This window comes from Wasmannia auropunctata, unplaced genomic scaffold (assembly GCF_000956235.1).
Source record: "Wasmannia auropunctata unplaced genomic scaffold, wasmannia.A_1.0 LD336088.1, whole genome shotgun sequence".
Classification (NCBI taxonomy): Eukaryota; Metazoa; Arthropoda; class Insecta; order Hymenoptera; family Formicidae; genus Wasmannia; species Wasmannia auropunctata.
Window position 1 is genome coordinate 2066476 of NW_012026802.1, and position 72089 is coordinate 2138564.

Here is a 72089-nt window from a genome sequence, read left to right on the forward strand (position 1 = left end):
GAGCCTCACGTTCGGTGCCGCAAGCGCCGGCGGCGGCGGCGGCGGCACCACCACGTTCGGTGACAACAAGTCTCTATTCGGAGCGACGCCCGCGACCAGCCCGAGCTTCGGCGGATCGAATCCGTCTGTTCCGGCCTTCGGGGCCAGTAACGCTAATAACGCAAGCAGCAGTACAAACAATATGTTCGTCTTCGGTGGCGCTCAGAAAGACGGGCAGCAGAACCCGACGTTTTCCTTCGCATCCAACTTCAACGCTGGAAGCAGTAACTCTGCGGCCGCACCCGCCCCCCCGTTCCAGTTTGGAGCCCCATCTGCCAAACCAGGTAATCAGGAGTGTGAATTGCTTTAATGCTGAAGCGATTGTCATTAAAAATTTAAGTAGCGTCGCAAACACTAAAGCCTTAGATGTATAAGAAACGACAAACTATAGTTTGTGAAATACTTATTACGTGTAATCTTTTACTTCGTTTAAACGCTGACTGGATTACGCTAATTGCATTTGCATTTCTCTGTTTTCAGCAACACCCGGATTCAACTTCACCGCCCCGCCGGCAGCTCCCACCCTCAATTTCGGAACCACGGCCGCGCCGACCTTCAATCCCTCGACGCCCGGCATGTTCAGCATCGGAAGCGGATCTACCGCGCCGCGATCTAGAACAATTCGCTCGCGGAAACCGAGATGATGGAGAATGTAAATGCCGCCTGTCCGAGTGCATATATTTTCGGTTGAAATACATATTCGAAGTGTTTGTTCAATTACATTCTTTTATATATGTATATGTAGCGTCCCGTGTGTAAAAGGCATACATTCGACATGCGTATGTCGCATTTCGATATTTAATATAATTTGATAAATAAATCACATGACAGAGAGATTGCACATACTGTGGGAAGATAATAATTGCGAAGTACTAGGCGGTCTGATCGCGTTTTAAAAAAATAAAAACGTTCGGTGACGGTTGCTAAGCGCATCTCTACTTTGTATATAGCGTATATCCTGTAATACTACATATAGGATGTTTTATCTAATCTGATCATCTGCAATAACTTTGTCACCTTTAGTGATATCGAAAAATAAGTATAAGGAAGAAGTTATTTCGATTCGAAAAAACAAATATGCTCTCGTTCATACGTGCAATCAAAATTTTTTTTATTATACAAAAGTATTAAGGCAAATTGTGAAAAAAGATTAAGATGAATGTTTCCTCTGTGATTTTCTTATGATTTTCATATAAAATGTTAAATATATCCGAATATATAAGATATATATAAAATAATCACTTTTTAAATTTGCACTTTTAAATTGATTTTAATATACATTCTATAGGCATATGCGAAATGATTACAAAAATTTCATAAAAATGCGCAGCGATTATATTTTTATATAAAAATTATATTTAAAAACTTATGTAACAATAATTTTTATATAAATATTTCTGTAGAAAACTAATTAGTCTATTTCAAATCAGAAAAAAAAATCAGTTTTAAATCATTATTTGCTGGAAAAGAAAGGAGGTCAATAATCTCTGAAAACGAAAACAATGACAAAGAACAAAAAATTTTTTTCTATCCGAAATACTTGTCCTTTCGAATCCGATTTTTTCGTTACATATTTTTTGATATCAAAAATGATAAACGTATTACAGACGGTCGAGTGTTAGATGAGTCTTGTATACACAGCAGTCTATTCATGTCCTTAATCCGTTGTACCCGCTCGGAAGAAACGGCATAAATCTTGCAGAAGATTTCACACTTCGAAACTTGACGCAACTTTATATAAACGTAACGGCTGCTCGCCCGCGGAGTCTCATTGTTGCGCAACAAAATGCAACGCGTAATCCGATTCAGAAATCCAATAAAGTGCGAGCTTGTCTACCTGTATATTTGTAACTAACGTACATATATGATAAATAACGTAAAATGATGTTTTAAATGATTAAATTGAGAGAGTGTCATATGCGCGTCTTTACACGATTGTATTATCCGTTTTAAAACCCATCGACAATGCAGAGACTGCATATTTCTTTCTTGATATACATGTGCGATCGACGTATTAATTCGTTGCTCTCGTTATTTTCTCTGCGAACCATCATTTTCGTCTCGCGTTTGTTTCCGAACGTATGCTACATATTTCTTGTTTTCCAGAAAATTTCACATTTCAGGGGCGCGTTCGGATTCCCACTCAAGTGCCACCCAGGTATCATATTATCCTTATTATTCATTGAAAGTTAAACAGAGATAACGTGATACCTGGAGCATTCGGATGAGAATCTGAACGCGCCCTCGGAAGGGGGGAGGAGGGGAAGAGCGAGTGATGCGATTACGGTGTCTCCACGATCAATGCAAGTTGTGATTCATTTCAAGTAAATGAAGATGCATTTATTATAAGCGACACGAGTTCCCTTCTCATCGCATTATTCTCATGCGTGAAACTTCAAAAAAAAAATGTTCACGCATTTGAATGCGATGAAATTTATGATAATTCATAAATTATCATAAATTTGCGCATTTTCGTAATAATGTTCAAAGTTCGAGAGGTATAGAAATTGAGTGTGTGTCAAGATATGCGTCCTGTAAAGTGGAAGGAATTTTCTGGAAAATTCGCTCGAATTAATAATGTATCCATTATTTATGACTGCCGGCTCGATAACGGATACAAATACGTTGTTCAGCGTGCGAGTTTCCTGTTCGTGTGGCGTATCCTTCGCGTTCGTGGGCGATCTTCTTATCCGATCAACTGATTGTATCTCGTCATCGCTTCTTTTCCTACAATGTAGACGTGTTAATATTAGTCATGTGCATTAGTCAACATTAGGCAACAAGTGCGCGTCGCTCGCTACACACGTGCGTATAATTGTTACGGGATTGAATACAGTTTGTACTCTTCTTCCTTTATATATCTAGGACGTTAAGAAATGTATTATAAATCTGAAACCTCATGTGTGTTAATTAAAAGACGTTATTGTCTTTAAAAATTGTACAGAGTGAGAGAGAGAGAGAGAGGATCTGAATGCGTTTAGTATTAAAGTATTATTGTCTCATTAACGCGTTGATAAAAGTTTTCAACGTTCAAGCAAGTACTGTAATATATTACTGACAATTATATCTCACATAAAGAGAACATTTTCTCATATTGCGTAATGTACATTACAATAAACGAGCGTTTAAAGTTTTTTTTTTAAATCGTTATTAAAATTATTGTTGCTAAAGTTTCTTCCGTAACGCCGAAAGATACCAGAGGTTCGTGTACGTTTATCCCGAATCTAAATTTTTTGTTTGTTCCGCGTGTTGACAAACGTTCTTATTTTTCGTTGTGTACGTTTATTTGCGGTTTGAGTATTTCGAATCTCTCTCTCTCTCTCTCTCTCTCTTTCCCCGGTTCCCCTAAAGCTCTTTCTTTTTTTTTCATTTCTATTTTTATAGATTTCTATTTTCTAGAAAGTTATAAAAGAATATGACTTAAAACTTTAAAAATTCCTGTTTATTCTTTTCTTTCGAAAAAATTTAAATATTTCTTTCGGCAAGGACAAGGTCCTCTCCCTCCCTCGTGACCTCTGCTATTGTATGGTCTTTGTGAAAAATTTATTGCATCCTGTCTTTTGTCGTTTATGACAAAGCATAATTTTAGAGAGAATGTTGTAATAGATATTTGAGGTTCGTTGAATTCGAAATCTCTCTCAAAGCCCTCGGAGGTACGATGGCGTGGCTATATGCCTCTATCGGCGGTGCGCGCATGCGCCGGGATTTCCGGCGCCGATCGTGCGTCTTCGTGAGCGATTGGCGCGCACGATTGGCGGCGCGGCGGCCGACCGACGGGGGTCGGCGAATCAGCGGGCGCGTTACACGAGCCGAGGCATGGTGTTTGTCCGGTCGCCTGGATGCACGTCCATTGCTAACATCAGCAGAAAGGAGTTAACATCATAGTGAGGCAGAAGGTACCATCCTGGTTTGCTCGTCTCTGCACCACCTTACCACCATGGGTGAGACGGATAAACAGCCCGAACAACCCAAGGCTGTCCAGCAGAAGATGGTCATCGGTGAGTGGCGATCCGCCGATTATTTCCGCGCCGCGCGGCGTTTCTTTCTCCGCGTCTCCGATCTACGCCGCGACGGAAAGAGGCTCGTCGACCGCGCGGTAGCGGCGGCGGCGGCGGCGACCACGGCCGTCTCTTCCGTCGCCGCGCGTTCGTCCGCCCGTAATGGCGTCCACGGTGGCGTTGCGCGGCGGCCCGCCGAGCCATGTGGCCCGGCGTCCACGGAAATCGCGCGGAGCATCCTCGCGGGATCCGGGCATCGTGGAGCGCGCCGGGCATCGCCGGGCACGGCGTTAGCGGCTGCGAGGCGATACGGCGCCCGCTCGGCCTCCATTTTTCATCAGCTGATGCTCTCTCCTCGCGGACGGGATTTTTCCTCGGCGGCCGCGGCTCCTTGGCGGAAACTCCGTTCTCTTGCCTCGGCCATCGATTTTTCGCCGACGCCGCGTCGCTCGTTCCCGCGTCGCGTCGCGTCGCATCGCATCGCATCATGTCGCATAACCTGAAAATCGACGGCAAATGGAAAGCGGCGAAAATCGACGCGAAGGAGAATTTTCCAGAACGTTACATTCACCGAGATCCTCCGGCGATATCGAGCGTTTCCCTCCGCACCGGAGCGATCTCTTACGTCGCGATCCAAAATATCTTTGCCCGCGCGCGCTCCACGTTTTCGTTACGTAAGCGCGTCGCCGCGTGCTCCTCGGAGCGTGCTTCGCCGCGGCGAAAACGTACGCTATACGCTCGCGCCTCCGAAGCTGGCTATAGATCGATCGATCTCACACTTCCGCCACGTGAAGACGCTCGCGTTATTTCGAAAATACACGGGAACCCGAAATATGTTGAAATCTATGTAGAACAATCTCTTTTACAGAAACATCGAAATTCTGAGACTCGGTAGAACATGTCCATTATAATATATTAGAATATTCTTTGTCCTTTCTGGAACGGGAAAGATCGTTAAAGATCAAATTTAAATCTTTAGTTTATTTCCAGAAATATTCAGTTTCTACAAATCTCTTTAAAATCTTTAAAATCTCTTTGTACCATTAACTTACATGTATACGTCTTATCAAAATTCATAATGAGATTTAATTGAACGTATTTACTTATATATTGCGTCTTCTTTTTTTCTGAGGCGAGAAATCGTTAAAGGTCAAATTAGAATTAAATTGATCTTCAGAAATGTCTACTACAGAAATTTCTCGAAAATCGTAATATTATTAATCTACACGTACACGTCTTATTAAAATTCATAAGATTTATAGAAGATACAGTTGCACTTTTTTCGATTTTCCTGAAATTGTTGACGATCAAATTTGATCGAGAACGATCGAGAAAATTCGAAGAGTATGTTCATTCTGGAGTTCTCGATCATTCCGGGAATTTTATGAGTTAAATTTATTCGTCGAAATAATATCCAGAAACTAATAAATGTACAGAAGTATAGCTATAATAGAATTATGCTGTTAATCTCTGTACGTATCAATTTATACCTCATTAAAATTCATAAAGTTTAGAAATGTGTTCGTGCCCTCGTTAATGCCTAATCAAGTCATTACACGTAATTGAGTTTTAAATAGTGCTCGTATATCTTAAGATCGTTGAGATAGGAAGGTGGTGGCTTTAATGTTAAAATTCCGCGAACACGATTCACCTGCCTGATCGTTATTCGGGGAAATATTACTCAGATTTTCTGAGTGCGAGGAATTTCATCGATCGCGGATCGTTGCTGATACACTAATTTCGACCTTTGTTTGGGTTACACTGTGCGACAAGGTCGCGTGTAACTGTTGTGAAAGATAGTGTTATCATATTTTCGTTCGAAACGCAAAATCGCGGGACGGTGTACATGTATGTAGTAACATATGCTATTTTCCAACGGAATTCACATCTTTTAACGAAATTTGGAGATTCCGTGGCTCCCTCCGGACGATTTTATATCTCCTTAAATTCCGTGTTACATTTTTTTTAAAGACTGAGAACATTAGATTTCACACCCGTTCCTACCGATATAGCTTAATCTTTTTATCTCGGTTCAACTTTATTATCTTTTTCTAGTTCTAAGAATTTGAAAAAGGTAAAGAATAAATTTAATCAAGATAAAGTTAATTTAAGTGTTAGTAGAAATGGACATTAATCACTAAATAGATCATCGTTCGTCTTCGAACGCATTGTTTTTCGCATTGTCGATTTTTACTCGATTTTCTCGGACTTCTAACGCATTATTCCTAGAAATATTATTCATGACGTACAGAAAAACTGTATCCGTTATATTTCGTCTTCGAGCACGCTTACGTGTTCGTAAACACGTGATATGTACCTGCGGTTAAGCACGTTACTTCCCTCTTCAAGGTCGCTTTCACAATTTAATAATAACAATAAGTACAGGCAGCATTTTTTCCCCCGACTCATTATTCACGCACGCGACTCGAATATTCTGGATAGTTTCTCATATTAATTACTTTTATTTTTATTTTTTCAAATCATACCACAACGTTTTAAATCACCTAACGAAAATTATGAGTTGATCATCCCCCTGAATTTCGTTCTGAACTTATAATGACTGCATGCAACACATTGTATCGCATATATCATGAAACTTTTTTTTATTTCAGCTAACAAAGTGACCGGAACTGTGAAATGGTTCAATGTCAAGAGTGGCTACGGTTTCATTAATAGGTCAGTAATCATTATTTTGCAACTGCCTCGCGCTTCTCTGTATCTTTTTTTTCATCATTTGCGACGTTCGCCCGTTTACGTATTACTAGATAGAAGAGAAGATACATACATGCGCGCGCGCGTGTGTATATGCTGTGTATGTGTGGGCGTAAGGGTTACTCATACAGTATTAATTTAAACGTCCATTTCGCGCTGCAACCGCGCGAATATTAAAAGCGACGTCGTGTATATTATAACTGTTGCATCTCCCATGAAAGAAGAATGGCCTTCCCCTCCCCGCGAGCACGTCGCGAAATGTCTATCTTTTTTTCGTCGCTTACTCTCTTGCCCCGAACTGCGGTTTAAAATTATGTTGGCTCATCTTCCGTTTGTATCGCGCGTTTACCGAATAAATTTTGCGACTTCCGTCGTCGTTGCGCGTTAAATTATTCAAGAAGAATATTAACCGACTGACGCAAGCGACTGTTCCGCGTGAAAATTTCAGTTTCTCGCGTTAATCCTGGCAGAGTTGTTTGTCGAGTCCGTAACGATAATCCGCAGTCGTATTCGACCAGGATTTCTTTGTTTCAAACGTTCTCTTTTGAAAAATCTCGAGGTAAATAAAATATCATTTTGTAATTTCGTGTTCTTTTGAGAAATCTTCAAGGAAAGTTAATAAAACTTTTATAGATTTTTAACATTTATTTTAATGTACTGATATACTTATGTACTGACATACTTATTTTTTTTTTTTAATTAAGGACACATGTTTCGTTATCATCGACAACTTGTCCTCGCTCTACTCTTTTAATTCCCCTCTCATTCGATTCGGAAACTGATCGTGACGGGCTGACCGGCGTAATAGAACGTGCCTAAATTTCTGGACTGATCTCACGCTATTTGCAGTCTGAGGACGTAAGATTTGGAACGCGAGGGACGCTAATTGATAACTGATTTTAGCGCACGGGGGAAACGGTGGTCTCTAATATTAGGAAAATCGCCGTCTCCGCCGCAGGTTCGACCTGCAACCTCGACCTGGCATTACGCCGGCACGGAAAATAGACGCTTCATTCGGCACGTGGACGGACCGTATAGGAACGTAGAGCCGGTCCCTCGCTATTTCGAGGTCTCTCTATTTATCTGGCGGATCGCCAAGGAAATTTTCGCGCGCGCGCGCAGTGATGCTTTTGCCGGTGCTTTACGGCGCGGAACTTTCGCACGACTGGACGGGGCAGATTTTCTTGGAGCGCGCGCGCTTTCACGGATAAAAACTGAGCCGGATTTCGGAGAAGTTTTTATACGCGTGTGACTTCTCGCTCGTCTTCGTGTTTTTCCTCATACACGCGAAGGAGGGAGGGGGGGAGTATGGAAGACAGTTTCACACGATCGGTCTTAGACTCTCGAACATTTACCTGCTCTCTCGAAAGATCTCGAATGCACTTTCACTGACGCCCGACGTGTCGCAAAACATTAGAAACGGCCGTTACGATACAGCTGTTTGGCAGATATAGAGCACTTTCCTCGAATCGTTCCAAACCAGCAAGTAAATTGTCGCGTGTCACTTATACAGATATTCTACTTTTCGACTAGTCTCGAGTACCTGTCTCGAGAAATGTAAAAATATAATACATAGTTGTATTTCTTGTTTTAATATCGGTATCTTATCTCTTTGAGAGGCGTCTCGCGCTATGAGTATATATAAAAGATAGTACATAATATGAAAGATAATACACCGTACATCTCGTCTAAAACGAAAATTTCTATTTTTGGAAGAAAGAGATTTCAACTCTACGTCTCGTATCTGTTGCTCGTTCACGAGCTTATTACGCGTAACTTACTTTTCGGTACACACATGTCATAAATTTATTAAAATGACAACAAACTGCGAATATTGAAAATTTTGTAATTTTAAATGCGAGAGAAATTTGCTTTATAGTGGTGGTTTATTAACAATCAGAGAATATAGAATCGAGAATCTGTTTCAAACTTGCTCAGAATTATTCTGAGATACTTCCGGGACAAATTTCTCTCTGGCAAATTGGCAAAATTATTAAATGAATAGAATATCGCCGGGAAATCTGCTCCCGAAATCATACGTTTTGTTGGAATCTAATAGTCTCTACCGAGAATACTGAGCCCCATTGTTCATTCGTCGTGTTCGTCCCGAATTCGGCGAACTCGATTATACCACAATGGGAGAGCAACGTTCCGCTTCGATACCCATTGGATCGTACCCATTAATTATTCGGCATCGATCCATGTTCTGAGGCAAACAGTGAAATTTCGCTACAATATAGATTTCTGTTTTCATGGCTGATATTAAAGTTGACGAATAGAAGAACGGCGAATATTCAGTATAGCGGTGAATTGAAAAGATAAAAAAAAGTTTTTTCGCAATGCATGAAAACATGTTAACTTTTGCTTTTCTTAAAAAATAATTAAACGAAATTATGAATAATGAATTATGAATGAATATATTAATATATTAATAGCTATTCATAATTAGATAGATATTAAGGCCGGTAATTCAGCCTCTGAAAACTTGATTTGATTTTCGTACCTGATTCATCTTTTGTTAACTACGCGCGAGGGGGAATCGCTGTCTAGCTGTGACAGCTGGCGTTTGTGTACGTGTTGTATTTCTCTCCTGACCGTGTACATACGTGTACGTGTGTGTATGTGTGCACCGCGGAGTTCAACGACCTCTCTACTCCGTGCTTTGCTCCGCAGCTTCATGGATTCCGATTACGTCTGTGCATTCGCGAATTCATGCGTAGGACAGATGTATATACATACATATCGTTACGCGCGACGCGTGTATCGTGTACATGCCGCAACTTTGTAGAGAATGTAAATTACGCGGATCTCTACTACTGATCCGATTAAGCCGAATTTCTGCCGCGCGCATTGTGGGCAGGTGGATGCGATTATTATATTTCCTTATTTATTAATACCGACTCAACGCAAATTTTTCTTTTACGAAAATATGAATTGTGATGGTTTTGAAATTAACATTCAGGGTTGTTTCGTATAATAAATATTACAATCGACTGCTATCATGAAATTAATGTTAACGAAGTTATAGGAAAATAATTATGGATATATAGATTTTTTTAAATATAAATTTCGAGGGAATTTTAACCTTAACTTAAAAACTTATTGTAAAAATATGCATATCGACTGCTTTTAACACAATTGTTCATCCTGTCTGTTACAGAAACGATACCAAGGAAGATGTGTTCGTTCATCAAGTGAGTGTCTCATGATTAATAGCACACAGACAATATTTTTAAGCACTATAAAGTAATGTAAAATAATATTTTTAAATACTATATATGTCGACTTTGTGTGTAATTACAGTCGGCCATCGTCAAGAACAATCCGAGAAAGGCCGTACGTAGCGTGGGAGATGGCGAGGTCGTCGAGTTTGATGTCGTTATCGGTGAGAAGGGTCACGAGGCCGCCAATGTTACTGGTCCAGCGGGTGAAGCGGTAAAAGGCTCGCCCTACGCTGCGGACAAACGTCGCGGATATCGTGGCATCCACTGGGTGTATCCGAGACGCGGCAACGGACGGCCGCAGAATCGTAGATCACGCGACGGCCAGGAGGGTTACGAGCAAGGTGCGCTGTCTACCATTCGTTTAAACTATACTATTCTCATGTGTTTGTTGTCCTTTCGAATATTGAGAGTGATTTATCTGTTAATTTAGGCGAAGGCAAAGTCGGCGATGATACAAATGCCGAGGGTGGCGGCCAGCCCCAGCAGCAACAGCGTCGCTATAGGCTGCGTCGCCATTATGACGGTTATTACCGTGGAGGACGGCGTTCCGGGCCCAACCCATCGCAGCAGCAGGGAGATGCTGGCGAAGGTGGTGAGCAAGGGGAAGGAACCGGCGGCGAGGGTGGCGCTCCGCCGCGCGGTGGTGGTCGTGGACGCGGTGGTCCATCACGACGTTACTTCCGCCGCAATTTCCGCGGGGGAAGAGGTGGTGGTCCGCCACGACGTCCTCGCAGCCAGGATGGCCAGGTAAGGGTTAGAACCTAACCCTAAGCCAAGCTAGCGTTTCTTAATTTATGGCGATTAGTAGATTAAAAGTATAGAACATTAATTGCGAATTAGCATGTTACCTGAATCTCACACGCGTTGTTTCATCCAGAGTTCCGAGTGATTATGCATTTTAATACGTGCTTTATTAAATTGTGTATCATGTTTAGAAAATGCTTGAAATATTTCTCAGAAACAAGAATTATAAAGGATATGTAATTGTTACAAGTATTTGTCCTTTTGGATATTGAGAATTATTTGTCTATTTCGATAATTTAGGAAAAGGAAAGGTCGGCAATAATGCAAACGTTGAAGGAGACGGCCAATCACAACAGCAAGAGTTATAAAAAATATGTAATTATTACAAGTAATTACTGATAATGACATGTTCTTCACAGCTTTTTTTTTGTTGTTGTTGGCCGACTCTCCTTCGGCGTTTGCATTATCGCCGATCTTTCCTTCTTCTAAATCATTGAATTAATAAATTATTTGTTAATATCCAAAAGGACACAAACAATTGAAAGTTAAACGAATGGTAGACAGAGCGTATCTCTTTAAACGTGATACAATTGTAAAATTGTAACATTAATTAGAGTGAAATATTTCAATCTGAATCACTTATACCACAATTATAATATTAATTTGAAATAGGAACGACTTGACAATTAATTCAAAATTATACTAGAAAAGTATTTTAATTTTGAAAATGTCGTGTTCTTGTATTTGAGTTTTTACTTTTGTCGTTAAACGTTTTTCCTTTGTCGGTTAAAGGCATTTTGAAACACGCGACCTCGGAACTGTAGATGAAATACATCTTGTATTACCGGTTTAAAACAGTTTTGTTCTACTGTACATTAATTTCTGTTACATCAAACACTATTCACCACAAAATTCACCTCGGTTGCTTTCACCTAAATGGTGTACATTGTCCCTTTATTATTTCGTTCTGACAATATTATTGCATTATTTCATAATAATCAATGGACTTCGCACATTGTAAACGTTTATTTGAATTTTGCATTCTTGCAAATGATAAATCGTGTATCAAGTCTGAACTAGCTGTTTAAATTTGCACGGTAGTGAATATAACAATAAAAAAAAAGGAAACTGAGTAGTATTTAGGCTTTATAAAAATATTGTTAGATGCATTTCCATAGAAATATTATACTCATATTTTCAACAAGTTTCTATAATTTCTTATACTGATGCATTGTCCGCGCACGGAGTATGCGTTCTGTTCTGTTTGTGAACAATTTTTTTTTTTTTATTATTTTGTAAAACAATAAAGTATTTTATACGAGCATCCTAACGAAATTTTCTACAATCGGCAAAGCACCCGCATACCGAAATAAGGTATATTGTAAAAAAAAAAAAACGAAATTAGGCGACCGATGACGAGGCTGTTGGCGAGAGTGCGCAACTCGGTAATTCGCAGAGAAATCCACGACCACGTTACAGACGACGATTAGTACGACGACCTCGTGCGACGTCGAGCCAACAGACGAACACGGTAGAGAATTTGCCATCTGCGGCGACAAAACGCAAATCCTCCAATCCCGCCTCCTCTCCCGTCATCCCTCTACGAACACCGGTCACCGATATCCCTCCCGTGTCCTGCGATAAATCCACAAAGGTACTGTTGATTCTATTGTTGATCTCTTTCTTAGTGAAGGTATAAGGTAACTTTCGCATTATCTTAGATACCTCTTACTGACGACAAGAAACGGACGACAATCTTACAAATCTCGCTTACGAATACTATTACTTTTACATATATGCAAATGTAATTTAACGAAGACCGCAGTGAATGTCTATACACAATCAGCATTATAAAAAGAACGCTTAAGAATTTACATTGTCGCAATATATTGTTAATCACTGGTTTCACTTACATTACATTCTGTAAATACCTATTTCTTCATCAACAGATTGCACTCGTCAACATTTACTCTCTTTCGCGTACATACATTCGATCGTACACCTTAGATGCGAACTGTAATCAGAAATTATGAGCTTGTAGCTCCGAAGCCAAGCTGATCAATTTCGCTTTCTATACTTTTGTTTTGTACTACAACATACAATTATAATTTATAATTTTGTTCTCTTTTATTCTTCTATTTTACGGAGTTGATCAGCTCGACTTTTTTTTTTTTTTTTAAGAAACACGTATTTAACTCCGACGTAGCGGAGTATCGCAAGACGTGGGATTTTGCAATTTTTTTGAAACGAACGAGAGAAAGGTCTTTCGATTAGGAGACTGCGAATGCGCGATCTGTCGACAAAATACAGAGCGGTAGCGCTTAGCACACACTGTTTGCACGTGTCTCTTTGTACTCTTTTCAGTCGGAGCAGAAGTCTGATGCACCTAAAGATTCGGATGCACCTGCCGCTGCCCCTGCTCCACAGGTAACGTCGCTTTGTTTTTTTTTATTTTTTTTTATATTTCCTATGTTCGATCTCGCAGAAGCTCGTCTCGGTTGCCGCAGTTTTTTCGCTCACTTCCGACATTAGGTGTGATCGACGAGAAGCAGATCTTCCGATTTATTTTCTTGCTCTCTCCGTTACTAATGTTTCCTCCTTTCGTTTCTCGTTTCTCTAGAAGGAATTGCATTTTCTACACATAGCTTTCATACACGATATTCTTGAAAAGAAAATGTATAGACGATTATAGTAAAGAGATATTTTAACTACGCGTTGCATACCAATTACCATTCTCGTGATGTATCGCCTTTTGCTACTTTCAACGCAACGAATAATGTATCGACAAATATGTGTGTTTGCAGGAGAGCCAGCCGGTGCAGAACACCACCACCGAAAGCACCGCCTAACCGAGACAGAGTAACGCGCTATTACCGCAGGACACTCCTTTTTAACATATAACACCAACACCCGTTATACACTGCAGCATCGACAACAGCTATAATTGCAAAAAAAATCCAAAAAAAAGAAAAAAAATTAACAAAAAAAAGAAATCAACAAACACTACTCCACACTCTCTCCACGAAAGCAAATTAAAATTAAGATACGTATGAAAATTGAGAAGCGTTCAGCTGTGCTTGATGAGTTCTTTTTTTTCTTAGCGAGATAACATAGTTCCATCCCTGATATATCTAGGCTCTCGACTTAAGTTGTTTCGCTGAAAGGACTCGTTAGGGATGGCCGCATGCTTCTCCCTACGGGAATTTGGACAGAAGGGTAAAGCAATTACGGAGTACGGATGAATTCGAGCGCGGCAAGAGATAAATATCTATATATATATATATTTTGTTTTTGTTTTTTGTGTATTTCTTGTTTCGTACATTACTTCTAATTTTTCTCCGGTAAGGCGCATTATAAAATCGTTTCATATATACGATATTTGAGTTTATTGCTACATTTCCGCGAACTTCACTTTTGGCGACTTTACCATCATCAAAAGGAGTAGTGAGAAACCGATACGTGGATATTGTTGATAATAATAAACGAGTCCCAACTCGAATGAATTTGCCTGTCTCGAAGTCAATCGTTCATTTTCGGCTTATATTTCGAAATTAATGAGCTTACCGTATTGCTTTCACTCTTTTAGTAAGAAAAAAATTGGAGTCGCCGTTGGCCACAGCCATTATCCTTGAGTGTTTCGAAATTATACTGTTAATTGCAATTGTGATTGCGATGATCAACGAGCATTGAATAAATGCAGTAGAATTTTGATACTCTTGTCGGATGACAATGCAGCCGTGTGACAACCAATTTTTTCTTATTTATACTTTACAGGCGATCACAAGCATAAACGATTATTGTAATAGCATTTATCTTGGCCATATTTTTACAATTGTTAATATTGGCCCCTGGTGGGTCTCCGGCGGTATATTATTAATTAGCGATTATTGTTTTGACTTTATGCATTATTGATTAGTCGTGGAATTTGGGCGCGAAAACTCGTGAGGTGTCACGTCGCGAGTCTTCCCGGGCTGCGAGCGGCGCGCGGAGGCACACTTGAAACTTGTGGTCCCGTTCGTTTTCTTTTTTTGTTCTTGTCGACGACGACGACAATGCGTATATACTTGTATCCTATCATTCGTGTTATCGGGCCTAAAGGTACTTCGGGTCGGCCGCAAAGCAGAGAGAGGACGGCTCCACCTCGTGAAACCTCACAGACTTCCGCGCGTGAGTAAATCGTCCGGTCGTTTCTGGAATTGACGTCGGTCGAACATGCACCGGGCAGATCGTTTTTTTTTTTAATATATTAAATCACTGACCCGCTCGCATGCGGCAATCGACTCGATTTGACTTTGCGGAACAAGAGCCGGGCGTATCACATACATCGGCTCGACTGACAATACGATTCCCCGTAGACTGTCATGAGAGTACGAAGAAAGGGAAAACGCGAAGAAAAGTGTGTGTGAGAGAGAGAGAGAGAGAGAGAAAACAAACTTTATATAATTTTGCATGAAACTAATTTTTAAAATTTTAGTTTGTAGTATCGTCGACGGATAATAAAATAAAATATATGTCTACTTTCTTTAAAAAAAAAATGAAAAAGAAAATTGAAGTATTTCTTTTTTTAAAACTTATTTGGCCAAACTTTATTGATTTTTGATTTTCCGTCTATATCCAGGCGACACAAACGAGAGATCGACACAACATCACGAAGATCCATTAAAGAAAAAAGAGAGAAAGACATCCTAATCTTTCACATGTCTTCGTGTCGTTTGGGTGTAGCGTTTACCCATGGTGTTCATTGTTTCCGTCGTCGTGTATTCTGTGCTCGTCAACCAGTGATGCGCAAAATGTATTCGCGAATGAAGCGCGATTTCAGATAACACGCGCGCGTGCAAATCGTGCACCCGGCGCGTATAGTCGCGAAATACGTAACGGAAACGCATATTCGCGTTTCATCTCGCGAGAGGGACGTACGCGGGGCGTGGAGGATTTTATGCACGCGCTACGTGGGCGTCGCTACTCTGATATGCATATTCAAAATCGTCGCCTCGCGAATACAGTTTGTTCCCAACTTGCCACCACTGACACACGCGGTAGTCTGTACCCTCTGTCCGGGTACCGACCAGGGAGGATTCCGCCCAAGATATTACCGTATAACATATATATCACCCACGATGATCGTCTTTAATTGTGTCTCACTGTCCTACCACGTCCCGTTTGTGAACGTAGCGTTTGAACCACGCCACGAGAAAAAAAAAACCCGAGTGTGTCGAGTCTTCGTAAAATTGCATAATATCTTTTTGTTTGTGTAAAAACGAAATATCTGAAGAGATCGAGAGGTTCTGAGTACCTTCCGAGGTATACCAAACATCCGATTTGGTCAGGGTTAGCGATTTAAGGGAATAATAAGAAGAAGAGTAAGAAAGGAGAGAAAGAGAGAGTGTGTGCGTGAGTGTGGTGCCAAGTGGAGAGAGATAAAACACGCGGTTACGTTACGGCGGACGCGCGCGCGTTTATATATAATATTATATTAGGTATATATTTGCAGCAACTTTTACAATCGAATAACGAAATGAAAGTGAAATAAGCGATCGAACGCCGATCGCCGATACCGAAGTCGTCGCCGTGATTTTTCCCCCCCCCCTTTTTTTCTCCGTCATTCGACTTTGTAAGAGAGAAGAACCCAGCGGACACGAGATGCTATCGATCGGCGCGTCACCCCGCGCGTTTTCCGCTTTTCTATTACACCGCAATCCGCGTCCGTTGGGACAAAAGCCCGTGGCGACTCTTCGGGCCGCGTTGTTTAACGTAATCACCCTCCGTTGTCTAACGTAACCGCGTGTTCCCACGAAAAAAACACGGTAGAAAGAAATATAAAAAAAAGAAAAAAAGAAATCCAAGAGAGACGGCCTCTCGAGACGGCGGAAGAGAAAGAGAGGAGAAGGAGAGAGCGAGGGAGAGAGAGAGAGAGAGGCGCGGAACAAGCAAAAATTTCAAGCGGCGCGCCGAAGCGGGCGTGCGATTGTAACTGCAAAAAAAGAACAATGCATGTGTTAACAGTGAATATCAGAGTTAAAACGAAAAAAAAAAGAAACCAAAGCCGTGAGGACAAAACCGAAAGAAAACGAATCACGAGCGAATCCAGCAGCTAAACTTCACACGCGGTTAAAAAAAAAACCGGAAGAAAAAGAAAACCGGGAAAGAGAGAAAAAAAATCCGGGGTGTAGTAACCGAGAAAATCAGTTTGTGTACTCCGTCGTTCGGATTTATATCGCCGTCATCGAGACATCTCGACGGCGGCCGTCAGTCAATCGCGATCGCGTACGTGTTCGTTGCGAGAAAGTTGAAGGACGGCTTACGATCGGGCGACGCGGAAAGTTCGCGGGGCGAGGAGAAGTTCGATCCGCGGCGTCGCGTCGCGGCGCGCGGTCCATTAGCCGCGCCGAGCATTCACGGGAAATTCCGCGCGTTCGGGAAAGCGGAAGGGAGATCCTCCCATGAGTCGCCGCCGGTGCTTCGTATGTTAAACGTCTTTCGCGGTCGGAAAGCGAACGTTGCATCCCTTCCGTATAGAAATTCTTTTAACATACGAAGCGTTACAATCGCGCGCGCGCGATTGTTTCTCCGCGAACGTGTCTGCGGATTTAACGGCCGGTGCCGCGTTTGCAAGATTTCGTGATTTGTCATCGATTTGCTTTTCGATTCTCGTCGTCGCGAGGGAGACGAAGACTCGAGTCGCCGCCGGTTTAAGAGGGCGAACGAAAAATTCGGAGAGCCGGAGATTCTTCGGGAACGAAGGAGGAGCCCGTGATCGCGCGCGATCCTTCTCGTTCGAAAGGTCCGTCGTGCATTCGCGTCGTGTCCACCGGGCAAAAACAATCGCAATAAAAAGGGGTATCACGTCGCGACAGTCAATTAGATCCGATTCGAGTTTCACGCGAATAAAGGCGACACTCAAGTTTTATATATATATATATATATATATATATATATATAACGTGAGAGAAAGAGAGAGAGAGAGTGATGTGGACGAGAAGCGAAAGAGAAGAGCAGGAGAAAAAGAAGCGAAATCCCGATCGAGGAGACGTTCAACTCTTTCGAGAGATAAAGAAAAAAAAGAATAAATAAGAGAAAATCTATCAAAAGACCTCGACGGACGCCGGGCACGACGCCGTCGTTGACGTCGTCGTCGTCCGAGCGTGTCCCGAGATACAGTCGTCCGTCGACTGACCTTCCCCCCCCTTCCCCCCAATGAATTTTGTACCGAAACGTGAAACTCTAAATGCTAATTTCATACACGGAATTTAATTTTTTCACGAGAAACATGTGCATTATAAAAAATAAATCTACCAAAAAAATCGCAAAAGTTCACAAATCGAAAATGCGTTTTGTTTCATTCGATTCCCTCGTTTCGATCCCGATATTTCCTCATTATCTCGATTATCACTGTGTAAACAACACACGGAAAGCGCAAAAAAAAAATATATATATATATATTAACGAAAAATCTGCAATTTTATCGGAAATGTAATTGTGATTGGGTCGAGTGAAACGAGAATGCCGGTAAAAATGAAAATTTCAAGTTAAATTAATAGCGGAAGGTGTGCGTATGTGTGCATTGATAAATTTTATTCAATTATCCGTATCAATTTTGCCTTCATGAAATTCCGAGATTTACAGCGTACTTGAAATAAAATAGCGCGATATCCGCAGCCGTGAAATTACAGACGAAATATTGCGAATTCGCCCCATTGAATATGAATCAGATATTTAATCTTTAATTTCGCCGCGGAGGAATTTCTGAGGTAATGCAATTGACGAGTCCCCCGGCGGAATTGTACGTACGCATTTCACATATGTGTAATTTCACGCCGGCGATGTTGATCGGGAGCCCGGAGAGAAGTTATAGGTATAATGCATTCCCGTCATGGAGAATTTCCAATAATACCGGTATTACGGCGGCACTTAATCACCTTTCGCAAGGTATATAAATTAATTTTCCGTCCCCAGTATTAATCTCGTATAGCAACGATCAGCAGTAACCGTACCCGACACCATAATTGACACAACGGATTCGGCTTCGACATTACAGATTCGTCATTATGAATTATAAATTATCCGCGCGCGCCGAGCGACGTTCGTACCTACATACTCGACAATTACGTTTCTGAATTCTGTATTTGTCTCTGCAGCGTGAAATGCGTTATCTGCGCGAATTTTTCTACGCGCAGGGGGAAATATCTTTTTTTTTACTTCGAAACGCTATTACAATTTTAAAGTGCTTTATAAAATATTAATAATATACGTACGTACATTTATTGTCGTTGAAGAATTAAATATTGGAAACAAGGTGTTATATTTTGAAACGATATTCTCGCGATATTTCATATATGTATATACGATCGTGGAAATAGCTCGAGAAATACGCTGAAGTACTTGTCGTATTTTCGACGCAATGCACGGTGCACTCTCGAAAATAACGGCATGTTGTAGAACGACCATGGCGATTGTCACGAACAGAAGAAAAAGGTTAACGCGTTGTGTCGGATTTGAGTCCTTTAATCCGGATATATAATATATGCAATACGTGAGCACGCAACCGCTATATACATCCGGCAGTCTGTATATGCATTTTTGCCGCATGCGATGATAAAAATACACGGTCTATCACGCGAGAGAGAGTCGAAAGCCGAAAGAAAAACTATTTTGAAACTAAACTATTTTTTTATTTTTTTCTATTATTTCCCCTTGTTTTTTTTTAGAAAAAAAAAACAGAGAAAGACAGAGGGATTTAAAAATATTACGTTCCAAATACTGCAATTAAAAAAAAAGTGGAACGGAGAATGAAAGATGCTCCACTTTATTATTTCGCTGTAAATAATTCTTGGCGCTCGCCGGCGAGAGAGAGTCTCTATCGTAAATACTTCCTCCACGTAGTTGTTAAACGAGACGACGGGATTTCTTTAACGTTAAGATTGGCAGAATTCCATGCTTTTCGCGATCGACCGAACGAGAGGAAGATGTAGGAGCAAAAAGCCGTACGACTTATCAGAAACTCCCCGACCGTATGTTTTCGCAGATAGAGATACGATACACCGTGCAAACGTGCACACACATACACACACACACACTCGCTCACTCATACATACACACGGAAGTACACACAGCGAAGGCAATCAGGAGAGATCTCGGATGAACCAATTGATTGCCTGCGCTGTGTGCAGGCGAAATTAAAAAAGTTGGCTTCCAGGTCGACGCCTCGGTAAACGCCTCGGCCGCTAATTTCCCGATACCGAACATCTACTCGCGCAGCCGTTTCACGCTCGCAATATCAATTATCGCTATCTGTTCCCGTGTCCGTGTGCCGATAATCGTCGCGGATACAAGAGGGCCCCCGCGAAGTGCGCGCCGCGGTGCGTATGTATATGTGCGGCGGGTAATAACGCGTGCAAATTGTACGACGTTATGCGGGCGACGTGACATCGTTCGCGCGCGCGGCGCGGGCGCGGAATCCCTTCATTCTATATCCCTCCTCCCGCGGGAGGTTTTTATTACATTGCTTGGCGATTTTATAAAGGCAATAAAGATAACGTTCCTCTCCCTCTCTCGCGTCAAGTTCGATCCAAATCGCCGTAACCTGAGAAAGCGCTGCCGCGGAAAATTTCAAGTGTGCACGATGGGCTTTTAAATTATCATTCAACTCGAAAGAGTATTATTCATTAATTAGAATATTATTCATTAATGTTATACAAATTAATGAATATTATTCATTAATTAGAATATTATTCATTAATGAGTTTTACAAAGGTATAGATAAAAAGAGTATTGCTCAAATCTTATACTGATTAAACGCTTCCAGCATTGTTTCATCTCAGTCTCTTTAAGTAAACCAATCAACGATAAAGCCGTCGTAGGAGAAAGCACATGAATTTATTATATATTTGAAAACATGATAAACAATAATACATTTTCGTCTGAAACATGATACAGAATATTGGGCGGGTATACGTGTCTCAGCGTATCGCAGAGTGCGCCGGCCAAATTGGCCCGACCAACGTCCAACGTCCGTATGATCAAACGCGTTCCTCTTTTATTCGGAAGGACATCTTCGGGAATCGCCGCCGCCGCGGTCGACCCGCGTGGTTACAGGATCCGTTCAAGTCGGCTTCCTCCTCCGCTCTGCGCGGCGCTCTTCAAAGCGCCGCCGCCGCCGGTCGCCAAGTATTTCCGCAGTCAGCCAGACAGGAGCTTAAAGCAATTTCGGCCAGGTGTGTGCCCCGATGCGGTGGACCGGCGACTTGGTGAAATCTCTTCAGGGCGTCGCAGAGCGTCCCGATCGCCTCGTCGACCCTCTCGTCCTCCATGTCGGCCAATCCACGGTCGTAGAGAGCCTCGCACTCCCGCAGGCGCGCAAGCCGATCCTCCAAGCAGATTTTCTTTTGACAGCCCGAGCATTTTATCGGCTTACCCTGCCGGGCTCGCGAGTGCAGTCCGCCGCATCCCGTCGTAGGACACCTCGGGGAGGAAAAACGTCAAAAGGATATCTCGCGGATTTTCTCTCGTCGCGAAGATTTTATTACGGTATCGATAAAAATCAAGTTATCGAAATCAAATCGAATTATAATTTACATCGGAAGCTTTGAGGTATATATTTTTCGTTTCGTAATTAAGCTCTATATACTGCAAAATTCCCCTATTAGAAATGGTATTTTAAGACGCTAAAAAATGTCACGTAAATTATAATAGTCTTTATTATAATCTTTGACTTGCAGAAGAATTCCAAAATCACAATCCTTTTAATAATAATAATTTGGAATCAATGTTTTCCTTCTCAAGTAACGAAATTATCTTTGATCGTAATTTTTTCATCTCTTATATCATTTATGTACATTTAATAAAGTAACAAGAAATTAGAACATTGTTGAAGCAAACTCCGTTCGAGATTATCTGGGGAACGTGGCTTTGTTATCCATACGGCTTGCTAATACGAATGTAATTACAGATATAGCTACGTCAGAAAAAAAATTGCGAGATGTAAAGATGCTTCAGTCGGTATTAAATCGTTCCCTCCAAAGGAAGAACCCCTCGGAAACGTCGACGGAGACGCGCACTTAAAAGAATTACATTTGCGTTAGCGTGATGATGAAATAATTACTCGTAATTGAACTTTTGTCCGACGTTCTCAAAGAGGACCCCCTGTGGTTTATTTCTCCGAGAGAGAAATACCGTCGGGCGGTGCCGCGCGCGCGCGCGCGCGCGCCGTTGTGACGTAAAAGACGCAACGTAACGAGTAGTGGTGCTACTACCCAGAAAATTACCGCAGAACTGATAAAAGCACCTGGCCGTGTCGTTGGAGTTGGTATAAGAATCTTACGACGACGAACAGAAGTACCTTTGACGACAGGAGCATCCTTACGGTACAGGCGCTTCTTCCCTTTGAGGAACTCGCCTCATCAGGACTTGCGGTTTTTAACGATCTCGAAAAACATCTGCTAAGTCTCTCTCACTCTCTCTATTCTCCCCCTCCTCTTCTCCCCCCCTCCTCCCCTCGCCCTCTCTTTCACGCATTCACTCTCTCCCTTTCTGGTCGCTTGTTATTCCTTCCGCGCGATATTCTTGCGCTCTTTTACTCGTTACCCGCGGTTTACCAACATCCCTCGATTCTTTCCGCGACATTCAAGCCGGGAAGGAGGAGAAGAGGGAAGATTCTCGATTAAACGACGCGAAAGAAACCGTTAATTGTCTTAATTAAAACGTGCGCCGCAACACGAAGCGCGGACATTTCTAAAACGTTAATGAATAACTTTTCGCATTACTTCCGACAGACATTACCTCGCTAATCTGTCGACATAGAGACAGATTCAGCCCGGGAGGGGGAGATGGAGAGGAGAGAGAGAGAGAGAGAGAGAGCGGAGGAGAACTTAAGCGGGCGGTATCGATACAATTGTTCGTTTAATTAAATTAAATTACTTCGTTAATGAGCTTGATCTCGGAGAATTTAAATGGACTTACCTCAACCTGACGGAATCGTTCGTCAGATTCTCAAAGCGCGGCCAATCCTCCTCGCAGGCTTTGCACGTACATCGGAACCAATACCTGCCCGCCAGTGTCCTTTGACGCTCGGCGAGGGTCCTCTTCGTGAATATCGGTCCGTAGTTTTCGGCAATAACGTCGCCGGGCCGCAGACCGCGTACCGCCCTTATTACGATATGTCGGCCGACGAAGTATCTGCGATCCCGACAGAAGGAGGATTATTCTAATAATCCTGTTAATTAACGCGCGTCGTAACGAAAATTAACACACGCGTCCGTCGGAAGTGTAATCGGAAGTACAGGTACAAATCTTCTGCTTCGGTATTTACATGATAGCTATACGTCAATTAATTGCAACTAAAAGACTATATCTAATATAGATGGCGTTAATAAATTAAAAGTACTAAATTCGCGTAGTAAATTAAATTATTCCTTTTCCGAGGGATGTCAAATATTTGTAAAAAAAAACAAAATTGTAAAAAATGTATATTCCCCGACACTAAATATTTTATATTTTTTGTTTAATATATACCTGTACATTTTGCATTTTTTTCTGTATAAAAGCGCGGCGCAGGTTCCCGTTTCATTATTTAGATATTTTACCTCAATCAAATGCACGATGATGACAAACGTGTCCAAATATTAAAGCGTTAAAAGTCGTTAACCAGTCCGTATACGAAACGGAAGTTATTATCAAGTGTACGAGATAATAAATCGAAAAATGGGGAAGGAGGGGGGGTGTGACGCAATCACTTTGCAATGAAATAATAATCGTAATCATCACAATGGCCCCTCGACGACGTTAATAACGTGAACAGTAACAATTTCCGCTCGCGTACCGAGAGTAGCGCAGACGAGTTTGTGACATTACGGAATAATGAGCGCGCCCGGTGTAATTTCGCGTATAATGGCCGCGACCCACGAAGTCATCACAGACGCGCTTTAGTGCTGCCCGAAAATCCACGTACTTAATTAGCGTTAATAGATTCGCAGTAGAGAGAAGCATCGATATATTCCCCCAGAGGAAAACTTAATTCTCCGATTGCATTGTACACCTTTTAAATGATTCGGCGCGCTAAATAATTTATTTCGAAACGAACAATCGTCCCTCTCTTGAGTATCGTTAAAATGATTTATTTAAAAGAATCGAATTCGCATGGATTATTTCGTTTCTCCGTCGATTTAGCCGGGTCTCTTGGAGGAGCCCGCGGAGCGATCTCGCGGGCGCAAGATAAGAGCCTCGGATCTTTACGCATGTAAATTCGACGAGAGAGCGAGAGAATTTATTTTGACGGAAAGACAATGGGAGTTTTCCGGCGACAAAACGCGGGAAGTTGTTGAAGGGCCCCGGGAGAAACTTCGCTTAACAGACTGCGGGCGGTCGCGGGTCGATTAATAATTCGCGCGCGATGACACAGGCGATTGTGTACCGTCTGGTTATACTAATTACCTCTCACGCCGGGTCTCTACGTCTACGGTCTCTACTCTTTAACGTCGCGACGTTATTAATATGCAAATCAGGACGAGTCATGCGCACTTCGCGAAGTTCGACGAGGTCGCGCGCGGAATGTGTATAAAAGTTGGACGCTTTCTTGAGAAGGAGCGTGTCTTTTCTCACAGGAAGATATCCATCTTTGACGATGAGAGAGCAACGACGAACCGATCGCTCGCGACGATTGCGTTAAGGCTTACCTCTCTTTGCAAGAAGCTTGATTCCCCCCCCCCCCACAAAGAGAAAGAGAGAAATGTATCTTGCCGAAGAATGTGTTTGTCTTTCCCAATGCTCACCTCGTCACCGCGGGATAGCAGTCGTGATTGAAACGGGCGACCGTGGGATAAATCGCCACGCCGAGGTAGACCGGTCGGCTGCCACGAAATCGATGCTCCGCGCTCATTCGCGTCTCGAAGAACTCGTGGGCGTTGAATTGGAGCAGCTGCAGGTTCCTCAGCAGCAGGGCGGCCACGGTGATCTCCTCGACTCCCGGGACTTCTGCGAACTCGCCAAAGTTTCCGATATTAGTGTAGCCTCTTCCCTTCCCCCTCCCCCCTCCCCCTGTCCCCTCCGCGTTCTGTGCATTCCTCTATTCTCTTTTCTCCCCCTATTCTTAGCTTCCCGGCAAAAACTTTCCGCGACTCTTTCCGCTGAACGCTGTTAAAATTACGGTTTTACGGCGCGAGCGGACGGACGCCGCCGCGCGCCGCGCCGCGCCGCGCGGAGAATCTGCTGAATCAAAAGTTCACCCTCCGCGCGAGCAAGCACATTTTTTCCCACCCCCTTCTCTCTCTCTCTCTCTCTCTCTCTCTCTCTTTCTCTCAATTATACTCCGGTAAATTATCCCGAAAGTTAAATACAGCCCTCGCGAGAAGGAGTCGGCGTTACGTTACGGTAAAGTGGCCGACGATAAGTACCGTCGTCCGGCGTGGGACGCGCGAAAAAGCCGACCCTCTGCAGGCACTTGAGCAGGAAGGCCGCCATCAGCGATCTCTCCAGGAAGTCTTTGCTCGTCCGTCTGTCCGCGTGCGTCACCAAGTTGTACGGTGCCACGTCGACGCGCTCGTCGTCGACCCCCCCGCGACGCTCCTTTGTGCCCTTCTCCGCCGTCGTCTCGATAATTTCCTCGCCCCGTCTGGATTCCTTGAGTTTCCTCCGTCTGATTCTTCTCTTGGCCGACTTGCTGCACGCCGGCGATTTCATGCCGTGCGTATCCGGCGTCGCCGTCGTCGTCGTCGTCGTCGTCGTCGTCGTCGTAGCAGACGCAGCCGAAGACGTCGCGATCCTTTCCACGTCGCTCTTCTTTAACTCCTCGTAGATCTTCAAACACTTCCGCGGGCCCTCCTGCGTCACCATCCGAAGAGCGACCATGCTAAGCACGCTCATGCCCGAGCCTGAGGGGAGGAATTTAAGAGCGGCTTGTAATTACCCTATAAGAGGGCCTTGGCCCGCGTAGGGCGCTCGAGATAATGCGCCAGGCGGCGCGTGTGTAAAGCGCTGTTTCTACTTTAGCGAGAAAAATGTACCTCGACGAATACGATGGAGTTTATTATTTCGCTAATTATCACATCGCGAAGGCCATTAACTGCCGTGCCAAATGCGTTTGATATACGTACACGTTGGGATAATCTTTGTAAGAAATTTACATACAGTATTATTTTAGGGAAAGAATATCGAGGCGTAAATTACATTTTTTTATAGATATATTGAAAAGAAATTTTCGGTGAATCTTTTTTGGTAGACTTTATTTTTCAGATGGTTTTTTATGAAAAATATCATCACTAATCTTCTTAAAATCGCAAACGTCGCAACGTCGCGAGAACTTGCGGCAGAAGTTTAAATCCGTTTAAGTGTAGGCAGAGACAGGAAAGCTAAAATTACGTCACTGTTATCACAATGTCCGCTGAAACTACATCTGTTATCAAACGCTGTTTACATTATACCATGCACCGTTCATTCATGCCCTTACCTATCAGCAACGCCAGGACTTTGCACTCGTACTTGTGATACGTCGCCATCGCGGTATCCCTGCATTTCTTTCCGCAAAAGGCGACGCAGCTGCAGCTCGGGCATCCGACCGGTGCTCCTAGTCTAAAAATTTCCCGGATATTCGGTAAATCGATCGAAAGGAGAACGGGGTTAGCCCAGAGAAAACGAATTATGTAAATTGACGAATAAAAACCGAGGGGAAACTATCGCCGTGCGGAGGCCGCGATTCAATCCAGGTAAATTTAGGTCGATCAACAATATCTCGAGTAATACGTTCCAAATATAACGAATTTTACAAAGTTGCTTTGTAAAACGTCGTGAATCTCGAAGTTAGTTTAGAATAAACGAATAAAATTTACATTTTAAACGACAAATTTACGAAAAATATTCAAACAACGTGACTTGAAAATTTACAAATAAGTTATTTCTTGATATGTTTAGATTTAAACTACTTTAGCGTGGCTATTCGCACTCAATGAAACAAGCTATTCGTTCGCGTTTGTTCGCACTCGCTCAGTCTGTAGCAATCCGACCTCGGATGTCGGCCTTTAAACATGCGTGCCGTTCTCAAATTTTTCGCGGCTCGGTCAGCGCAAGCGGCTTTTATCTTCGCGTAATAACGAGTTTTTCCCGTCCGCATACGTCGTTCGTCGCGCGCCTCCGTCCGGGCGTCGCTCGGGTTAATGAAATCCATTTTCTCTCTCTCGCCGTCGCGGGTTTATCCGTAAAAAGCTGTGGATAACGGGGACGGACGGAGGAGGAGAGGGCTTGCCGCGCACGTAGACAAAGCAGAAGCTACACACGGTGGATTACGTGTCGCCCAAGGCTCGTGTCCATTAAATCCAGGAGGGAAAGAGAGAGGAGAGGAAAGAGAGGACCCGGGTGAGAGAACCCGACGGCAATTTTCTCCTCACCTCGCGTAACAATGCTGACAATGGGTGCCGTAGAACTCGGGCAGGAGACAGCCCGCTAGCGGCGGCTCGACTAACAGAATATCGCCCGGATGTATTTCCGCGGTTGCGACGGCGTGTTTACCCGCCGTCGTGGTCTCACGGATTTCCAGGGCGCCGGACGACCAACGGAGCTCGGAATTAACGGCGCCATTTAACGGCGTGCCGCCGCCGCCGCCGTCGTCGTCGTCGTCACCACTGTTACCGCCGCTGCCTGCGAAGACGCAACACAGTGTTTTCTTAGGGTGAGTTTTGCCCTGACCAAGTTAATGGAACGGCAGGTGTATATATATATCGCGGAGATACGCGGATTCCCCGACAGTTGTTTGATCTCTATTAACGGATACACGGAGTATGTACCTACATACACGATATTTCAAAGACCGGCTCTTTAATAAACATAGAACGCGCTCGCGAAATGAGACAACAGGAGAAGGGCGGGAGGAGAGCGAGAGATCAAGGATTTTCGCGATACACGTCGAAGGTATACGTGTAAAAATACAACAACACATCACGATGTACATATTTAGCTTCGTCGGATATATACACGCTGTGCGCGCGGTACTCCGCGAACCAGCATCGAAAATCCGGGAGGAAAAGCGCGCGGCTTCGCTTTTTTTTCCCTCCTCTTTTTTTCGCCGCGGATTTTCCATACGAGGGGGCAAAACGAGAAAATAACCCTTCTCTAGTTCGCTCTTTCGCCTCCGAGCGTTTCGGATATCGTTCGGCGGTATACGCGGGCGCGCGCGCGCGCGTATGTATTCCCTTCGCACTCTCTATAGCGCGCATACACACGCGTTATCTCGAGGATACTCGACCGAGATACGCGCGTAGCGCGCTCTTTGTCCCGCGCCTCCGCGTCGATTTCCACCCGGCCCCGGCGGCGCGGTGTGTTGGATTGGCGGCGCGAAAAGTTTCGGCCACGTTCCGCCATTCATGAATGAACTGCCGGGCGAAGGTAAAAGGGGGGGAGGGGAGAGAGAGAGAGAGAGAGATCGTGTACTACGGCCTACTCTACGGGCCGTAGTACGCGCGCCGGCTGACGCGGCGGTTCATCGTGACGAGGCACGTGTGCGATAAGGAAGGATGACAGGAAAGAGAGAGAAAGAGAGAAAAAGAAAGGAGACAGAAAAAGAAGAAGAGTGAAGAAGTCGCGCGCGACAGCGCAGCGATCTTACCTCGGCCTTAGTCCCGCGATCGAGATCACGAGCTCCACCGAGATCGCCGATAACTCCGCGGGCAAAAGCCGCAATGATTCCGACCGAATCGCGTCGACAAGCTGGGGATCCTTACGCTTTCAGTGGAGGCGGAATCGTTTCGTTCGAACGTCCGAGACGATTGAATGTGATTGAGAAAAATCTGCGAGATATCGAATTGTTTATATTTTTTGTCGCAGTCGCTGTGATTTTTCTTTGAAATATATATTTACAAATCAATTTTTTAAAGGCGTACAAGTAATATATTTGTTAAGTGTATATATTTGGGTTAAAATTTAGAAAAAGATTTTTAACGATTGGATATCGAGCCAGGATTATCGTTAGAATTACAGGACTTCAATCGCGATAAATCGGAATTCCATTCGGCATCGTGCTGCGTGTCTCCGATAACGGAGCTCAATGAAGCGGGTCTTCGTTTTACAGTTAATCCGATTTACAGGCGGCCCCGCGGAAGTTCCGCCATGATTTAAGACTCCCGCAAGGGATCTCCGGGTTAACGAGAATGTGTAAACAAGCCGCAATCCCGCGCGAAACGCCATTTCCGGTTATCTCGGCCGCGACGCTCGCGTGTGGCATGCTGCCCACCGTGGGGTGTTCTAATGAATGGAAGAAATTGCTACGGTCCGAAGGGGGATGTGTACACACGACCAACCGATTAATCACGGTCCGTCTGGAAACGACGATATCGTGCGAAGCTCCGGCTTCGTCTGGTAAGTGCGTTTTAACCTTTAGTCCTCCCGCCCTCCTCTGCTCCTCGTCGAACGTATAGATAAAAGTTGAGAATTTTCCGATAAAAGCTAATGAATTTCGCGACAATGGAAAATCTATTAAAGTTTCTATTAAATAATCTATTAATTATCACGGCAACAATGAGTTTAATATATCTCGTAATACTACAATTTTTATGATTGTAACGTTAATTTCGAGAAGACCATAAGCGATCCTCTATCATATTCATTTCGATATTATAAAAACATTATCCGATTATGCTTTCCTTTCCTCACATTTTCACTCTCATCATTTGCACTCTCAAATATTTCGTCTTGCCGTCACGGACGTCACGGAATAATATCACCGACGAGTCGTATTCATTCGAATTTCATCCCCGCGACTTCGAAGTTTTTTTTTCCTCTTCTTCTCCCCCCCATTTTTACAGTTAACGAAACGTCGCGCCAGTCGTTGGTCGAAAAAAATATGCGGCGGGAATAATGCCTGCGGACGGGCACGGAGCGCGCGGCGTTAAAATTGCAGGATCCATTTACTAATTTACGATCCGGCGGGCCGATTACCGTGAAGAACGTACGGCGCACGATGAATGGAGAAAATATTCATTCGCGCACGCGCACAATTTTCACGTGGATAACGTGAATTTATATTGACTTGTATTCAGGAAGAATCTATGGTTTTAAATCATTTTAAGAATCTCCGTTGCGATCTCTTTTTGTTATTTTCAAATTAACAAACCGACAATCGTTCAACTGTGATAATATCATTTATTTGACTAATTCGTGAGGTCGCTACCTAATTAATATCCAAAAATATACGTACTGCACTGTCCAGAACACTTTATTAAATAATTTCATTCGTGAAAAAGACCGTTCTTTTCTTTTCGAGTTTATCTTGTTTTTTCTCATTAAGAGCGAAAAGTTTTAGGATTAAAGCGAAAGTTTTCGACTGCTTTTCTGTTAGCGAATTCTGAAAAATTAACGTTCCAGACCGGCGTCATCTCAGATAATGAAAAAATCATGTTATACGAATTGAGGATTAATCGAAGGGAGCGGCACTGCGATGAGGAGAGCGCGATGAGTTATAATGTGATTAAGACATAAATAATAAATATAATTAGTTTCTTTTTAGAAGGAAGAATGATTAATTATTGATGGAAAATAAATTACTAGCGGGAACGAGTCAAATCCCGCTGGCAGGATCGAGTTTAAGGAAGATGTTCGGAAAAAATAAACGCGTAGAAAATTGACTCTTAAAAAATTCTTACAAAAAATTGGCTACGACGTCACGAAAGTTTATTCACTCAGGCCGATATATTACGAACTCTCCGCGATGCGCTCGCGTAGCCGGTTTTCAAAAAATTAGACGAGTGCATTTGCGGCAAACGACGCTGATACTTCGAACGCTCTTCTAATTTGATTGGGCCGTAGTCAGGCTCGTGAGTGGTTACAGACTCATGCGGGCGGGGCGGGCCGAAGTAAATGAAGTTTAGCTACGAACGGCCGCACCTGCACCGGCGAACCCTTCGAATCGCGCGTTTCCGGCTTAAGCCACGAGCCCTCGAGGGGCGCTTTGCGGTGCTAGAATTCCACGTTCGAAAACAAAGAAGCGCTTGTCTCTGTTTGAGCGCGCGAAACGGTCCGGACTGGCTCAGCCGGGGGATGCTCTTAACGATCAATTAGTCGGGCGTAGCCTCGGCTCGCATTCAGGCTTTAGACAAGCACGAAATAATGCCTCTCTATATACATATATATATATATATATATATATATATATATTATTGGAATCATGCATCTCGAGATAGTTTATCTTTTTTTGCAATTATCTGAAATATAGAAGCAAGATTCACGCGTCTCAGATTCTATTAGAATGCAAGGAAATTTGCTAAGTTAAAAAAAAAATTATCTCATCAGAGGATTCTTTTATCAGAATTTCATTCAATTTCAAATATGCATATTGGAAGATTCCAATCCCTCGACCATTCCCGAGATTTTGCTCCGTGAGAAAAGAGTCCACGCCGAAAATCAAGTATTCCGCCATTAAAATTAAGGGCGCTTGGAGTATTCCTATGTGCCGTGTACGTGCGGCGAATAAGAAAGACGGACGTAACTGCGAGAGAATTTATTAATTAATATAAAGCTAATTACTGAAGTTGATGCACGCAAAGTTACTGTTCTGAGACGGAACTTTTCCCCGGTCGAGAAAAGACTTTCAATTTATTCCCACCGCTTAGCGTTAACGGCTCGGCGAATCGGGAAGATTTTCTAAAAAGTTTAGGGAGATAAATGAATCCAATCTGATGAGTATTAAGAGAGCGGTATGGAAAAGAGAAAGATGGAGAGAGTGGAAGAGTAATATATCGCCGTGATGCGACCAGACGACCGGTGGATGCTCTCTGCCACGATGCGTCTTTTAATTTAATTCTTAGTCCACGAAGCAAACAAAGTTTTGCCACTTCCTGAGAAATTCCAGGCATCTCATCTCCGCGAGTCGAGTTGTTTTATTCGTTCACCTGCGTATATATACGAGAGAGAGAGAGAGAGAGAGAGAGAGAGAGAGAGAAAGGGGAGAGGGAGAGGAAGCATTATTCTGAAAAGCGTAGCTGAGAATATCCGCTCGCCGCCATTACTACAAAATAAAATTGAAAAATAGTTATTTTTTTTGCCTATCAGTGCTTTTAAAGCGTCCGTCAGTGATGCATAAGCGGCATTTATACGAATAAAATATGCAGTCGAGAGCGCGCGCAATCAATCCTGCGCTGCCGGTCCATCATCCCCCGGTCTCCACGATGATCGGCGTTACTCGCCATTAATCACAGTTATCGGCGAGAGATCAAAATTTCATATTTTTTAATTCCGATCGATTGATCGCTAATTGCCAGCGCTGCGATACGGCCACTCGCGTAAATAAATCGGGGGCCGGACCGTTTCCGACGCTAAATACGGTACCATCGCTAAATATTCGCGCAGTTATTTTATTACCCTCCGATAAAGCGCCCCGAATAAAAATCTAATTAAACTCAGCGCGCCCGGAGTGCTTTTATCCGGAATTCGATAATCGTATCTCTCGCATCATGAAACGTTCGTGAAATAACGGCGAGTATGTTTCGTGCCTTTTGGATACGTTACGTGGCGAATCGCAAATCGGCATCAAACGCTCCGAGGGCGAATCTAGATCAGCGCTGTCAGACACACAGATGTATCTTCCTGTACGACAGTACGTTTAAAATTAGCTGCGAATAAGGATTTTCAATAATACTAAAATTGTAAGTTACGGTGAAACGATTAACCTACATTGAAATATATATTTCTGAATATACTCTTTTTCTCTCTCTCTCTCTCTCTCTCTCTCTCTCTTTCCATTTAATACAATATTTATACATGATAAACGTACCACATTTATTTATATATCTATTGCGTATTACTTATTATTATCGTTACATTCAGTAATAACAATATAATTTTAATTTAAACGTCATTCGAAAATAATCAATTAATAATAGTATCAATAAACAGTAGTATTAGAAATTTCTACTCATAAATAAATTCGCAATATTTATTACTATAATCAGATGCAATACTAATTTAAATTTTATCAATTCATGAATAGGATAACACAAAGGAGAATTATGAAACAAAATTTTTAATTAATTTTTTAATAAATGCTAAAGCAATGTAATTTGATGTTACGCAGAGTAAGATCGTTTTACTTAAATTGTTTCTCACCGAAATAATTCATGAAACTTTGCAATGTTATTTCGCACGATATACGCGCAGATTCGACAGCGACGTCGACCGTCGCGGATTCTGATGATGGTATTCTCAAGCGGCAGGCCTGCCTCGGACGAGGCAGACCAGATCGAGAGACACCCTTCGATCAACAATGGTCCGATTCGGTTGCGTGCACGAAATACATCAGCAAAATAATATCGTTTCCGCATATACATCCGTCGATTCACGCACGCTCACGAATGCATGGAATTGTTCGACGGCCTGTCGTCTCCTGCCTCTCTCTTTTTCTCCACTCCTTCTGTCTTTCTCGCTGAACGGCACGCCTCGTTTACGCGGGAAATCCGATATTTTCCGACATGGTATTTGGCGCTCAAATGATGCGCGCGCCAAGTTATCGACGTCGATTCGTCTCTTTGTACCTAACTGGCCGTCAGCTACACCGGCCACGAGGCCCCGGAACCCTCGCCGTAATTGGAAAGTGTCTTTTTGTTCTTCGGCTCGATTTATCCTCCCTTCCTCCCCCTCCTCCACCTCGCCCCCTGCAAAGAGTTTGTAACCCACCTACCCGTCTATATATATATATATATACCCTCGCCCTTTCCCTCTCGTTGTGTGGCTGACGGTAGGGTGGTTGCCGCTTGCCGCACCTGATTTAAACACTATCGACGCATTCCTACGTAGAGCGAATCCGCGAGGAAAACCGGAAAGTGTTCCGCTCTGATTTATCGCCGCTCGCTCCCTGTGATTGCACATTCACGTTAAAAGCACCGGTTCAAACGAACCGGAGTCGAAGAGGACTATTTTCCAATATAGATTCGATGCGCGCTAACGCGCGCGGTAAACCCGCTAGAAGAACTATCTGCGAAAAGCGCCTAAAAATTCGGTTGGAATTGTTACGATTGTTCCCGCAAATCTCCCTGTACTCGATCACGATTGACGGGATTCAAGAGAGAGAGAGAGAGAGAGAAAAACAGAGAGGAAGCCGGTATTCTATCACTTATATCGATATTCCGAAAATACGATTTCGCAGGGAATGAAAATCGACGAGGGCTCGGAGAACGGAGAGAATCTGCTCTTTCCGGCGCCCAGGAGAGGGGAATTATATTTTTATTATTCTACGAGTAACTCTCCCGCGCGCGTTCGACAAACGAAGTGAAATCGCGTGATGCGCGAGAGTTTGGGATGCGCGGGGGCGAGAGAGGGTTGGTGAGCCGAGATAGAAGAAGCCCAATGGAGTTATCCGCGTCTAGACGAATCTCGTTACGAGGAGGACGAGGGCGAGGAGAGAGCGTCCGGTCGGATGATCTTCGGTATGTTAAAATGGGCGTTATCACACAATACGTCACACAGTTACGATCGGCACGCCGAGGTGGCTGTATTCTAATATAAGGAGGGGAGGGAGGAAGCGGAAGTGTCGGGGCTCTTCTTTTGTCAAAAGATGCAGATTCGCGTGGAGGACGCGATCCGAGTCCATCGTCAACGGCGCACATTATATATTTGTATATATATTCATATATAAATATATATTTGAATGTATATGTGTGTGTGTGTGTGTGTGTATTATATATATGCGGCGGCCTGTCTTCTAAAGGAATATTGAATTAAGCGTTTCCCGGGAAAATCGACTGTGTGGGTTACCATGGAAACCATAGCCGGCCCCGTGTTTCGCTTCTCAACCCGGCGCGCGCGGTCGCATTCTCGCACGGATTCGACGTCGCTCGGATCGGAACCGGATCGCCGAACCGGTCCGACCGACGTTTCATCAAACATTCCAGTATACGGGTTCGCGGATTTTTTTGGGCCAATGATCGCGCGGCGCCGCGCTTTACCTGTCGCGACCCGTCGCGTAACCCCGAATCGAATCTATAGTCCGCATCGAGCCCAAAGCCGACCTGGCTCCCGTCACGGGGGGAGAACAGAGAACATTCTGATTTATTATCGGATTAATTAGTCTCTGTTTTACAAATGAAGTCTTGGGAAAAGTTATAATAAAGAAGGGAACGAAAGCCTTTGGACGTTTTATTGTAGATTTTGCTGCCACCCCTGCGCCACGCTTCCCGCTCCGCGCGCGGGATTTCTTTTTTTTCGACACGCCTAATGTACGTCGGACGCTAATACCTCGGCAACAAGAGATCGATAGTCGGCAGAGAGTGACTTGCTAGATTAAGCTCGTTACTCGGTATCGCGAATTATATTCTTGCTGGGCGCTTGCGAACTATCAAGGATCAATACCGCCCGCGCGCATAGTTCAATCCTAATGCAACTTGCCAGAAGTTTCCGGGAGAATCAAACATAAAGCCCGTACACCGATACCACGGAGAGAGAGAGATACGGAGGGTGAAAGGGGGAGGGAAAGGCAGGCAGAGAGAGGAAGAGAGAGAGAGAAAGAGAGTGAGCGAGAGAGGGCGGGCCGCGCAGCGTTAATCCGACCATAGAAACTCGAATCCGCCACTCGATATGGAATAAAGCGCGCGCTTTTGTCTCCCGCTTCTCGGCATCGTTCGTATAAACGTCGCGCCGTTTTGAGACTCGACATCAACAATCGGTTACCCTTCTACCGTCCGTCATCCGGACGAGTGGCTGGATATTCGACTGTCAAACTGAATTACCGAACTACAAGCCCGACAGTTTTTTAATCAGGAGGAGGCTAGGAGGAGCGGGACACGGGGCGGACGAAGGAAAATCCGCGGAGAATTGCAATTTTTCATCGATCTTTACGTCCAACGTGGTGTTGAGTTCTCGTCATTGACTATGCGTTGTCTGTAACGTTCGAGATATCTAATATCTGACGAAAAACCTGCAGTTGTATACGTCAAAGGTGCCGTTTGTTCTAAAAAAATAAAAATAAAAATAAAAATAAAAATCAACGTTACCGATAAATACGTTTTTCAATGCTATTTTATCATTATTTCTCTAGATGTTTCTCACACTACATGGCTATAGTTTCTGAGTTCTTTCACGTAATCTGAAAGATATAAATAATTCTCTTAGACGATCAAAGTTCTGTAGTTACCGTATATTTTTATCGATACCATCGAAATCTCTCTTTATGACCTCCAAAATACTCCAAGCCGTCCGACACGCTTCATTTTTCGCGCCTGTTCGCGGGTATCAGGGTCCCGGGTACGGCACACGGCCGTGGATCAGACGGTCGTCGTGGCCGGGAAAGCCCGCTGGATTCACTTCCGCCGATCGTCCCTCGCTCACCGGAAACCGGAAAGCCGCGAGAGGAAGAAGTTTCTCATTCCGGGGGCAAGGGTAGGTTTACTGAGCTCGCGAGTACCCGTGCTCGAGAGACCCGAGGAAGACGGAGACAGGCACACAGAAAGAGAGAGAGAGAGAGAGAGAGAGAGAGAGAGAAAGGAGAACGAGGGAGAGTCGATTTTCACGGAATTCACAGAGCGATCGCGAGTCCGGGCACGCGTGGGTTCGCGCGGTGCGGCGCATTGCCAATAAAGTTTCGTGGGTTAACGCGGCGCAGGTACGCTCGATCTACTAAGGCCGATAACTCGATTCCCCATCGATCTCGGAAAGAGGAGAGGGAGGGAGGGGGAAAGAGAGAGAGAGGGGGAGGGGCAGGAAGGAAGAGTATGGAGAGACACGGTGTCGTTTTCCGCAGAGGGAGCCCCGGCTTCGTCGAGACACGCTTCCGCGAGATTCAATTTGCCATTCTCCCTCGGATCCACCCGCGTTCTCTCGGCATGCCTCCTCCTTCCCACCGCCGACGGCGCGGCTTCTTTGGGAGGGAACGACGCGAACGCGGTTACATGCATCGGTTAGAAGCGCTCACGGGCGTGAGCCGATAAATAGCGCGGCGGCGTTATCGGGGAACAGAACTCGCCGCGCTACAAAACGGGAACTAACCGAGTTCGCCCCCGCGTTTTCGGAGCTCTCCTCCTGGTGAATAGAATTACGAGTTGCGCGATCCGCGTGCACGACGTGCATATAACGCGATCGCGAGCGACGCGAAAAATATTAGGTATCGAGAGCGCTGACGGAACGCGAGCGTTCCGCTTAAACGGATCGCTCGAGTAAAATAACGACCCGCGTCCGATTGTCATGAAGAGGACAAGTATTTACATGTACACAATAATTTTTGATTAAATAATTTCTGTCGACTCCTCAATTTCTCCTAATCTTCAGATTTTTCTCTTCTAATTTTCTCTGTTGTTAATTACTGTTGCTAGAAGCAAGGCGTTCAGACAGCGTTAGTCTAGTTCTCCTCCAACAGGCGAGAGAGGATAACAGCTCTGATAAATCATCGTGATTTTCGCGATTGGCGTGCTTCCAAGACGAATGAGTGTTTGCAAAGAACAAAGAACGTGACGTTGTTCTCGCCTGAGCTCTTAGATGCGTTCGATCGGGCGGGAAGGGGTTTGTCGTTTGTAAATGTTCGCGGGAGGAGAGGTTAGCGACGGAGTTGGCGCGCACGGTGATGGCAGCGTCGTTAAGTCCATCCAGAGAGTGGCAAGCCGCGATGGATGGTGAGAATGCAAGTTTACGCGACACGAGGGGGGGAGGTTCCGGCGCGGGGGATCTTAAGCCGGGCTTCACGAATCACATATTTTGCGGAGTGGCGGAGGGTGGCAGTGGCGGCAGCAGCGGGGGTGGCAACGGTTGGCTTTTGTGCGAGGTAGAATCGCGCTTGCCGCCGCCGTCGCCACCGCCACCGCCGCCGCCGCCACCGCCGCCGCCGCCGCCGCCGCCGCCGCCGCCGCGCCGGTGAATAGGATTTTCGTCGACAATGCCGCGACGACTACGAGACGGGGCGAAACTCGATATCGCTCGCGAAGTCACCGCAGCAGAATTTCCGCGAAGAATATACGTGGTGACTGCTTCGTTCTCGCTCGCGTACTATCTCTTTCGCCTCGATCTATCCCTTTCCATCTCGCCCGCTGTCACTTTTCCATCTCGCAGGCACGTATATGTTTATGACGCGCGGGCCGAAGCACACGCGATAGAGGAGTCTACGTTACGCGCGCAGGTGTCTTCGTCGCGAACGCGGGTAATTAGTTCAGGAGACGAAAGACGGCGACGGCTTAATACGGAGTATAATCCGAGGATCCGATTTGCGCTGTGTATACCTCGCCGCTCACATTTCTCTCTCCTTCACATCGCGCTTGCACGTGCTCATCCGCGCGCTGACGAGTTCTCTTTCCGAACGATTTATATGGTATAATTTTCATCATTTGATTAACTCTACTCCGATTCTCGCCTCTGCGAGGATTATCGACGATAATCCGTGCCGTATCGCTTCAGGTATACGTTTAAAACCGTGCGTATACATCGCAGCCAGGTTAATAACACAAGCTCTAACTCTTATTGCACGCAAGAGGGCCATCCAGCGGGCGCGGCTCCTTATTCCACTTGACGAGCTCGAAAATGACTTATCCGGAAACTGTCTCTAGCGCGTTCTAAGGCAGTCAATAGACGCAAGACAATACCGAGGGGCGCATAATCCGGGAATGGCTGCTGCATTTTGACGCCGGATACACGTAGGAGGAGAACGACGACATCGCGCGCGACATTATTACGCCCGCCTTTATTGCGGACCTCCCGGCACCTCTCACGCTCTCCCGTCCTCTCTTTCTCTCTCTCTCTCCCTCCCTCCTGCACGCGCGCGTCCCGGTAACGATATTGACGCCAATCTTGCCTCGCTAACCTCCTTGTTATCCCCGCAGATTACACTTAGAACCGCCTCCGTGATAACGTTACGCGCCCGCATATCGCACCACTCGCCGAGTGCGAGAATATGCACAACTCCCCGGGTTGCCAGCGTAATGCGTCAGCATACGGCGCCCGTAATATATCTTATCGTTCGCGGATAATCAGTAGTTTGTTACTAAGTTGGAGCAATTCGCATTCTGCGAATCCGCGTATTCTGGAAATTCGCATTTCTAACGCCGTTTCATGTTGATCGCGGCGCGGCTTACGCGCTGGTACATGGTTTTTCCCACGTGTATACATGACTGATACATGCTGAATCTCTAAATCGAGCTGATCGCACGTCAAATTTGATTTAAAAAAAACCGATACGGCATACACGTCAAGAACGCTACGTACGTCTCTCCTTGTCCGAGATCAATTGAGCCACCTTGTTGATGCGAGGATCGACGAGTACCAGAGAATTCTCGTTGCCTTTCAAAAAACGCTCACATTCCTCCTTCCTTCGCTGAAGCTCCCGCCTGTAATAACAATTAAAAAACATATATATGCATACATGTGTTATAAATGAATGCAGAGATCTCTCTAGAGCGGTCATTTCACCGGAGAACACATCTCCATCGCCCCCGTTGTTTTATTTCGACGCCACTCGTTAAAGCGGGCTTAAAGCGAGCTCCCCCGCCCGACTCTATTGTAATTAGCGAAACATTTGCAAGTCATTTACAACGGTGGGAAGGCGCGCGCGCGAGAGAGAAAGCGTTATGAATATTCCACGTATGTTCCGGTCGCAGGTAGCGCGATATGTACTTCCGGAATAAACACTCGCGAGGCCGACGAGAGCTTCAAATTACTATATCTTCTCGAGTTTCACGAAGTAGACGCAAATACTACGGAGTTTCGCGACTGTCAGATATATACCACTCCGATATACATATACGCATTCGATGTGCCGGCAGTAACCCATAGGATAGAATGTTTGACGTGACGTATCACTATTGATACAAAGATCGTGCATATATACGCGTATATAAGCAAAGATCGATACAGAGAAAGAGAGAGAGAGAGAGAGAGAGAGAGAGAAATAGAACGGGAGACAGTGACTTGAGAGATACGTATATGTACGCAGCAGCATTCATAATTGAAAAGCTTCGCGGAGAAGCGCGTTGCGAATTTATCGGGCGGGATGTTTTGTTGGAAAAAAACCGCTGGCACACAAGCTCGAAATGTAATTTAGAGTACATTCGAGTAACGACGAAATCTCTAAATGAAATGTAATAGCGAGATTAAAAATTTGCATTATCGCGGGAGTACAATGAAAAAATGTTATCTTTAATTCTTAATCGTGCGACCTGTTAAACACACGGAGTCTCGGACGGATGGAAATTAATTGTATCGGAGAGGAAAAGCGATTGTATCAAGCGTGAGAAATTATTTTGTTGGGTTTCAAGTACAGATTTTGACGGACGAGAATTATTGTTACAGGGGAAAGCCGCGCGTGCCATCCCCTTGTCGCTGCGGTCCGCGAAACTGCAACTTGCCGCTTTACGTGTACGTAAATTTCTCGCAAGCCGAAGGAAGCGACGGCATAAATCGTGGCAGAAGCCGTGGGTTTCGTAACACAGAAACAAAAGGAGAAAGGGTGGAAAAAAGGGAGAAGCTGGCGTGGCAGAGAGAAAGTCGGTTGGAAATTACAATATTCATTTCGATAAAAGGGATGCAGCGCGGTGCGCAATCGTGTACACTTTGCTCTCTCTCTCTCTCTCTCTCTCTCTCTCTCTCTCTCTGTGTGTGTGTGTGTGTGTCCGAGGGTAATTTATTATCTCGATACCCAGAGAATTATCCCGCTTTTGCGCTGCGGACTCTTTCACTGCGGACAGCACGTCCGGCTGCAATAAATACTCCTATGATAACGCGCGGCGCAAAATACGCCAATGATTCGCCCAATTAAGACCTGACATTACCGATAATTAGCGAAATCGTTATTTTGCTGATAATTTGATTTAGGAAGTCCGCGAAAATATCAGAGGGAAACGCCGACAATGATATAAAGTCGAGTGGAGTAATCAAAGTCGTTTACGTAAATCGGGCAACGTAAATTCCCAATGATAAAATTAACAGCTATTATAACATCATTAAAGAGTAAATATATACGCGTAATATTCGCCGGCATACATGTGAAATTTAAAACCGGTTGCTGCCAATTTTACTATTGGAAATCCATTATACCGCTCCACTTTTCTTGCGTGTGTCCAACTGTCCACATTAGAAAACTTCTCTCTTTCTCTTTCTCAGATTTTTCTAAAATTTATCTCTCATTCATACAAAACGATTCTCTTTTAAAAAGACATGTATACTTTACACATGTATACACGTTTTAAACTTGGAAAACGCGCGAATATAATAATAACGAGATGATACGTCGAAACGTATGCGGCGAAACATGCGTACAAGGGTAAAATATATCGACGAAAAAAGTTCAACATAAGGGAGACGCGATTTAACCGGTCCTGAAAGGGTCATTCTATTATTTTGGATTTTTGTTATAAAACTGTTTTGCGGGAGGAGTTGATATCGGATCGCACTGACGAATGGGCACCACGCGGGAAGGGCCGAGGGGGGGGAGGGGGTTTGCCCGCCCTCGGGCGGATCTGGTATCAAATATTATCCATTATTAAACACTACAGAGCCCGCGCGCGCGTGTAGCAGCGTGCGTCCGTCAATTTTTCAATATTTTCCTGGCTTGGAGCGCCAGAGCGCTCCGAACGCGGCCGTCACCCACCCTCCCCGTGCCGCGGCGGTGTATCGGTATAAATTCACGCGTTACCTTTGATATACAACGCGATGCGATATCATTTATCCCGTCCGCGCGGATTTTCGAGTTGTCACAACGCGCGGCGATTCTAAGGATATCGTTTTTGGGTAATAATTATGAGCAGAATGTGTCGCAACGAGCGCAACTTCGATAACGTTTCAACATTATCGCACATTTCCGCGGAACCTGCGGAACTTTGATTGAGATAAAATTGTACCAGAAACGAGACGTGTATAATCGCTATTCATTTGCACCTCCAAAAAACTGGATTTCTTCCGGAAAATCTCTGGATCTTCGAACGACACGGGCCTGAAAACGCTCTACCTCCGCTCTATCTCGATCTCCTTACGGAAAATCGTCGAAACGGCAGAAGGAGCGCGTGCCAATCTCGTTGGGCTCGTTTCAACGCGTGGCGAAGTAATATATTTCGGCGTACCTATTTCAGCGAAGAGAGGGTAAGGGAGAATGTTTCTACGTACGAGAGAAAAAAGGACGCGCGCTCATTTCGCGCTTTATGCGGCCGCCGCAAAATCGATCGTCGACGATCGAATGCCACGATGGAGGAAACAGCGTACCTCTGTTTTTCCTACAAATTGAATTCGGCCCACGTTAAATATTATCGGTTATTAAAAGCGACGTCGTGTGCGCGCACGTATATGTACGTATGCATGTGTGGGATCTGTCGATATTTTTCTGCTCCATGAACACTCTCTTTGGGATTTTTCTCTCCTTTTTCCCTCTTTCTCTGTCTCCCTTTTCCTCCTTCCCTCTGCTTTTCTCTCTTTCTCTCTCTTTCTCTTTGGTCTCTTCATCGTCTCTCACGTCCCTGTCCTGCTTTGCCTGGGTTAATTCCGCGGGTTACTCACGGGTAGGGAAGGTCGGCGGTGTCGGTTTCCAGATCATAGCCACGCAATATACAGATCCGGAGCGACATATCGATCGATGTGGATGAGAGCAGAATAATAATTTGCACTGTTATTGCGAACCCATCCGGCGAAATCAAACCGGGCTGGCGCGCTCGCCCTCTTGTTTCCCCTTTCCCTACATCCCTATATCCCGGTATTTGGCTTCTCTCTCTCTCTCTCTCTCCCTCTCCCTCTGTCTTTTCAGCTCTTCTTGTTCATTATCTTCACCCTTCACTCTCTATCTTTCTCTCTTTCTTCCATCCATTCTTTTGAAGGTAGAGTAAATGCTTTTATTGATTCCTTCCACTCTTTTCCCTCCTTTTTTTTTGCATCGGCTTCTACACGTACACACACGTTAGGCGCACGCTTTGTTCGGCGGATGAGTGGAACAGCTACGAATATGCGAATGACAAGTGGCAATCGATTGGAACTCATCGTCTCCTCGGCGCGGCGCCCAGCTCGTCGACGCTCCCAAAGACGCTTCGCGTCGATAGAAAAATACTCCTGACATGTACTTGCCCCGCCGTAATGGCTTCATCGCCGTAGACGTAATGGCATTCTCGAGACAGTGGCAAGCGAGAGACAATCCCCGCATAATCTCGCGCGACATAGTTGATTTCGCTTAACGTCCCGACCAAACTACTGAACGTCGATCTTTCTCGTGGGGAATAGCAAATAACGAACTTTAAAAAAACACATTTTTTTCCCCACAGTTACTCCATTTACATACATTTATTACCGCATAATTTTCATCTGTAATATTCGTCACGTCATTTACATTTCTTTCGCGTTCGCGCGTGAAAGTGGTTTCGTTTCGTTTCGCTTCGCGAAAGATTGATAAATAATTGATAAATTTCGCAAATAACTCCGTACATAACTTGGACGTTATTCTTGAGAGACTTGTCGGAAGAACAGCGACGGTTTAGCAGAACTGCGAGCGAGGTGAGCAATCCTGGCCGACGTCGAGGAAGCACGGGGGAAGTATGGTTTACTTCAAAAACTTTTTACCGATAGCGTAGCCAGCGGGCACTTTAAATAATCCTTCTGCACGCGGATATTAAATTTCTTACCGTGGCTCGCGGTGAGCGTGGCGGGTGCCATGGTAGTCCGTTTAAACGGTACACTTTGTCCGCAAGACCGGATTGCTGTAGTATTACACACACCCACGCACACACACACGCGCGCGCGCGCGCATGCACACGCACACCCACACACACACACACACACACACACACACACACACACACACACACATATATATATGTATATATCTTGTAGTCCTGTGGCCATTTAAACTCTAATTGCGAGTTCGGTAAGAAACCCTTAAGGCTAATTGAGACGACTTTTTCATGGAGGCGTTATTTTACGCTCTGAAAGACGCAACGGCTCTCGATATCGAGCGTGTCGATCGCGTTTCCGCGATCAGTTCCGTCGTGGCTTTCGAGAGGGGGGAGCGGAAAAAAGAGCAATGGATGTAACAAGTTGCAAAATGTTGTAGAAAAGCGAGGGGAAAAATTTTTGTTGAAAAATCGCGAGCACGAGAGCGTAAAGATGAGAATTCTCTAATTAAAGCCGAGTGACCATGCGCGTTCGAACTTTCGATTGGCCCTCCTCCCCTGCTCGCACGAGTTTCGTCATTAGCGGATTTACGGAGCGTCTCTCGAGAGCCGCGCTGGACGTATTGAATATTAACGGACGCTCTCGTAAAAATTCTCAGAGTTGGCAAAGTGGTTTTACGTTGTCCCTCATCGTCGACTTCGGATACGCACGGGATGTTAGGAACGCTCGCTGCCTGCAAATAACGGCGGAGCTTTGAATTTTAATGCGCCGCGGCGATGTCGCGACATCAGGCATCATTCTGAAGGGCACAGTATTTTCGCAAGATTAATCGCGACGGCACCGATAACGTCGCCGCGCGTTCTCCCTTATCGTAAAATTAAAATGTCACTGAAAATGAAAAAACCGTTTTTTTTTAATATTCTGTTTCTTGTAACCAGTACTCAAATAATTAATAGATATCATTAATTTGGATTAAATTTGAATATACAGAGCGATACTCTTATAAGAATCCCTTCGAGACATTCGATAATCAGTTGATTCGTCAGAAAAGTCTGAATGGTTAAATCATAATTAATCAGCAAAATACAAATTCTACATTTTCAAAAGTATATCTCCATTTGCACGTAGCGCACGAGAATTGTATGAACGCGAAGCATAAACGCGAGGGAAGTGATCCCTCATGAAAAAAATATGAGGCAAAATTGCGGAATAAAATATTTTCATAAGAGGCCGCGTCGCCGTGGAAGGACCGGCTTCAAGCTGCCATGTATACGTTCATTTAGGTAAGTGAGATACGCCAGTCGTGTCGCGGGGGCTGGGGGGAGACGACTGAACCATCTTTCTGAAAATATCCCACGCAGCTATACGGGTAATGCGCACGGGACCGGCATTGTAATTGCGAAGTTGGAGGGAGGACATCGTTCATCCGCCGCGCGCATTCGGCGCTTCATGTGGGCGTCTGATTACGAATCGTATTTATCTGATACGCAGAACGTATTCATCTCCCATTCATACGCGAGATAAGATGGGGAATCGGATACGCCGGTCGCGCAATGGGAACGCAAGTCCAATGTTAATGCTCTTGAAGTATGAAGATATCCCAGTTATTCCGTGTTTATCCCAGATTTCTAAATAGAACCGATGAATAAAAAATGACAGACTAAAATTGAAAGTACTTGAAAATGAATCGTTTCGGTTAATAAAAGCTAGCGAAGGTAATGAGAAATCTGATTATTCAATGTCCTAAAAAATTATAGATTTTGTTAAAACGTCTCTTTCTCTCTCGCTCTATCTCTTTTTCTCTTTCTCTTTTTGAAAATAAAAATTTAACTATTTTAAAACACTAGTATTGTATAAACTATAAATTTTTCGGAACTTTCGGACGCTCGAATGCTATTAAATCACAGATTTTAAAACACTGTACAAAGTCGAGCTTTCCCTCGCAAAGGTTGGATTAGGCGCGTCGGCCCTTTCGTTATTACCTTCCTCCGACATTTCGAAGATATATCGTACCGGTTTTTTCCGGGACATCCTGTATAGCCGCTGAATCGGTACAAATCGCTCTTTGAGAGGACCCTCAGAGAAAATTATTTGCGTCGAATCGCTCGATGCCTCCACCCTGCCCTCTCCCATCGGTATCGATGTCGAAACGCAGCCCACAAAAATAATCCAGCCTGGGGCAGGTAGCGTTTATACGAGCGCGACGTTTCTCTTTCCCAGCGTTACGCTCGGACAGAAATATGGTCGATCCGGCAGCTATTTTCTCTGCGGTTCGGCGTACAGAGCCGGCAAACAGGCCGCGCGGCGCCGCCCAGCCTCCCCCAGATTTTTCTCCCGCTCTTTTGCGATCGCGGCCGTGCCGTCGATGCGGCACGAAGATCTTTCGAAATGCAGGCGGGCGCGCGCCATTAATTACGGCGTATCCAATTATTCTTCGTTACGCGGATGATATATCGGCCAACCGATCCCCCATTTTGTTATATCGCGCGTCGAAGCCCGCACGCGCGCGCGCATCCACCGCGCGATACACGTTACGCTGCGGGAATATAATCCCTCCTCCATAACAATTATATAACAATGCTAATGCCGTAACAATGGGCGCGATAACGAGGAACAGCCTCGCGCGGAATATCGCACGACGCGTTCTCGCGTACGCGAGAATGTCATATGCTGCGCGCGAAGACTCATGAAATGGACTTGAAATTTTGATACAGTAGCTGGTATCGATTAAACGGGACGGGAAAATATTGCACTCTTTTGACCAACAAAGATTTTTTTTTTTTTAAAACGTCTCTTCCCTTTTTCTCTTCTCTTCTCTCTCTCTCTCTCTCTCTCTCTCTCTCTCTCTCTCTCTCAGTTGCTATTGTACTGATTGTGTTGATTTTGGCGCTTGAGGGGATATCATCCCAGAGCACATAATAAATAACAATTCATTAATTTCTTTTCTTACTTTCTATTCATACTTCAATGTGATCCCGTACCTAAAAGTAGAGACGCATATCGTGTGTTTACGTTATCGTTGTTATTATGTTTCTATGACGCTCTGTGTACCATACTCAAATCGAATCGACCTCACCGCGAACTTGTTAATTGCGGACTACTGTCTGATCAACGGACGGCATAATACCGAGTCATTGGGATGCGGCAAGGGTGCTAGACGGTAGTCTAACCGCGTAGGCGACGTCGAAACAAGACCACTTCACAGCCGTGACTAAGCAGAGCCGAGGAGCCAAGGCGGGGTTACGTCGATTACTTCATTAATTAGCCTGGCCAAAGGTATTCTCTCTCCCTCTCTCTCTCTCTCTCTCTCTCTCTCTCTCTCTCTTCAGCTTTCCCTATGCTCGGACTCGCATCGACGGCTTATCCACTCTTGCGGGATTGCGCCGACACCCGCGGAGTTTCCGCTTTTTACCGAAAATGCGACGCGTCATCTTACTTGCCGCGCGAGGATCTTCTTGCCGGGCAAGGCCTTGGGAAATGTTTTGCAGTCCGGCGGATAATCGATTTTCCGTGGTCGTGGCCGTCACTCTCTGATGCTTTCAACTCGATGTATGTACGTAGGGGTTTTCCGGTATAAAGTTGCGTCTTTAGCTAATGCGAGATTCACGTTCTTTTTTTCCTGTCTCTTTTGGAGCAGTTTCGCAGATCAGCATAAATCGCTACTTAATTGATTCGTAACAAATTGTTTTTATTAAACAATATTTAAATTATCTCGCGAATATGTCTAGTGCAATGACTTTTACTATTTTATACGTCCTTTAGATATTTCTTGGAGTGTGTAGATACAAAATACTTGTGACATTATCGCGTCCAAGTGGCGTCCAATATTCAACAGAATGTACAAGCGACACCAAGTAAAAGATGATTTAACCTCTCGTTCTCGAATTGCGAGGGGGGGAGAGGCTTATCCCACCAGATAAAGATCGCCATTGTCGACCGATCTCTCCCGCGACACGAATCGCGATTCGCAAGTTCCGAGACATCCAACGGATTTAAAGCTTTTGCGGCGGGATTAAAGGTTACCCAGGGGTTAAGGGTCGAACGGTAGAGCCGAGTGCTACCCTCGTTGCATTAATTCAACACGACTACATACATACCGTACGGTACAACCACCGACGCCGTATATACGGGCGTTATTTTATTTCGTAATATTTTCAGGCGATAAATCTAAAATGCGTTTTTACGCGTTTTAACCGCCCGCTTAATAAATTGTATCCTCGTAACGATGATGAGAGAGAATCTTTCCGTCATTTAGAGCACGAAAAGCGTCGAGCTGCTCCTCGCCTCTCTTCCCCGCCCGCTTCTTTATTTCGATAATTAAATCTCTCTTCTGCATTGTCTACGATCAAAGCTCTCGGCCCTGTTTCGCTCGTTGAAGGAATAATAAAAGCACTTTTAATTTATATAATTTACAAAAAATCCAAATAAGAGGTTGATTTTCTTGATAAAACTACGACCATCCCCCCAAGGGGATTATCCTTTCGGAAATATCGCGAACGTTGCGTATATTTATGCAATATCCTTGCATAAATATCGTTAGCAATAGATTTCTCGCTATCGAAATATATAGGTATCCAGATATGAAAACTTTGAATTCTTCTTCCCAATCTCCTTTCTGCATCAAAAAACTCGATATTAAAAAAAATTAGATATTGTTTTCTCAGAAATGCCGTAACACATTTCAAGCTTAAAATATCAGATAAAGTGACGCGATAATAAATTACGTCACGTTTGGCGCGGCGAACGAAATTTATCGCTCGTACATCATGCGAAACATTGCTTCAGGTTTTCCCGCGTGCATGTTTATCCCGATAATCGCGTCGCGTCGCGCGTCGCCCTACGTCGCTTATCCCCCGAAAGCTGCCGCAATCTGGATCAAAGCCGTTGCAGGGAACGTGCGGGCCGGCTCGAGGAGCAATCCTTCTTGCCGGAACTGACGGGCGAACGTACGAGATTTCCTCGCCTGGCTGTTCTTCTATCCCGATCGTGTTCAACATCCGTCTCTCTTTTTTCCCCTCCCTGGGAAAGCGGGAAAACGAAAGCGCGCTGCAGTCCGGTCAGGATTCCGGGGAGAAAAAAAACCGTTCCAGGTTCATCGCGACCGGTGCCTCGTATCCGCGCGATTTATCCAGTCGCGGATTGCCTCCGTGGAAATCACGGCCGATCTAATTTGGCGCGCGCACGCGCGCTCCGACCCCCGACGGGAAAGCTTTATCTCCAGTTGATGGCACGATCTCGTATCTGGCCGATCTCTATCCTCCCCCCTCCTCCCTAGCCCTCCGCTCCGAGTGCGAATTCCGACTGGGGCATCTCTCTCGGCCGTTAAGTGTCGGGGAAAACAGAATTACGAGGTCTGGGAATATTTTTCAAGTACTCGCGCGACAACCCTCTTTCAACGACCCTCACATCTCCGTGGTCGATCGCGTTAAGTTACTTCGCGCACGTTAATTCGATCTCTCTTAGAATTTATCGCCCATTTTGATAGCCTAATTTCGAATAATTGCAATAATAATGAAGATGACGTAAACGTTATACTTAGCATTATATGAATAATTGTTTTTTTTTCTTTTGGCATCAAGAATCATTTTAAAAGGTTCCCGTTCGGCGAGGAATATTCCGCCGTTCCGAGCGTTTGTATCTCTTCGATGGGGAAAGATAAATTGTCTTACGCATCGCTTTGCTCGATTTAAATTCAGCACGGTGCATTCCGTTCATGAGGAGTTCCCTTTTTCCGCTTTAACTTTAGCTTTCCTTCTCGCAGTTCTTAACTATGACGGCTCGAATAAAAACGCGAGACACGAAAATGGCAATAAAATGGAATTTGATACGGAACCGTGGAAGAGGTATACTCGGCTTCTCTCCTTCCGCCTTTGTTCTCGCGAAACATTCCCCGCCCCTCCCTCCTCCTTCTCCTCCTCGCCCGCAATTACACTCGCGCAAAATACGCTGACTATTATTCCGTGATAAAGCAAACGTGTTTTCTCGAGTGTCATCCCGCGAACATTATTTCACAGGCATCCTTTCCCTCTGCAAAATATCATTTGTTTTGTTTGCGAGAGCATTCGCAAAAATCTGCGTATTTTACGCAGGAGAGAGAGAGAAAGAGAGAGAGAGAGAGAGAGAAACAGAGAGAAAGAGAAAGAAAGAGAATCCCGTTTTACAACCAGACCCAGCGATTTCTCAGCGGGAAAACTCCGATAATTTCTGTCGTTATAACACGCGTTTTTCCCCCCGCACACATACACACGTGCACACACGCACATCATGTTATTTACACAAATTTTTAGAGCGATCGTAAAACACGTAATCGCCGAAAATGATGATATCCACCGCCCGTGCTCGTTACGCGCGTGCATTCGCGCGTCGAGTTTCTAATGATTCCGCCCACGTTTGAGAATTCCGCGTGACGCTCATCGATAATTGTAGCAATTATAATTAGAACGTTCTCCCTTCCTTCCCTCCTCCCCTTCCCGCGGTCGTTCCTCTCGCGAATATAACGCCGTTTGCGGCGCGGGACGGATAACGGGTGGCACGGGCCGGATAAAATCCATTTTGCGTAATCCGTCATGTCCGCATTTATCCGTCATTAATTCAGCTGCGATTTTAATTGACAGAACAGCTACTATACGCCCGCTCGCCCGCGGCTTGTGCACAGTGTTTATATTATCGATTTTGCAGTACGTCCACCGACCATCGGACCCAGGCGATGAGCGCGCGGCTCACTCGCGTCTACTCGCGATTGATGCAATGATAACTATGTCTGTCTGCGTCGATAAACCGGAGAATGCGGATCGTTAAAGCGAGGCAAGCGAGATTGTACACGAAATTTCCGAAAATTCACGTAGCTTCGCATCAGATTGTGATGTAATCATGCCGTAAAACAAATACACGAACCATTCAAGTTCACATTTTAAGGCTTAGGCGCGTAATAAAAATTCTTCAGACATTGCAAAATCTTTTTTTCGATAATATTCTCCAGAATTATCAGTCTAGAGAAATTTTTTCCTGCTATAATTATTTTTATAAAAGTCTCAAGCTGTCTTTTCAAGCATATGATTTAACAAAATTATTTCTTTCTGCTATTTTCATTAAATTACGCATTCGGAAACTTTTAACGCAATTAAAAGATTTTTCGAAAGTGTTACAAACAAATTCTTCCTAAATGTGCGTCTAAAAATAGATCCCTTTTGGAAAATCTAGTAGATTCTTTTTGTAATCGAGGTATTATGGCAAACACTCTGTTAATCCTGTTGATCGCCATCGAAACGCGGAGCGAATTACCTTCGTTATTATATCGCCGTGGGGGATTTTATGATATTTTCCTCCGGTGTATATAATGGCGGTTTAATCAGCACGGTATCGTGCGTGTGTCACGTACAGGGTGGTCCAAACACTTGTTACGAGACGATCGATCAGCCGCCCCATTCGTATTCTTTCCGATTCGGAAAGTAATACGAGGGCGACGAGTTGGAAGATCGCCCACGCGCTTGTTACACGGGGCCGCGCATTTTTTCAAATTTGGCCCCGTTTCGCCAAATAAACGACGCGATCGTTTCGCGACACTCATTAAAGTTCCCTCTTCCCTCTCTCCTTTCCACCCCCGCCCGGGGATTCGAAGGGGTTTTTTTGACGAAATGAAAATGCAATGTCCTATGCGTAATGGATGCTTCATGTTTACAATCATCTTTTCGCATTAGCGAATTCGTGTGTTCGCAGGGCGAAGATCGGCACTTAAAAGTATCAGGAATGAATAGCATATCGACGATGATAATTTCAGGATCCATTTGGCGCGACTCGGCGCGCGCTCATCCCGATCTCCTCCCCCGAAGCCTCCGAAGTTTCCGTATAATCGGGTGAACGTCGGGCGTAACGGGTACCGGGGGCACTCTCCGCCTCTCTATCGCGCAATCGAAATCTCCTTTTCCTTTAAATAACGCACTTTTCGCGTAAAGTTAATGGCGTTTAAAAATTCAAGGCTCATTCGCCGCGCTTAATCCGTCTCATCGGTCGCGGCCGCGCCGGAGGGTTAATGCCGCTCTCAAAAGCGCCGCATTAAATGTTTATTGTTCGTCTACTCAAAGGCCACTTCGCCTAGTCGTACGGCTAGTTTCACGAGGTTAACCTAGCGGGAAGCCAGCGACGGCACCGCAGAGAGGGTAGGCTAAAACCGGAGTCTAGTTTCGTTCGGTGGTGGCCACCGCCCGACCCCGGCAAGTGCCCATCCCTTCTGAATATTTTAGGAAGTACGCGCGCGCGTATCCCTTCCCCCCCCCCTCACGCCACATTATATCGGGCTCGAAGCCTCCGGTGGACCCCGAGGCGAGCGTGTACATCCCGAAGTACAGATACACTCGCGATTAAATTCGTATGTGCGTCTAGGGAAACCGTGACTCTCGGGGAAAATTGTAAAGAGCAGCCGGAAAACACACGCGGCATCAAAGAGCGCGTCGAGGAAATCCGTGCCACGAGCTCGCGGATTTTCCTGCGATATCTGTCCATAAAAATCGACAAGATCGCGTCTCCGAAATTGGCTGATCAAATTTCCCTTCGTGCATTACGGCACGGACTGTTCCAAAACGCCCGATTACTTCGGAACTGATTCTTTTCCGATGATTTATGGCAGAACAGATTCTACAATCCTAAGCCCACTCGCTACACAGTTTGGGACTTTTACGCTCGCTGTTATTGTCATTACGATATATGTCTAAGACGTTTCTCGTTTCTAAAATCGAGATTTCGCGAATTGAGACGGGAATGCTTACATCGGTTTATCCGGCAAATCGTATTCGGCGGCCAGTCGCAGATCCTCCAGCGCGAAATGGTACTCTTTGAGGGCCACAAAGATCTCGGCTCGTCCCAGCAGCGCCAGGGGCAACGAAAGACCCTGATCGACCGTCTTGTTTCTACCTGAGACAGATATTGTCGATAACGTGTGATTTGGGAAAATATCGCTGCTCTCGAGCGTCGAGCCCCGCTCATCGATTACCTTTGCGAACGCGAACAATTTATCGGCACGAAGCCAATGAAGCCATGAAAGCGCGGGGCCGGTCTTTCGACCGGTTGACATATATATGTATGTTTCCCAGGATGCGCGCGATGAGTAAGATTCAAGTAATTATTCCACTTGTTGTGTAGATCTGGCGCGACGCCATCCAGAGCATATACGCAATCGGCTGATCGACGCGTATTTTAGACCTACGCGCGCATTCATATGGAAACATTAAGATATTCTGACTTGAAAAAAAAATCGGATGGAGCTCGTATGTAACGCGTAAATATTATCAACAAACAAACCTTTGACTCGTCAGCACAAATCATCGCTTTAACATAAATCTAATTTAATTAGCAATTAATAATTAAATTAAATAAATAGCAATTACATTATACTTGTAGTAAATAATAATTATATATGATTTAATTAAACATTCGTAGCGACGCGCCATAATTATTGGGTATACAACATAAGTATATATATTTGTTTTACATTAGCACAAAACTAAGCACAAACTCGACGATCGTTGACTAGCGATCCGTTTTAATAATCTCTAACAATTTAATTGTATCAATCTAGCGCACTCGCTATAGTGAAACATCAATTATTCGGACGAGCCGCGAGACAGTGATATATCTGTTGTCCCATACAGAACTTTCAGAAAGAAAAATGTAAACGAGATATTAAAGGCTGCAGTATAAGCGATGTAAGTAACGAGATGTACAGCTAATATAAGTTATAAATTTTTTTCTCCCGTTCGAGATAATGGATTTTCTCTACTGCATTTGTAGTGACCTGGTTGAGGGGCGCGCAGGACAGCCTGACTGAGCAGCAAAAGGGCCCTGTCATGTTCGCCGACGGCGGCGAGCTGGTATCCTTCGAGTCGCCTGCGCCTGGATATCTCCGCGTCCTTGTCTCTGTAAAGGGGCTTCACCTTTGCGAGCGTGTCGGCGACGACGTCTTTTACTTTCGCGTCGGCGAAGACCGCCCTCACCCGTCCCTCGTCGTCATCGATCCGGCCGAACGTCCCCGACGTCCAGGTATCGCCCGCGGTTTGCATCACGTGGCCGCTAAAATCGTGGAAGAATCCCTTCCTGCCGGAGCGCAGCGTCTCCGACGAGCAGAGGGTCCTGTAAAATTCATCCTGATCCTGCATTCTTGCGCACGGAAGGACGCCCGGCGCGCGGCGTGCCGGCGTACCCGTGGAAGTCCTTTGTGCCGCGTTCCTCCTCCTTCCCCCACGGCTCTAGCTCCTCGCGCTCCGTTAACGAGATCCTGTGTATGCGAGCGAATCGCCTTTACGACAGGCTGAAATACGGCCCGTCCGTTTTTATATCGCAGATTAGTGTACCCACTTAGTCCGTTACGATTGCGTCGCTTACATAAGTCGACTTTCCTTTCCTTCCATTCTAGTCCATTTTATTTTTAAGATACAGTTTTATATATATTTTTCCGCTGCTTATTACCCCCCTCCTCCCCGCCTTCCTGTCTTTTTGCAGACGTCCTTTTTTGTACGCGCGGGAGAAGAATTTATCTTTTAAGATTTTTATCTTAATTTACCTCTCAGTTATTACGCTCTTATTCGGTATCCCAGCAGTTTTCTTAATACTTTCTAGCTAATTATGTTTTGATTAAATCTTCTTGCATATTTCTACTTTTGTGAGAGAGGTGAATTTCTCCGGAATACAATCAATTCCCTTCTCTCTCTCTCTCTCTACTTCTTTGCGCGCTGCAGTTGTACCGATGTACCGACTAGAAGTCCGCCTCGTTACTCTGGATGCTGCATCCTTCCCCTCGACCGATCCTTTTGAATATTACAGAAGCTACGTGTTTCGGTATTTTGTATCTGCCGTCGAACGCGCGCACAACTACGTTCCGCAAACTCTTGGGATTAAGAAGAAACAGTTACTAGACGACGCAATTCGCTGAGAGCAACGACCGGAATATATATATAGAAGCTGCGCGTATAGGTATTACGTCTCGGCAAGAACATCGTCAGATACGCGCGCGATTCGCAATAATTTTGCACAAGCTGATTTTCGAACGGGGGAAATGCGCGCGAGTCCGAAAAAAAGTCATTCCCGCCGTACTGAATCATAAAAGACCCGTGAACCGGACGCGCGGGCAGATTCCTATTCTCTCGTCTCGAGTCCGCGGAATTAAACGACTCTATTCGGCCGTGAGAAATAGCCACTCGGGGATTCTCTATCAAGAAGCGGCGAGACCCGAATTTAAAAGGACTTCCTCCTTTCACCGGGCGAGATCCTCCTTCGCAAATTGGTCGCTGCTGGAATATCGGATGAACGCCGTATTCTTTCGTTATCACTTCTACTTACGTTTGCCAAACGAAGGTGCAAAACGGCAAAATTAATATCGATTACCATCTTAATCACGTATTTGGAAATCCAATCGCGCTATACAAATCAAACAATCGAACGTACGTTTGCGTATAATTATAATGAACAAGTACATTCTTCCGATGATCCGACGGCATCGAAACTTTTACTCGTCGAAATCACATCGGTTTTAATTTTTCCAGCTTTCGATACCGTCCACCGCCTAAACGCTTGAGTGAAGTTCACTTGAACGGCTCGTTTGACTGCCTTTTACGCAAACTTTTCACTTCTCCTCTTCAACCATTCTGAACCTGCGTCCCGATTTCTTTCTGATTCCCTTTTCGCAGTTTTGGAGCACTACGACGACCGCCGCCGCCGTGGCCGAGGGACACCCGAGTGCATACGGAATGACTGAAACGGATTACCGACCCGGCCCGCCATCCACCCTCTCTCTTCGTCCACCCCGGCGAGTAAAACTTTAAAGATCCTCAACCACTCTCATTCACCGCGAAAACCGCACTACCCGGGGATTCCTCACGTCTCTCGCGCCCGGCTCGATGCTTTATGAGGGGTTTACTTTATAGACACGAACGAGGTATTAGGACGGAAGACCGGTATTAGACTGAAGACGCCGCTAGAATGCCGGACGAAAGGGAGGGACAAATATACGAGAGAGGAACGAGGATAGAACGCACTTAAGAAGCTCCCTCCCCGCTTCTACTACTACTACTACTCTCTCTCTCTCTCTCTCTCTCTCTCTCTCTCTCCCCCTCTTTCTCTCTCTCGTACGCTATGTCTAGAACAGCTAGAGAAATAATTTTAGACACGTTCTATTTCGATCGTAAACGACTTGCGAGACGCTTACGCCTCATTGCAGAATCCTCTGGCTTCGTCCGTTCGCAAGTGTCGAGTAATCGTGAAACGCCACGAAAAATTTCTCGTCGATAACGACATTCTCGATCTCGGCTCGTCGTCCGATCCCCCCCTCCCCTCTCGCCACCGCATCGCCTCCTTTTTTCGCCGTCGTTCCGTGCGGTCTTATACGCCCGGCGCGACGTCGCCTCTTGAGTCGACGCAGAAATCCTACCACTCCCGATATCCGCCCCCGTCACTGTCCGTGTTCCACCACCATAGAGCCCCCATTATAGCCCCGAGAAAATTTATCGCCGAACGTCCTTGATCTCCTTCTCCCCGCCTAGCCCCGCCGACCTCACCTGTGCTCGCGGTGGAAAGTACCTGGATTCAAGTAACTCGTAAATCGAACTAGCCGTGTAATAAAGTCGTACCGTGACATTTCCCGCTCTTTCGTAGTTTCCGCACCTTGCGACTTTTTGCTATTGTGCGCCGAGCGAAATCTTCGAGTTCCCGTGTGCGAGACGTTCTTACGTGACTTTCCCCTCGGCCACTTAATGGTGAGCTAGATCCGACATCGTCTCGGCGGTAAATCTCAGTTCCCCCGAATTTTCGTGTGAACTATGTAATTGTAACTATGCGAATAGCAAATATTTTGGTGTCTTGTTCTTAGATTAAAATATCACAAACTCGCGCCATTTATCTCAAATTTTGTTTTTCAAAATTTAATGTAATGTATAAAACGTTTTTATAAATTTGAAATTTATAACTTCAGAGTATCGACAGAAAGAAAATTTTTAAATTAACAATTTAAATTTTTTTAACGTTTTTTTTAACGTAGAATTTAAAACCATAAATTTAATTTTTAAAAAATTAAAAATTCTGTATTACATTTTTTTTACAGTGAAATTTCCCACGCACTTTTGCATATTATTTTTTAACAACAGATTTTTCAACCGCGATATGATATTTACTCTTCTCAAATAAATACGTTATAATATGTCTTTAATTATTTAATAATAATTACAAAAAACAAACTCTCATTAGGTTTGTAGAAACAAATGGATAAGAAAATTAGTAATAATATTTATCGCAATATTGTAATTATTATAAGATTCTAATATAACTATGACGTTTAATTAATTTCAAACAACCTGTTTAATTGTTTTAATTGAACTCTCGGCTAACGACACATAATGTTAAACGGGAAAATTGCAAAAAAATAACCTTTCTCTCCTGACATATTTGCTAAAGTAAACTGGACTCTATTTCGAGAGAAGATTCACAATGGGAAAATAGAGCCGTTGAAGAGAGAGACACTCTATGTAATTTCTTAATTAGTTCCTTCGTAACTTTTCCTTGCACCCTGCTTAAAGTATTTCGAGCACGTTTTAAAACGAAGTCCGGTACAGCCCCGCCGGGGTCATCCGACCCGAGAGAATTTGTACACCGCACCGACGCGGACGGTTCCCTATTCCTTGAAAACGATAAAGTATCGATGCTGCTCCTCTGATGAAATATCGACACTTGACTTTTTGGAGTAAGTGGAACCTTTCGCGCGGTAACGTCATATGAAATTCCCGGAGGACCGTCGGCAGTTGTATCGATTTAACGTCCGACCACGTATGCCCCGTTAGTTGTCACATGCGTGTCAGGTGCTCGCCTTATCTATTCGCAATCCCGCTCATATTCTTCTCCGGGAGCATATGAATTTTTCAGTATTGTCGTCGCGAGATTCCTCCCTTGTCCCGCCGCCCGCCGCGAGGGAAGTGGTAAAAATTCTCCGCGGGGAAGGGCGGGGATGCCGGGCGCGCCTGCATTAAATATTATATCCCAGATTTTCCGTTTCTGCCAGCGTTATATTTCGTAATCGCGAATTCCTCAATCAATTTGCGCCCCCTTTCGCGTCCCGCGAAGGAATGTGACCGCGCCGGTCGTCGTTTCTCTCCCGGAAACTGATCGCAAACCGAGCGATAAACCGGAGGAATATAGCGTGATAAACGGCGATGCCGCTGCTAATGTATTCAATTGTCGATGCAAACGGGCTTATTGAGTTAAAAAAATATGTCCTGTGTCATGATCCTATTACCTTCTCGCCCCCCCCCCCGTCCAATCGTAAGATAAAAGCTTCTTCCACCAAGATGCACCGTAGATATTAAATTCTGCGGGCAATCGCTCTTTTTTTTACTCCTTCTTTTGAAACACCGATTCTCGTGCGGCGCAGTCGTTTCTCGTGCGTGTTCTCTTTTTTTCCCCAGTAGGAAACGCTCGCTGACGGCATATCTTGCCGGGGGCTCGCGATAATCGGGTCGATTTATGAGCCAAGATGGGAAGTTATCGCGGTACCGGGCAAAGCAAAACGCTGGCAGCTTTATCGGCCTCGAATCCTCTCTTCCCTACGAACCCTATGGAACTCCTAGGAAGAACGTTTCGAGTAGATTTATCCGCCCGCGCGCGCTCGGCGTCGTTAATAATTGATACATCTGTTAACACGCGCGCCATATTTAACTGCGCGAGATAACGGCGATACCGTAATCACGCGTTAAACAGGACGTTCGCGTGCGATACATGCGCCGGAACGAAGCCCCTCGCCTTAATTCGTAGTTAAGTTCCCGGCGGCCGTTTAATTCGTACAGACGCTAAATGGCGTACCTTCTTTTCTCTCTTTTTTTTTTCTCCTTCGCCGGGTAAGGCAGGCCATTTCGCGTGTTGGGGCAGAAATACGCGGCTGATTCGCGTAATTCGAGCAAATTACACAATAATGCCGGCGGAATATTCGCCGAGGGATCTTAATGGTATTTTTATCGACTTTCCTTCCAACGCTCCGCGGCGACACTGGGCGCCTTCGGTGCGGCCGTCTGTAAAAAAAAAAGAGACAAAAAAAGTGGGGTCTACCGCGTGGGGAAGAAACCCCTTCGCCCTTCACGCACATTAAGGGACCATTTTTTTCTTAATGAACCATGTACTAGTTCTTACGTTAGTTATTCAAATTAATTTCCCCTATGTGTGTATAGTCGCCTCTTTTAATCGTAAGCCATAAGGGCGCGAAATTACCATCGCACCCTCTTCGGCCAAACACCTCTCGCCTCGCCGCCTGCTCGTCCTGCCCCACCGGCACCGCTGACTACCGTCATTAAATGCAAATTTCGCACGGCCGGCAGGGCAACTAGAGACCAAAGTTTAAACCGTATTTAGTGAAGCGTTCTTGCTGATTAGGAGAGCGGAACAGGTGTATTTCCGGAAGTAGCGACATACGATTACCGCGATGAATACCGGGATTTATCGCGAACTCGACAATTGTGTGTCTGCATGTCTCAATCTACGCTATACAGCCTGTTATTCCACACACTTTGCGTGTACCTACGAATACTATCTGCAAATACTGAATAAGAGACACAACGAGAGATATTCCAGATAACGCAAAAAATCCCCTCAGGGGAATCATATCGACGAGCAGTTAATAATATCATCGGTATTCCGGCGAGCTGCGTCAATCTTTATTAGCGTAGATTTTCAGTCTGATTACATCCACGTGGAGAGTTTACCGGATCGATTATCGCTTATGTCGGCGTATTAGTCCGTCTTTTGTGCGACACACGCAATCCGATCTCTAAACACACGACACCGAATGAAACGTGTTGCATTCGCTCGGTGCTTCGACGGGCGTCACAAATGCCGTAATATTGTCAGATAAGCGCTCTTTTTCGAAGGAAAAAAAAAGAACAAAAAAAAAACATTTGTAAATCTATCTGCGTATCGCGCGAGTCTTCGAACGGACGGAGCGCGTTATCTCGGCATAATATAGTTAACGAGAAATTTCCAAACATTTGCATTCGTTTTATTTGACAATAAGAATTCTTATATCGTAAGCATAATTATTTAGAGATATGCAGACACATGGGATGGAAGCGTTATCGGGATTTTTATGTAATTTCTTTTTTCACATTTAATAAGATGAAGGCGTTTTAATGACGGCTCAGCGCTCTTTTATCGCTCTCATAAAGAGCACTCTCGCGCACATCTCTTTCGCAATCTCTTTTTATCAATTTACCGTCCCCGTCACACACAGCCGGGACGATCGACTGATATCACATTCGCCGGTGTGTTACATTAAAGCTCACACGACCTCCGCGGCCGGCGAGCGTGACCGGAGCGTGTGCGCGTACATATAACCGGAGGGCGTCCGCTTCTGTAAAACTCGTCGTGCGCAAGCGGATTCTTTTTTCGTCGCGGCTTCTTGCGAGACGCGAATTTTTGTTCTCCGCGCGTCTTTCGATAAACCGCGCCGATTCTTTCTTCGGAGAAGTTTCTAGTGCGTCAGCGCGCAGTCATCAATCTCATCGTGCGAGCCACACGGCCCGGAGAAGCCCGTCAAGCTTCTTTCGCAACATTTGATGATAAGTCAACGAGCTCGAAAAATGCGATAAAATAACGCTATAATGTACGAAGAAAACTGCTGGCATGCATTACTTCTTTATACTCTAATCTACATTCTATCTTAAGCTATATTTAAGTACCGCTGCACGCAACATCTCGCGATTCGTTATCCCCTGCGAATGTCTTCGTTATTTCATCTCTGTAAGATTTAAAAAATTAAAATTATATATGGTATTAATTAATAAAAACTTTAGAAAGTCAATAGCAATCGACACGTGCGCACGAATAATTATACGAATAATACGAAATAATAATTACGCGAATTACACGAAATAATAATTACAGGAATGTAAAATAAATTATTATATTAAATGATAAATTATAATTGATGGAGTTTTGATTGCTCATTTTCTCTTCCGAAGAGTTTCTAAAGATACATTTTAAAAAAGAGCGATTAAATGAGAAAATGAGATGCCAAAGAGAAAATTTCGCGTAGAAGACCTGAAAACATCTTGTCCAAATCATACGGATGTGCAGCGGTACACCCAGAGGTTTTCGGGGTTCCAGACGGCGATCTTGCAGCGCCCATATGTAATCCCGACTATCCGTGGGCAGCTCCGTACTGAAACCGTCGCGTCTCCGCAAACTAGTTTATGCCGAGAACCGCGCAATAAATTATCGTGAACGGCCCCTGCGGGACCGCTTTTCGCGATGTATAATGCGCCGGATACGCTCGCGGAAAGCACTTTACGCAAATGAGAAGAAAACGCGCCTCCCGTCCCGCCTCCCCCCCCCCAAGACGAAAATCGATTTTTGAAAGGCGAGAACCTCGGGGCGCCTCTTTTCCTCCATTTGGCCTCCTCCCGATTATCGTATCTAACGTATTGCACGAATGCTTTATTTCTACATAAATCTAGTCCCCCCTCCCCTTCGCTGACGGAGGGCTAGATAGAGAAGATGAGATAGAGGGAGAAAGATAAAAAAAGCGAGATAAAAGTTACTCGAATCTTATTTATACTTCTCATTGCTAGACTTGGAGGAATTTAATTCCCAGAGCGGGAGAAAATATCTCCATCCGTCTATCGATTGTTTGGCACTCCCCCTCGCGCGCGCTCAACATATTTATTCGCGGGGTTTAATGGAAATACGGTGCATTATACGGACGATTTTTCATCCTCCCGCCCGCCTCTCCCTCTACCCCTCCCTCACCCGTCCCGAATACGAGAGTAAAGTATGGCCGCGGCCGCGGAATGCAATCGTCCATGACGCGGATTACCCGCGGAAATCTTGCCGAATCATCAGGTGGTTCGCCGCGCGACCGCGCCAGGGACTGCGCAGTTTGCGCGCCTGTTTGTCGTCGTAAGCCTAATTGTAAGCCGGTTAATTACGGCGTTTATTTGCGTGCGTTCGCTCGCTCACTCGCCCGCCTGTTCGTTCGTTCGTTCGCTCGCGCGCGCGCGCGCGCAGGTCCGCACGCCTATACCGTTTGCGTTTCGCCGAAGATCGGTAATCGTTTATCACGTTCCGCGCAGGGACTTCATTACACGAGGCCAACCGATAATGACATTGAATGTACGATGAACCGTCATCAATTGTCGGCGCAAGTTACAAAGTGCGTTTCTCTCTCTCTCTCTCTCTCTCTCTCTCTGTCTCTATGTTTCCCCCTTTCTCTCTCATTCTATCTTTCTCCCTCGCACCGCGATTGGTTGCGTTAACGAAGACAATTAGGCGCGGGATGGGTCCCGACTGCATTTCGTGACGTAGAAATCTTCGGCGAGAGCCGCACGCGTATCGGTTCTCTCTGCTCGCAGATTTAGCGAGATAATTCGATCGATCGATTCTCTCTCCGCTACAGGTACGACCGTCCGCGTTGCATTTTCCTTCTCCCCTCCCCCAACCCTCCGCCCCGCGCGTTTCCGTCCCCCCCTTTTGCTTGCAAAGCGTACGCCGGGCAATCTCATAAAGATGAAAGCGATTTCTCGATGTTAGCATTTTAATTTAATCCTCTTACGTGCGGAAAACGGCGAGTAAAAATGTTTTGCGGAATGTCTTCCGACTCTACCCGTTTCGCTCTCTTTATCAAGAGACTTTGCAGATACGAATAGTTTAACGCGCGGCGTCTCGCCTCCTCGTCGACCCTCGTGCGATTGTTAATTGAAAGTCGCGATACGGAGAAGTTTCGTGAATATTGCAAAAATTTGCGGGCGCACGAAATTTTTAATCGGTCCTCCGATCGCTCAATCAATTCAATATACTCGTCCATTATTAATGAATTATGTAAACGTATACACATGCAGATATGTGACGATTAGAACGAAGGTGTAATTAATCAAAGTTAGTCGAATTCACGCGAACGCACTTTTCGAACTCAAGCATGCGGGAGCTCGCACTACTTTTATCTCGGCGCGGCGCCTCTCGGCGACGGACGGGAGGCGGAGGCGCCAAGTGGACGGAGGACAGCTTCTCGGGGTCCAAATGTTAGCCTCGCTTATCGAGAGTCAATGACGTTTAAAATAATATCCCGGGCTAGACGGCTCGCGTCGACCGTTTATCTCGAGCCGCAGAAACTCAATTCTATTCGCCAACGAAGTTACGGAAGTTCGCCCCGGTTATAGGAGTAGCGTCGTCGCGGGGCGCCCGCGGGCGGAGCTGCCGTGCCGCGAGAAACTATCGCTGCACCGTTCGTCCTCACCCTCATCCCCCCCCTCCCCTCCCCTCCGAATACGACATAAGGCGGTGGTGAGTCGCTATTATCCACCGCGTGCGAGATCGATAATCCATTCCGCATGCGGGGACACACGGATCCGAGCTTCCACGCAATCCACCTAATTAGCCGGCGACCGGTCGCTCCGTGCAACTGCGACCCCGCTGCCGCGCGCCGTCCGCCGATTGGAAATGTACGCTCATTGCGCGCATTCTTGCAAAATACAAGTAAACAGAACGTGCGATATTTCGAAATTGAGACGCCTGCGCCGATTCGATTGCGCGTGGAGCCGCAAATATTTAATTTCCAGCATTCAAGATTCGGTCTTGAATTATCGAGCACGATCAGTTTTTCCCCCTTTCGATCTGTTTATTTATTTCATTTTGTCCGTTTGAGGATAAAGTTAACGCAAGATAATGAGCGACGAAAGAAAAAGAAAAAGTTTGACTATTTCGTATATATTTTGCGTTCGCGCTGTTTATTCGCCTCCTTTCGCGTTCCGTAACCGAAAGTACGCGCGTTCGCTGTTCGTCCATTGTTCATTCGTTTGATGTATATCTATCTTAATAGCTCTTAGACTCTCTCTCTCTCTCTCTCTCTCTCTCGACGTACTTGCTCACGAAACGCACAGGGAATACTCGAAATAATGTTATTTGAGTAGGAAATGGAGCCGTTGCCTTGATATAGCACTGGCGACTGATTTTCATAGAAATGCAGTGTACTCGCGTAATTTCGCAAAACGACCGGGTTCGCGTACATTTCTTTACTCCAGACGCTGCACGACTCGAGCGCTTCAGCCGCAATGTGGATTTCGTTATTGTTAATATTTAATGTTCACTCTTGCGGATTACCTTAACGGCGTGTTAAGATAGCCTTCATTCTCTTCTTTTCCTCCCTTCGTTCTCTCTCCATTTTTTTCTTTTTAAAGAAAGTCCCCGCATATTCCCCAGAGGTAATAGCGGTGATACGTATAAATGTTTCACGACGTCGCCTCCGGATCTCCTGGTCGCCGCAAAATTTGATTAACGAATCCCCTGAATTTTCTCTAGCGGGAATATCACCGTTATCTGAAGTTCCGTATGACGGCTCTACAACGAATTATTAATGGTGCCGTAGAATTACCAGTGTTTCGCGCGATTCTCCAACGGTTGCCGATTTGCAACGAGATTCATTCGTCGAGTTGCGTCGCACGAACGCATCTACATATTTCGCGCGTTTTGCTCCATGGATACCGTCGAAGGCGAAAGAGAGAGAGAGAGAGAGAGAGAGAGAGAGAGAGAGAGAAGGAAGAGAGGAAGAGAGAGACAGTGAGAAAAAGCGATTGAAGCGAAGAGAGGGATACAACGCGCGTGTCATTCCGCGTAGATTATAATTCCATCGACGTACGTACGAAATAAAATTACGAACCGCGCGCGCGATGTATTCTGAGGCGCGCGTTATCGATCGGGATACGTTGCAACCGTGGCGCTAATTGCAATTGACGATTAATAATTAACGCAACGTCCGTAATCCGCCGCGAAATAATGTATCGCTCGTCGCGTACTCCGTCGTGCGCGCGACGGCCGATGCGACAAAAAAAAAAAAACGATAGCGCGATATGACATTGCGTCATTTCGGAGATTCGTGCATATCATTAAAAACCAGTACTCGATATATTATGTATATATATATTTTTTTCTTTTTTCAAGCGAAACCAGTTTCTAATGTGACCAACAATATAAATATCACAATTCACATGCTTATTCATTGTATTTCATTTTATTCATTGTTTACGCATCTTATTTATCTTTTATTTACATTCTCATTTTAATTGCTTATTTTTGATCATCTGTTTAATTATTTATCTGCAAATGTTTGTGTTATTACGTAGTTGCAAAATAAAAATTTCGTTCGTTACTGCTTGATATGCGAATTCAAACTTAAAACGCATTAATTTTGCTGATCTTGCTCCGATCATCGAAATTGAAAGGTTTTTTCTTATGACGGTCGCGAATGACAAGTTGTATTCTTCTCTCTCTCTCTCTCTCTCTCTCTCTTCTCTCTCTCTGTCCTTGCCTCTATCCAATCGCCATTCGCCAGTCATATGGAGATCGTGGAGCGCGCGAAATCGCAACTGATCGCGGCGGGCTCGCGCGCATCCCGCCCGATCTTGCGTGGGCGTCGCGACGTCACGCAGCACGCCGGCTCGGGCGTGTGCGGACGGTGGCGGGCGGCTGTGAGACGCCTCGCGCCGCCGTCTCGCAGTAGGCGACGCGACCTCGGCCCGTCAGGATCGTGCGGTTGGCTTACGCGCGATAGCAGGAGATCATGCCGGTCTCTATACACACAACAGCCTCGGCGGATTAACAGACGAGAAAAAGGCGACCGCAAAGTCGTGCCACGTGTCGCCACGACAGACTGGCGCGACGTTTGTGCCGGCGTCCCGCGTCCTGTGGCCCCGTCACCGTCTCTCGCGGTTACGCGATCGGAAGTGCGCGGCGACCGAGGAAAGATGACACAGTTCCGCGGCGAGGAGGAGAGACGCGCGTCGCACGACGATAACCACCAGCGTGACGGTCCGAGTGTAGATTGATACGTATGCGCGTGAGGAGAGAAAAATAAAGTGGGTGAAGTGCTGGAAGAGCGCGATTCGCTGCGAATCAGTTTCAAGTCGCCGCCAAGAACACGGGCACAGTGGGCACGAGGCGCGGGAACGGATTTTCCCCTGGATCCAGGCGAGCCGCAGGAGAGAAAAACGAAGGGTGGACGAGTGAGTGTCACGTAAGAGAAGAAGAGAAGCGTAAAGTAAAATTGGCTCTCTGCCGTGTGATAATCGTGCAGTTCGTACGGTGACGTAATTGCGAGCGCGAGCGTGAAATCCGCTCGGCGGTATGCCGCGTGCGTATTATACGGGACGACGCGAATACAACAGTCACTTTAAAATCTAAAAAGGAAAATAAAGAAAGAGGGAAAGAAAGCGAGAGGGAGAAAGAGAGAAAACGAGAGAGGTGAATTGACGCGATTATACTCCGATCCTGCGGGAGGCGAGCCGAGTAGTTATACGACCGCTAGGAAGCCGCCCGTAGATTCTCCCCGCCGCCCGTCTGACTCCGCACGACCTTTTCCACTTTCGACTATCTCCCTGGACTGCGCGCGGGCATTCTTCCACGTTGATATGCGAGCCCGCCATATATCTTGCCGGTTTTCAGGTCGTTAGCGACGCGAGGGGTAGACGGGCGGACGAGGGTGAAGGACGGGCGGGGGGAGAGGGGGCGGGCAAGCGGAAAACGCGCGAGATTCTCCCCCCGAAACTTTCCGGGATATCCCCGTTTTACCCCCGAGAGAGGACAGAAGCTCCCTCGGACGGGGAGCAATCGGCCACGCCGACGACCCCGTTTTCCTTGTGTTCGCCCGCGGTTCGTGTCAACATAACGATAAGTTAAATTTCCGAGGAGTTTAAGTTTGCCCCGGTACGACGGGATTACAGTCGTTCGTACGTTCGTTCGCTCGATTAGAGGATTGTCGTAAACTAACGACCGCGCGCGCGATCCGTTTGAGTCGTAAGGGCTGTTTGCCGGAGAGATTACCGACACGAGCGGCTCTTTTCTCTCTCTCTCTCTCTCTCTCTCTCTCTCTTTCTCTTGAGCTCGCCACATTTACATTCGCGGATGTAGGTTCACGTTATTTTCGTATGCTGCGAACCTCTTTTACAAGTCGAATCCTCTCTCTCTCTCTCTCTCTCTCTCTCATTTTTTTATTTTCTTTTCCTTTCTTTCACTCTGCATGCTCGCTCGATAACTTCCACAGCACTGAAATCGCAAGTCATATAAGCCAGCCTTTAAAACGTCCGTGTGATTTAAAAAAGATCGATCGGTGCGCGCCCCACGACGGATCGTCTCGGGAGCAAGCTACGAGCCGCCGTCGCCGCCGTCGCACTGTTTGTAAACAGCATCGATCGACGGTTGCCCGGTTTAATCGGATCAGCGGCTAATCCGACCGTCGACGCTCGCTAAACGTTACTTCAATTTTTTAGCCCGTCGCTTAATGCTACCCGCAAATCGTCCATCAATCGCGCGATTGCCCTTTTTTCATCTCTCTCTCCCTCTCCCCCCCCTCCCTCCCGTTTTCCCCACCGACCGCAATTTATTTGCCTATCCGTTTAAGCTGTTTCGGCGCTGTTTCACTCGAGCGAGCTCCGAGTTCTTCTCACGCAAAAATTCGGTGCATTTTTAGTTCTCCGGACACATCTTTAAATAGTTTAAATACCAGAAGCCCGCACTGCGCCAAGGCGGTAGTGTTTAATTCTGAGCAACAAATATATATATACGTATATTCACGTATATTTCAATAGATATCTGAATTCAGAAAGAAGGAAATGAGACAGCTTTTGAAAGATGTATATAATGCCTCGCGCGATTATCGCGATTGAGAAATTTTTTAGAATCTTTACATCTGTTCCAATTTCGTAACTGTGTCACATTGTACTTCACTCGTGCTCACGTAAGCTGAATCTCCGGTGATCTTTTCGCCATCACAGGCGCAGGAGATCACGAGGTTAAGCTGTCCGACAGTTCGCTAAGAGTTCCGTCCCATCGATCGTCGAAAGTTTCCCGCGAGATCGGCCGAAAATCAGGGAAGCTTTTAACCCTTTCGATCTGAACGGAATGGCAGCGCGAAGTGCTGCTGGCCAATGTGCCAATCCGCCGATGTGCCAACAATAATCGGAGGACTTAGTATAGACGTGAGTTTCATCCGTAACATGTCACGACCGTCTCATGTAACGCGATATCATCGCTTGATTTATAGCCTCTGCAATGTTATCAAGGTAAAGTGCCTATAATATCAAATAAATCCTAGTATGAAATCTCAAAGAATATTTAACGGAAAAGTGCTGTTGCATAAAAAATGCATTTTACCATATTAATTACAATATCGTACAATATTGTTATTCTCGCAATATTATTTAATTCATTTTGCTCATAATAAAAGAATGAGAAATAGACAAAGATGATTTTTCGTTCCAAATAAGGTTTTAACTTCCTAAAAAATGGATCAATTGTCGCGCAATCGCGCGACGCGGTTCTCAACTGCGTTTCCGCTTTTATAAGGATCCGTTTTCCTCCGCGTGCGAAGGTTGTATTCATAAACTTGGTCTATCGGCTCGGCGAGTCTCTCCCCGCTCGAGTGTCAAGGGTCGTGCCGGGATTTTGCGGGCACAAAGCCGGCCCCCGCTGCCTGCAGTCTGCCGGACGGCGGAAGCACTTATTCCGTGGAGAACGGTTTCCAGCGCCGCGGCTATTATACGCGCGATCCTTCGATCGCGAGCCGCCTCGAACCGTGCGCGCGGGGTGCGAATATATATTGTTCATCGATCCTCCCCGCCGCTAATTTGCCAAATTACTCTCGCCCTCGAGAAAGGCACGCTCGTTAGCGACTTGGGCGTAAATGGACGTTCCCGCGCTCATGGCGTACGCGTGTCACGGAAGACGACGCGATTAAATTAGGACCATAATTCGTCGAGATTAATTTTCGGCGATGCAAACATGCTGCCGCGCGGCGAATTTCCACCCGGGGGAGGCGACGCGAGCTGCTATACGCGTAAATTTTTCCCCGAGTCCGCCCGGGATTTTATACAAGAGCACGGGCTAACTCTATTCTCCGCGTGGGGTGTAAAGAAAAGGTCTTTCGCGTGATTGTGAGAAGTATGTACAACTGCTAGTCCGAGTTATACCCTGGCTCACGTGCCGCACGTTTATCCATTATCCACTATATTTTTCAACTGCCTCTCACGCTGGTATATATTGCACTAATTGAAAATACATTTATACGAATCCGGATAAATTTATTATTCGGAAATTTTCAACGAACAAATTTGCCTAAAAATCGTTCATCTTTTATATCCGTCATCTCACTATTTATACGGTTCGAAAGTCTTTACTTAGAAGTGCTACATAAAAGTTATTTGCATTACCGGATTTTCTCCTTCGCTTTCGCGACTTCAAAGCGTAACGTTTATCATAAATATTTTCTATACATACAGAATTTCTAATCGTTGCTATCTTGTACCGTCTAATAATTGTCGGCGAGGGGATTTATTCCAGAGCTGCATGGTTTCAATTCGATTCAGTTATAAATAATACGGAAAAGCTATAACGCTCGAACGGATAAGTCGGCGCGCAACAGACCGTGAATGTCGACGAGGAAACAGCAGGATAATCAAGGATACAAAGGATTGTTAGGAAGCGCACGCCGCTAATGCGTTTTCTGATGTTTCCGCCACAGAACTCTCGGCGGGCTTTGCGTGCGCTCAAGTAACTTTGTGCTAATAATCTGTCGGATTCGCAGAGCGCCGTAATAATGGCCGCTCGTTTCTCATTTTCCCGTCATCGAAGCCTCTCTCTTTCTCTCTCTCTCTCTCTCTCTCTCTCTCTCTCTCTCTCTCGCTTTTGCTCTCTTCTCGAGTTTTCACTGTCCGACGAATCTCCTTTCGAGGAGAAATCCCTCCTCTCCTCCCAAATTATATCACTGCGCGCGCCTCGTTTATCTCATACCTCGAGCATTTCTTCCCCCTGTCAGCTTAAATAATTTTCTTAGCGCAAGGCGTACGATGAAAAATAAACGAAGGGACTTTCCCGAGTTGTCGAGAAGATATATGAAGCGCGGGATGTGATGTAGTGCCGGATATTATTGATTTATAAGCTTGTATAATACAAAACGCATTATTAAAACTTTATACAAAATAAATTTAATTTTTAAGCAAACTGTCACTTCCATGTTCTATCTCTTTTTGTCTTCCTTATTACAAGTTAATAAAATAACAGTGTTTTTCTTTTCTTCTTGCAAATATAATAACAGCGTGCTGTAATAGTATAATTTGATTTTTGCACGAAGGGAAAAAAGTAAGGGATGTATTAGTTAGAATTAATTAGAAAAATTAAAAACACACGTAGAAAAATAGTTCGATTACGATTTGTCCATTCGTGCGATCACGTTCGCCGAGCTTTCCGACGTCTTTAACGTTTCCGGAATTTAAATCGCGAAGCTCTCTCGCATCCCACCTCTCCGGGCCTTCGAATGCCTTCTTTGTCTACTTTAATCTGCGTTAATCTGGCTTTGTGTACCACGATTCGCGTAAAAGCGGCGTCAAGCGCGCAATCAAAGCGTCGCGGGCAAACGCGCCTTGCAAGGAGACGGAAGACGGAGGAGAACGGCGCGGCGCGGTGCGGTGCGGTGCGGTGCGCGGGTAAGGCGACTGCAAGTGTCTGGGCGAATTTGTATGACTTGTTGTCTACCCAGCTAGCAGTTTTGAGTAATCGCTCTCACTCCCCTTCGTCTGCTCCGAACCATCCCTAACCCGACGCCGGTCGTCACCCTCGCGCGCGCGAGATCTACCCCGACGCGCACGACCTACCCCGGGGCATTCTTTACTCTCCCATCAACGCGGCGCCCGTCGTCCTCGTCGTTCCCGTCGTCGTCATTGTCGTCATCGTCGTCGTGGTCGTCGTCGTGGTCGTCTGTGATCGTTCGTCGTCGTCGCCCCGTCGTTGTCCCGTATAGAATCGAAGCGCACACGCAGGCACTCCCGGAATCTCGTTTGTACATTTATTTTACCCCCTTCGACGTTCCCACCCACGTTCTTCTTCCACCTTTCCCTTCCTTTTTTTCCTCTCGCTCCCTCTCCTCGGTACCATCTCTTCGATCTCGCTGTCGCAGTCGGAGTGGCATGGAGCGGTGGGAAATAAATGGCCCCTAATGGATTTCTTAGACGTGCGCTCGCGCGCGCGCACGCGCGGACGCGGCGGAACTCAGGTGCAGTCAGGAGTGCCTCGGCCCTCGAAAGTACGGCGGAACTCTAAATTACAGGAATCGCTGGTTCTCTCATCCCGTCGTCTCCCCTCTATCTCCCTCTCTTTCTTTCTTTCTCTCCCTCTTTCACCGTCTCTTCTCGTTCAACGTTCGGCAGATCACAGCTGCGCGACCTTATCGATGCCGATGAAAACTTTTCACCGTCTTGCCACCATAGTCGTGTGCGAACTTTTCGCCTTCGCCAATAATCTCGGCGACATCGCGGTGACCTCGACCGCACACGCTGTCTCTCTCTCTCTCTCTCTCTCTCTCTCTCTCTCTCTCTCTTTTATCTTGGCTCACGCTCTCGCATTCGCGGTGATTTTTCAAGCTGTCTCGCACGCTCGGCGAATTGCCGACCGGCACAAAGCGTAATTTTATTTGTCAGATTTATTCCGGGTCTTTTTCAACGTTTACTAGTCATCGTCCTGGCGAGGAGAAGGCAGGTAGGAATGTCAGAACATCTGTGTTGTGTATCTTCGGTGCATAAAGATAGACGTTTAATCTTGCGGATTACGTCACGCCAACGCTCAAGTCTCGAATTTTATATGCGCATTCTACATGACATTAATACGAGAAAGAGGGAATTACATTGACCGTTATATATTTAGAATCTTTATGACTTTATGAGAAAAGCCAGAGAGTCACGTCTGAAGGTTTCAAGCCCCGAGAAACCGTCGTCGGTGCACCGTTGTCGGCAGTTTTTATATCCCGTCTTGACAACCTTATTTTCATCAATTTAGACGAACCGCGGAAGCATAACTTGACTGTCGTAATGGCGCGGAAATAAAAGGGTCTGGTTTGCGGGGAGTATGATAAAACTGAAAATCGCAGGAATTTCCCTCCCCTGGATAATCGCGCGCGCCGCCGCGCCGCGAAGCTCGTCCTTCTTTTCACAGGCACGAAAGTTTTCCTTCTTTGTCAATAATCTCGATGGATTTCGACCGACACCCGAGAATCTCTTATTTCCTCGCCATTGAAGCTTCTCTCGGTTTAGCGGTCTGCCTTTGGTGAAGCACGCGCGTCTCGCACTCGTACACACAAATTCGCTTGTAAATTTTATCTCGTTCTCTTTTTATCCTGGCACTTTTCTCCGTAACGGCGCGATGTTCCGTTTACCCCATTTGAGCGGCGGAACGTCGTCGGCGATGAATAATTCTTTGACGAAAACCGTTATATCGACGCGTCGTCGCGCGAGATGACGAAGGATAGATTACGAGCGAAACCGAATGATGATTTTTACGGCGATCGATTAAAGAAATAATATAAGTATAATAATATAAGTATAATACATATATATTATATTAATCAGTAAAATAAATGTCTACATCTATTAAAGATATACTCATGCCACTGAAGAACAATTTCTGACGTTGGAAATTATTTACTCCGAAGTCAATTCAAATAACAAATAAGTTTCCCAATCAAACTCAATTATTGATTTACGTTAAACATTATTATTTATCGCACAAAGAAACATATTTTCTCGTAGACCGCGTCTTCTTCGAAAACTCAGTTTTCCTCTCCGCAAATCTCTGCATTGCGATACAATTGTGAAAGCGCATGAGGGTGAACGGTAACACCGAGGTTACGGCTAAGAATCCTACGCTGGAACACTATCGCGCCGCAATTGCTCTAATCCCTATGCGGGGCGATACATTTAATGACCGTTTTGTGGATCCCCGTCCGTTCCCCGTTCAATAGGGGAGCGAGAGACCTCGACGAGACGGCGGAATTTCCGTCGTTCCGAGCGCCATAATTGAGAGA

The 72089-nt window shown here is 45.4% G+C and overlaps 4 protein-coding genes across 6 annotated transcripts in view; 3 read left to right on the plus strand and 1 right to left on the minus strand.

The window, feature by feature from the left end:
- LOC105448262 (putative GPI-anchored protein PB15E9.01c) overlaps nt 1-1285 on the plus strand; it is a 6022-nt gene extending 4737 nt beyond the window's left edge. The window contains exons 4-5 of the mRNA XM_011686753.1: nt 1-323; nt 520-1285. The exon at nt 1-323 is cut by the window's left edge and continues 2119 nt beyond it. Coding sequence (XP_011685055.1) covers nt 1-323; nt 520-683 — 487 coding nt within the window. The 3' untranslated portion in view covers nt 684-1285. The remainder of the gene's footprint in view (nt 324-519) is intronic.
- Nucleotides 1286-3831: 2546 nt separating this feature from the next.
- On the plus strand, nt 3832-14927 carry LOC105448263 (Y-box factor homolog). 3 transcript variants are annotated; one of them, XM_011686754.1, is made up of 8 exons: nt 3832-4037; nt 6650-6713; nt 9910-9943; nt 10053-10314; nt 10404-10720; nt 12123-12371; nt 13082-13144; nt 13522-14927. In XM_011686754.1, the coding sequence occupies exons 1-8, from the start codon at nt 3977-3979 to the stop codon at nt 13564-13566; spliced, it is 1095 nt and encodes a 364-aa protein (XP_011685056.1). In that variant the 5' UTR covers nt 3832-3976; the 3' UTR covers nt 13567-14927. The 3 variants fall into 3 exon arrangements, with proteins under 3 accessions (XP_011685056.1, XP_011685057.1, XP_011685058.1); XM_011686755.1 differs by lacking the exon at nt 13082-13144; XM_011686756.1 differs by lacking the exon at nt 12123-12371 and having other exon boundaries at nt 3835-4037.
- A 5665-nt stretch (nt 14928-20592) lies between these two features.
- LOC105448264 (SET and MYND domain-containing protein 4-like) lies at nt 20593-53385 on the minus strand. The gene is made up of 9 exons (XM_011686757.1): nt 53010-53385; nt 52000-52144; nt 38857-38982; nt 27088-27321; nt 26154-26275; nt 25102-25578; nt 24481-24682; nt 22673-22888; nt 20593-21175 (listed from the first exon to the last, which is right to left on the minus strand). The coding sequence occupies exons 1-9, from the start codon at nt 53383-53385 to the stop codon at nt 20854-20856; spliced, it is 2220 nt and encodes a 739-aa protein (XP_011685059.1). The 3' UTR covers nt 20593-20853.
- Nucleotides 53386-64750: 11365 nt separating this feature from the next.
- The window catches only part of LOC105448265 (growth factor receptor-bound protein 14-like), a 253642-nt gene continuing 246303 nt past the window's right edge, over nt 64751-72089 (plus strand). The window contains exon 1 of the mRNA XM_011686759.1: nt 64751-65247. The gene's annotated coding sequence lies outside the window, so the exon portion shown is untranslated. The remainder of the gene's footprint in view (nt 65248-72089) is intronic.

What these genes read in the sequence shown, in the direction of transcription:
- LOC105448263 (XM_011686754.1), top strand. Translation starts at nt 3,977, where the DNA reads ATGGGTGAGACGGATAAACAGCCCGAACAACCCAAGGCTGTCCAGCAG. An exon ending in GGCTACGGTTTCATTAATAG is followed by an intron (nt 6,714 to 9,909) that starts GTCAGTAATCAT and finishes TGTCTGTTACAG; the next exon opens with AAACGATACCAAGGAAGATG. An exon ending in CCTGCGATAAATCCACAAAG is followed by an intron (nt 12,372 to 13,081) that starts GTACTGTTGATT and finishes TACTCTTTTCAG; the next exon opens with TCGGAGCAGAAGTCTGATGC.
- LOC105448264 (XM_011686757.1), bottom strand. Translation starts at nt 53,385, where the DNA reads ATGCAGGATCAGGATGAATTTTACAGGACCCTCTGCTCGTCGGAGACG. An exon ending in ACCAGGTCACTACAAATGCA is followed by an intron (nt 52,145 to 53,009) that starts GTAGAGAAAATC and finishes TATCTGTCTCAG; the next exon opens with GTAGAAACAAGACGGTCGAT. An exon ending in AGTCCTGGCGTTGCTGATAG is followed by an intron (nt 25,579 to 26,153) that starts GTAAGGGCATGA and finishes TCCTCCCCTCAG; the next exon opens with GCTCGGGCATGAGCGTGCTT.